The sequence below is a fragment of the Telopea speciosissima genome, chromosome 4, assembly GCF_018873765.1.
Source record: "Telopea speciosissima isolate NSW1024214 ecotype Mountain lineage chromosome 4, Tspe_v1, whole genome shotgun sequence".
In the NCBI taxonomy this organism is placed as follows: domain Eukaryota; kingdom Viridiplantae; phylum Streptophyta; class Magnoliopsida; order Proteales; family Proteaceae; genus Telopea; species Telopea speciosissima.
In genome coordinates, this window is record NC_057919.1 from 24,764,761 (window position 1) to 24,836,849 (window position 72,089).

General features: G+C 38.8%; 4 protein-coding genes across 10 annotated transcripts; 3 read left to right on the forward strand and 1 right to left on the reverse strand.

Annotated features, from left to right (window-relative positions):
* Window positions 1-2,083: 2,083 nt before the first annotated feature.
* Window positions 2,084-6,133, forward strand: LOC122657760. Its single transcript, XM_043852556.1, has 2 exons — window positions 2,084-2,722; window positions 5,422-6,133. Exons 1-2 carry the CDS (start codon window positions 2,127-2,129, stop codon window positions 6,083-6,085), a joined length of 1,260 nt encoding a protein of 419 aa, XP_043708491.1. The 5' UTR covers window positions 2,084-2,126; the 3' UTR covers window positions 6,086-6,133.
* A 22,634-nt stretch (window positions 6,134-28,767) lies between these two features.
* On the forward strand, window positions 28,768-43,874 carry LOC122659109 (acid phosphatase 1-like). Its single transcript, XM_043854257.1, has 4 exons — window positions 28,768-29,165; window positions 31,809-32,018; window positions 32,246-32,429; window positions 43,789-43,874. Exons 1-3 carry the CDS (start codon window positions 28,768-28,770, stop codon window positions 32,421-32,423), a joined length of 786 nt encoding a protein of 261 aa, XP_043710192.1. The 3' UTR covers window positions 32,424-32,429; window positions 43,789-43,874.
* LOC122659655 (phosphatidylglycerophosphate phosphatase PTPMT2-like) lies at window positions 35,736-43,998 on the forward strand. Its single transcript, XM_043854754.1, has 6 exons — window positions 35,736-36,346; window positions 36,569-36,691; window positions 37,230-37,323; window positions 38,558-38,640; window positions 38,864-38,953; window positions 43,506-43,998. Exons 1-6 carry the CDS (start codon window positions 36,152-36,154, stop codon window positions 43,764-43,766), a joined length of 846 nt encoding a protein of 281 aa, XP_043710689.1. The 5' UTR covers window positions 35,736-36,151; the 3' UTR covers window positions 43,767-43,998.
* A 9,368-nt stretch (window positions 43,999-53,366) lies between these two features.
* On the reverse strand, window positions 53,367-57,883 carry LOC122657569 (NAC domain-containing protein 75-like). 7 transcript variants are annotated; one of them, XM_043852312.1, is made up of 6 exons: window positions 57,712-57,882; window positions 57,292-57,472; window positions 56,123-56,685; window positions 55,168-55,455; window positions 54,218-54,310; window positions 53,367-53,492 (listed from the first exon to the last, which is right to left on the reverse strand). In XM_043852312.1, the coding sequence occupies exons 1-6, from the start codon at window positions 57,832-57,834 to the stop codon at window positions 53,406-53,408; spliced, it is 1,335 nt and encodes a 444-aa protein (XP_043708247.1). In that variant the 5' UTR covers window positions 57,835-57,882; the 3' UTR covers window positions 53,367-53,405. The 7 variants fall into 7 exon arrangements, with proteins under 7 accessions (XP_043708247.1, XP_043708246.1, XP_043708245.1 ...); XM_043852311.1 differs by having other exon boundaries at window positions 54,218-54,316; XM_043852310.1 differs by having other exon boundaries at window positions 54,218-54,322.
* Window positions 57,884-72,089: the final 14,206 nt, after the last annotated feature.

Consider the following 72,089-nt stretch of genomic DNA (forward strand, 5'->3'; position numbering starts at 1 on the left):
TCAAAGCAATTGATTTTCTTTGAAGTATGCTCCCAAAGCATTTGAATTTGATGATTGTAAGCACTCTCTCATAGAAGTCAACTTGAGGTTGGACAGTGAAAAGCAACCTCTATTAGAAGGTTCCAAATCAATACCTTCCAACCCACAGGCTAGATCCTTTTACTTACCTTAACCTTTGAAATAGGAAATTGAGTATTTCAGATCCTCTCACACGTACGTAAAGAAAAATTACTTTGACACGTGTTCTAATATTTTTTGGGGAGAAAGATTTGCGGCATGTGGCCTGTGCCACACTAAATGACCATCACATCTTCATGAAAGGATGGAAATCCTTGGGGGTATGGTTGTCATTCGTGCGGCCTTGCGTTTGGGCACAAGGGTCACGCACCACATGTGATCAAGTTGTGCCTTTTTTCTTTATTTATTTATTTTAACAACAAAGCACATAGATTAAGAAAGGGAAAAAGAACTCTGTCTGAGTATGGTCTACGCCAATACTCCGATGAATCTATCTCTCCTCCCCGTATGAAAACACATCTCTACCCTCTTGCTTTAAAGATGAGAGAGATAGATCTACACTAGCACTCCCACACAAAAAACTACTTCCCAAAAAAAGAATAGTAATTAAGTGTTTCTATATTCTATTTCCATGAACTATTAATCTTTTCTATTCTTTTAGTCTTATTATCCCACTTGTGAGCAATAGAGAATACCTGATTTGACTTTTTTACAATACTTACATAATCAAAATGCTTCATAAGTTTTGAAATATCAAGCCAATTACTAACACTAACTTGCATTAGCCAATCCACTACTACTTCTTGAGATTCCGTCCAAACTCTACAAATGCTCTAATATTGCTATCCATCTTAATTACCATTACAGGCCTTCCTTGCTAGTACTCACGTGATGATAAAAACAAATTGGGATTTGTGTCCTAGATGGTTCAATCGAGCGACTCAACGGTCCAACATGGAATTTTCTTCAACTCCATAGATCGCTTTGTAATCGGGCTAGTTCAGGTTTGGTCCAATTTCCAATTTTGCTCGGTGTATTTGGTTGGTTAATTTTGATTTCGATTTCTTCCGATCCCATAAAAGCCAAACCCGAAACAAAAAATATAAGGGTTCGATTTGGTTCAATTGGGGATAAATCGGGCAGTTTCGGTTGGTCCAACAGGTTGGGGGCTGAACATTGACAGTTTGACACCCTTAGATCACCTGATTCAGCATTCTTTAAGAGCACTTACAATTATGTTAAGCACATTAATACCATTAGCTTCATTAACAAGGCACATGGGTAAGGTAATGAATATCCCAACATTACAGAATGAGAATAAGAGGTGGCAAAAGCTTCCAACATTCCATTAAACCACAAACAAACAGATCCTTATCTTATGTGTTAAATGCATAATAATCATCAAAACAATCCCTTCTCTATGGGACCCAATTGGACCCATTCTTCGTGTCCTACTTCGTATGGACTGTCGATCATCCTGTCCACCAGCCAAACAACACCCCAAGTGCCCCCAAGGACCCAACAATATATAGCTTTTAATGCAAATTGCCCAAATGGGGTCCCCACCTGAACCGCCGCCGTCATCGAACGGCTGTCAGAGATATACTGAAAAAAAAAAAAACTTTTCAAATTTACGATTTTGACACCTCACCGACTACTTTTGGTCTGACGAATTTGAGGATATTTTGAAATTACATGCGTGTCTATTTCCTTTTGCTGGACTTGGGATGTATGGTATCAAAACCCAGTTCGTATTTTCTTAGCATGCCAAAGAATGCTGATACCAATCTGACGTCTGAAAAGCTACTTCGTAAGTATAGATATTTTCCACTTCATAAAAAAAAAAAAAAAAAAAGAAGTTTAGATATTTTCGCGCGAAAAAAAAAAGGGAGAAATTTTCGTTAATTAACGAAAACACCAACACAAAGAAAGAAAGAATTAAAAAAACAGTAAAGTTAAACAGCCGAAGCTGCTTATTTGACATCATCAGTTCATGTCTTCATGAAGATAAATGTTCCAGAAGCTTTCCACAATTCTATCTCTTCATCTACAAGTCTTTCTTGTTTAAATCCATCCATCAATTAGAAGAAAGAAGAAGAAGAAGAAGAATGGATCCGTGCCCGTTCATCCGACTAATCGTTGAATCCTTGGCTTTAAAACTTCCACAAGCAAAAAAACCAGCTGGATCAGGTGTCCATCCATCATCCACTCCATGTTTCTGCAAACTTCGCTTAAAAAACTTCTCCCCATCACAAACAGCTCTCCTCCCACTCTGGTCCACTTCCGATGATTCCCCACCGGATTCCGCCACCTCATCTGCCGGTTTCCACCTCGAACCCACCATACTCCGCCGCCTTGCCGCCAAACCCACAACCCTACACTTATCTATCTACACCGGCAGCATGGGTCGCACTTGTGGTATCACCTCTGGTAAATTACTCGGCCGGGTTCGTGTCAGAATTGACTTAAAGGGTACAGAGTATCGTGCTTGTGTGTTCCAAAATGGTTGGTTAAAGCTAGGGAAACAGCCGGATAAACCATCAGCTCGGTTACACTTGGTGGTCCGGGCTGAACCTGACCCACGGTTTGTTTTTCAGTTCGGCGGCGAACCGGAGTGCAGTCCAGTAGTGTTTCAGATCCAAGGGAATATAAGACAACCTGTGTTTAGTTGCAAGTTTAGCTCTGATCGGAATTCCAGATCACGGTAATTTCTCTTTTTCCGTTCTTATAAACTGTTTCTTTTTCACTAACATGACCCATGGAAGGATGGAACTTCCATCCTACCACGATACATCTTAGTGGTAGACAAGAATGGTTAAAGGTTTAAAGCTTAAAAGTTAAAACCTTTATGGCTTTGCTTTCAAAGTTTCAAGAAGAATTGCAGGTTCTCTCCATTAAAGCTTGTGAACAAGAAGAAGAGGATAACCCTACTCTTGAATGCTTCATGGGAATTTCAGAGTAGTGGGTTCTGATCTGCTTTAGAGTGAAGGTTTGAAAAGAAAATCTAACCTTAGGTAAAGGGAAATCCTAGGATTCCATATCGCCAACCATGATTAACATTTCTTAATTATTATTTTGGATTGAAATGATGAAGCTTTCTTTTGTTTCTAACATCATTTCCTAAGCATGCTTTCTGAAGAAACATCTGAAATTGATTCCTTAATAAAAAGTAATATTTGATTAATCAACAAGAATTAGAAGAATATTTACAAAATCCACCTATAAGATTCTTAAAGAATATTCAGATTTGCCCTCTATGCTTTTCAAATTAAAAGTTAAAGCTCTATTTCTTTTTATGTAAAATATTATACAATTTTACATGTTGAAATTTTTTCAATGTTTGCCTGTTAAAGGGAAAATATGATATAAATGTCATTGTAAGATTTTTATTCAATCTTGTTACATGATAAAATCATTTTAAAAATTGAAGTATGTAGCCCTTATCATATGGTTGTGAGAACCATAAATGCATGGATCCTACATATACGTAACCCATATATGTAAGGGTGTTAAACGGTTCAGTTTGGTTCGGTAAACCATTTACTAAAAGGTTTTACATGTTGAAACTGAAACCATTTATAAATGATTTCGATTTAAATGATTTTTTTAACTTTTTTCAGTCAATCGATTATTTTTCATTTTTATTGAAATGAATGTATGAATTGAATTTTAATCTGTTTTATTTAAATACTTGTTTATTTATATCATTATATATTTACTAATTATTTATTGTTACCATTAATGGCTGTCATTACGTATTACTAATATTTGTTTCGGTTTAAACAGTTTTCTAAATGGTTTACCATCGGGTAAAACAGTTGACTAAACGTTCTCAATCTTAAAAGCAAAATCGAACCATTTATTAAAAAGTTTAACAGCTTCAGTTTAAATGACTCGGTTCGATCTTGATTTGATTTTGACACACTTACATATATGACCCACCAAGGTGAAAATAAAAATTGCCTCCCAAATATTGAAATTTTTTATGAGAGAAGAATTTACATTCATATTATGTGTAGTTTGTAAGGGCAAAATCGCAAGAATGTGTGGTACCCAAGTCAAATTTTATAGATTTAATCAAAGCAATAAAAATTAAAATTTCTTTTTTAGATATTTTATGTTGAAAAAAATTAATGGAGTTTTGATGTCAAATTTACCATTAATTTTTTATCCAAATCCACAATGTTAGCAACAATTAGATCTAGTAACACTTAGTCATATTGCTCATTTTGAAGTAACGCAGTTATACTTTGCTCTATTGTATCTGGCATTAAATATCTTGTTAGTTGTTTTGAGTTTTGAAATTTTCAATTTATTCCAAGAGCTTCTAATGTTGTAGTAGATGCTCTTGCAAGGAGGGCCTTATCCGTTGCGAGAAGGACATCTTGTCCGGTTTTCGATCCCTATTTATTTGAGCATTCACAACCAGATTTCAGGAGTGTATCTTGCTTTTTTGAATAGATTGGTTTTTTAACAAATTTTTTTTTTAAATTTTTCCTTTTTTTTATTTTTTGATAAATTAATCAAAATATATTAATTAATGGATGATGTCTCTTGCTCAGGAGCAGAAGGTGCGCTAACACCTCCCACTCTCTATCGTTCTCCTTAGGGCAGACAGGTCATTTCCTATGAAAATGAGAGAGTGGGAGGTTCTAGTCCACCCTCCACTCTAAGCAGAAAACATTATCCCCGTAGTTGATAGTAAGAATCTCAGTTAAGGGGAATGTGATGTTGATATTAAAGAGGGAAGGAAAATGTGCCATTTCAATAAAAAAGGGGAGCTATCTATATATCTAGTAGTCTAATTAGTAGAATGAATTTGTAATTTACAAAAAAACTGGAGACATGCATAGTCTAGGTCTTTTTTCAGGTTTGACATCGGATAGAGCCTATTGGAGGGTAATGATGCATGTAGTAGACCCCATTTAATTAGCTGACTGACTTGCTGGCTTGTGCCTCCTTCTTCTTACTAGCTTTCATCTTTCATTTCGCATCACTTTTTCCCCCCTCTCTTCATTCCCATTTTTTGTACCTTGTTTTGTTTGAATCCATGTAACCGAACCCATTAAGTTGGGATAAGACTGAATTGATTGTTGTCGTTAAAAAAAGATTAGATGGATCCATTCAAGTATCTTATAAATGGTGAGATCCATGTGGAATGACAACCCATGTGTGTAGAGTAATATAGACTCCACAGAGCATCTCCCATCAGCATCTATAATGGTTGCTACGTCTTCTTCTTTCCTTCTCACTACTCTGTTGTTCACTTTGTCTCTAACAATATCGGTCATTGGATGATGATGTTTTTTTTTTATTTAAAAAAAAAAAGGTGATGATGTTGTCGTTTGACTTTTCCAAGCCATATTAATTAAACAGCATTTACTTTGTGAATTATGAAATCAGATCTCTGCAAGTAGATTCCGGCAATTTCACAAGAAGATGGGTTAGTTCCTTTGACGCCGAAAGAGAACGTCCAGGAAGGGAAAGAAAAGGGTGGATGATCACAGTACACGATCTCTCAGGCTCCCCTGTAGCAGCTGCTTCCATGATCACACCCTTCGTTCCTTCTCCAGGTTCTGATCGTGTGTCACGTTCCAACCCAGGAGCATGGCTAATCCTCCGTCCTCACGGCTTATCCATCAGCAACTGGAAACCTTGGGGACGCCTGGAAGCATGGCGAGAACGAGGTGCCATTGATGGATTAGGTTACAAATTCGAACTCGTCACTGAAAGCGGCACTACCAACATTGGAATCCCCATTGCTGAGGGAACTATGAGTGTCCGAAAAGGTGGAAAGTTCAATATCGACACTACTAGCACCACCACCACCAGTTGTGGTGGCGAAACGGTTAGAGGTGGGTTTGTGATGGGTTCAAGTGTGGAAGGTGAAGGAAAGATTAGTAAACCAATGGTTGAAGTGGGTGTGCAACATGTGACGTGTATTGCTGATGCTGCACTCTTTATTGCATTATCTGCTGCCATTGATCTTAGTATGGATGCTTGTAGGCTTTTCTCACATAAACTTAGAAAAGAGTTTTGTCCTGACCAACAAGATTATGTTTCTTAGAATTTTGCTCTCCTATATGGGTGAGAATCCAAATATTATTATTATAGGTTTGAGCTAGTATGGGAGAGCAGTGTAATTCATACCCTATTTCTAATTAATTCTTTTTCTCTTTATTCTTTCTTCCATACTTGTAATTTTGTTGGGGTTTGTGGCTTCTGGTTTGTTTGTTGGGCTAACTTTTTTATTGAGAGAACTCTTGAGTTTGGGTTTCTTCAATAGATGAGATCAGAGATTAGAGAACCAGTTTTTGTGTATTAGTTTAGGGTTTTACACACACAATGGAATTGTACAGAATCAAAGTGTGTTATTTGAGAGAGAGAGAGAGAGAGATCCTCCCTCAATCTTTGTCCTTGTCTTCACTCTTTGATCGTGGCTCTTTGAAATCTTATGGATTTTTGTGATCCTCTCCTTGTCTCTTCCTCTTTCTCGTGGTTCCCTCTCCTTCCTCTATGGATGTCAACTTCCACGACATGCATGTCATTTTGTTATCTCAGCCGTGGATTTATCAAGGATGCTAGACCAAGAGTTTATATTGATTTCAATGTGTTGAAGATTACAGAAGTTGATGGCTAATATATATATATATTATATATATAAAAGATAGAAAAACCCTAATGAGAGTCCTTAACGTTTACACTTGCCAAGAATAAGCCACTCCTTGCCATACATAAACTGATGTGTGAATGGAAAGCTTGGATCCCAAGAATCTTCAGCAGAAATAAAAAGTTGAGAAAGGGAAACCAGCTGATATGGAAGATTGAGAAAGATTGAGACGGAGAGACTCAAGAGTCTGGATCCTCTCCAATGACAATTAACCACCAAAGTTGATCTCCCACCATCCATGGGGTGTGGGGACCACCTCTGCAATGTAGGGACTACACCCCATGGATGGTGGGAGATCGACTCTGGTGGTTAAATGTCATTGGAGAGGATCTGAATTCGAGACGTAATATACCTTGCCATATTTGGTGGCATGGATATATTCGGCTGATACACCCCTCTAGCGTAGGATTTGACAGGTCAGATCTTGAGCTTGTCGTGTAAAAATTGAAACTGCTGAGAAGAGAGATCCTTTGTGTAAATATCCGTTAACTAGTCTGCAATAGAGATGAATTGAACTGATAATTCCTATCTAACCACTTTTTTCCTAACAAAATGGAAGTCAATATCTATATATTTTGTGCGGGCAAGAAAAACTGAATTGGCTGATAGATATGTTGCGTCAATATTGTCACACCACAGGGTTTGTGGTTGGTAGGGAGGGATTCCAAGTTCTTTGAACAACGAATCAAGTCAGGTTAATTCGGCTGCAACGTCTGCGGCAACCTTATATTCAGATTCAATAAAAGATCTGACAATAGTTCGTTGTTTGTGCGATGATCATGATATCAAATTTCTACCCATAAAAATAGCATAGCCCCCTGTTGATTTGCATGTATCACCTGAATCACCAGCCCATTCAGCATCAGAGTAAGCTTTGAATTGAGTTCCTGTCAATAAGAAGACCATGAGCTTTTGTGTGCTTGAGATAATGTAGAATGCGTTCGACAAGCGCCTAGCTAGCTGTTGTTCTTAGGAGAGTTCAAGAACTGGCAGACCGTATTCACTGCGTAAATAATGTCAGGCCGAGTTAGTGTGACGTATTGAAATGCACCAACAATGAACCGGTACACAGTAGCATCATGGAAGGATGCACCCCCCAATCATTGAACTTCTTGTTTGATAATTCTTGAGTTTGGGTATCAATAAAACATGAGATCAGAGGTTAGAGTTTCTCATACAATGGAACTGTACAGAGATCAAAGGGTGTTATTTCGTTTGTAATGTTTGTTTATTTATTTATGGAATTTTTAATTTATTGACACTCAGGCCATTAATATCTGAACTATTTTGCAACCTTTTTTTTGGCCGGTTGATTTGATATGATTTTGAGTTCAATTTTGGATTAATTTCATGAAATAATCAACAAATAAATTTTTGGTTAAGACATTAAAGTTATTTTGATTGCATCAATCTAAAATATTTTAAAAATAAGAAATCTATGGTGGTGCTGGAGGCGGAGGTGGGGCGGGCGTGGGGGAAAGAAGGGGGTGGTGGTGGCGAAATAGAGTGATTTTTTTTATAAAGATATCAAATAACACATTTACCCCTGTTATTAACACATGCTCATTAATGTAGAGCATAGAATAGACTTGAAATTGAAATAGAAATCATACCAAACAGCCCTAATTAGTATAAAACCTTTTTTTCGTACAAGTAAATTCTCTCTATCCAATGACCGTAATGGACACATCAATGATAGAATAGATGCCTTATGAGATTTAGAAATGTAATAGAGCTTTGTGACAATAATATTTCGATTTTATTGGGTAAATTTCATTTATGTTTAACGTTTTCAATGATTTTCATATTTTACTTGAGTGGCCTTTTGTGCAGTGTTCAATTAAATTGATAAAGTTATTTGGTTATTTAGTTTTCCCTTTACTATTACCAAGCATAAGGGTGTTAAACGGTTTTGTTCGATTCGGTTCAACATGCTTAGGGGTAGAAACTGAAACCAAACTATTTAACTAAACAATCAAAAAGGAAACCTGAACCGTTTACTAAACAATAGTATTAGGTTTTTATAATTTTTTATTCAAACAACTTTTTTTCCTTTGCAATTTTTTATTGAAATGGATGTAAACTTAATATAGAATTAAATTTTTTATTAATAAATGTTTTCTTTTAATAATTATAAGATTATAATAATTTATATGTTTTTAATAATTGTAAGGTTATAGTCGTGTATTGTATATTAGTGACCAAGTCTTGGCACAATAGTCAAGTTGTGCTAATGCAACCTATTGGTCGCACATTCAACACTTGGAAACAACCTCTCCTGCGAAACAAGGGGTAAGGCTACATACATTTGCCTTTCCCAAACCCTACAGTAGCGGGAGGCTTATACACTAAGTTGCTCAGTTGTTTATTGTTTATTGTTTATTCTAACTATGAATGACTTAACTTACTATGTATATATTAATCGGTTTTAATGATTTATCGTTAGTTTAAACGGTTCAATTTGATTTAAACTGTTTAACTAAATAGTCTCAATTTTAAAATCAAAATCGATCCATTTATTAAGCGATTTTACAGTTTCGATTTGATTTTGATAAACAATTTTGATTTAATTTTGACACCCATATTTTGGCTTGGCTGAAGTTATTTCCTCTATTTGGCAAAAGCTGTTTTGAACGATCCCAAATAAACTGGGTTTCAAGTGGCCCATATAGTTGTACCATGTGAAAGAATGTTGTGGCAAATTCAGTAAGTGCAATTGTGCAATCTTTTCATAGCTCTGTTTAACCACCTGCAAAAGAAAATCTTTTCACAGCACTAAATTTTTAAAACTTCATTTTACCATGTGACAATTCTTTTGGGCTTAAATTCAACAAATGAGCAACAGGCCTTGGGAATGACTTGTCCTTATATGACATATTTAAGCTATTCATGTGACAAAAAATTGGGTCATAAAGTCAATAGCCCCTCGCTTTGGGCTGCAATAGGGTAGGGTTGGGTTGGGTCGGGCTTTTCAAAACCCTTGTCCAACCCTAAGTCCCCTTAGCTGGGATCAAGCCCAACCCAACCCTGATTCAGGCCTGAAAAATCCAACCCTAACCCATCCTTAGGGATTGGGCTAGGCTGACCCTGATTGGCCTTGATCATGAGGAGGGGGAAGGGAGATGCATGGAGTGGTTGGGCACGGAGAAAATTATAAATTTTAAATAAAATAACACAATAATAAAATATATTATGTCACTTATAATCTTCATATATAATATTCTATACAACAAATGTGTGTGACGTTTAAAGCTTATAATATCAACATATAGTTTATAGAGCCGGGCTCAACCTGAGGCCTCAACCTTGGTCCGGCCCGACCTTGACTCAGGGTCAGAAATTTATAGCTCTTACCCACACTTAGGGCCAGGGTATCTCAGTCTAAACCCTATTCGGTCTCAAGGTGGGTTCGGGCCAACATGGCCAAACTTGCACCCCTACTTTAGTGGCTAAAAACATTACAGTGTGGCGCAAGGGGCTCGGGTTTGAGACTCTCCAGCAGCAAAGTGAATTTTAGACTGGTGGAATGGTTCAATATAACTATGGTGTAGTCTCCTTCCCTACTCAAACATGGTGATGGACGTTGATGCCAATACTTGATGCAATAGAGACTGCTGTTGTCTCCTCACCCTCTGATTCTCTGTCTTCTGTAGCTCACTCTGTAGGCCAATAACTCTACAATACTGCAACAGTGTAATGTAATAATGTAACCTAACCATGTACTTCCTCCCTACTATCCCCCTAAAAAAAATATAAAAAAAAAATTGTGCCAAAAGAAGGATTGTATTTAAAAAACCATTGTTCTTTACTCTTCCTTCTTTTACTTTAGACCGGAAACAATCCCTTGTTGATAGAAAAGGACGAATAGGTTGGATCTTGTTACACACCAAAACGGTTTTTCTTTTCAGCCAAATTTGTTATTAATGTATAGATTTCTTCAATCTATTCCAAACAAAATTCTACTTTAGCCTGACCTACGAATAATGCATATACCACATGTTTTTATTTAAAATACAGTTGTCACGTCCTTATTTCAGACAAAGAATATAATATAATATAAAGGATGATTAGGACGACGCGTGTCATCCTACTAAACCGTCCGAATCACTGACACAGTGTCCCAACGCACAGTCATAACCAATATTAACACAATATAATATCAGAATGCGGAAAAATGAATATTACATTCCAAAGATCAGTAGTATTGCGGAAGCATATAAATCAAATAGTTACAAGATGTTCAAAGGCTAGATGATAAATACAGTAGTTAGTTACATTTCCAATGACCATCTAATAACTATCAAAAGGGTATAACAATAAATATTTATACACGGGCCTAAGCCCCAAAAGTAAATCAAAAAGGGACCAAGTCTCGAATATCCTCACGGCCCGTAGGCACAATCATCGCAAGGACACCCGTCGCCATGTTCCTCGAACACGGCTTCCGGCTCCTCCTCACCAATCTCATCATATCTCGAGGGCTGAACTCCAAGTCCCGCTAGATATCCGTCACCTGCATCATAATCTAAAAAGTGTACGCACAAGGGGGTTAGCTCCACTGAGCCAGTGAGGGGATGGAGATGCACAAACACGCAATTCACATAATCCAATGATGCATGCACATGTTAATTCCATTTTTCCACCTAACAAACAACTAAGTCAAAGGTATATGCTACTGTGACAATTCGGGAGACACTGTGGGTCACTTAACTTATCGCCACAATGAAACCTCAATTGTCACCTGGGACCTACGTCGATCGAAGCCTCCAAGACCACTCAGTGGCAGACCCCTGATAACCAATACTACCATGACTGGCCTCTCCCACCTCCACAGAATCTGGTGTACTGATTACCCAACACCTAAACCCTTGTTGGTAAGGGTCGTAGCATAAGGGTGTAAAATCCTAGCCGCAGATATACTACATGCAAGTCCTATCGTCCCGAGAGATAATCCGGGCGTATCAACTTTTCATCTGGTTTAGTGCCCGGTTACCAGCACGGCACGGCGCATACAGTTCAACATGACATTCAACATAATTACTTCATAAATGTATATAGTATCCGGGGTTCCGGCACCGGCACCCACCGGCACCGAGACCCATCAAAGTAAAGCATCTCCAATCCACATTACAACAATCATATATAAAAGTATGCAATATGCGCAAGCATGCTTAATAATTTATAATGATGACATAATATACAATGCAATAATAATATCAAGCCCAAACAACCAAACCCACTCACAATGTATATGCCAAGCACCAAGATTATAAGTTGTCACCTCGATCAAGCAATAAGTCACAAGATGGATATATTAACCTAAACAAGGAGTAAGAATAAGGTTAAACGAGCAAAGGGAAAGGATCCCCAAAAGGTCTCCCACAACCACTTAAGTACAAGGTTTCAGAAGCAGAGTGGTTGCAGGAGTGGTTTCATGCCCAATTTCTGCAACCACAGGTAAATCCTAGAAAACCAGGGGCTCAGGACAATCTCAGTCAAGTGCAGTTGCAGGAGTAGTTTCTCAGGAAATGAAACCGCACATAAATCCTAGGTTTCCAGGGGCCTTCTCAGGGAGGTAATCTTAGGGTGGTTTATTGCAGGTCTGAAACCACATGTAAAACCTCACACCTGTAGGTCCAAAATCCAAAGGATCCCCCTCCAAGGGTTCCACTTTCAAGTAGTTTAAAGCATAGGAACCTTAAGGAAGCTCCATCCTAAGCTCATTAGGGTTCTAAGACCTCTCTAGGTCCATTCAACCCAATAGATTCAAGAGAAGGAACCGAGAAGAACCTAACCTAAAGCATAATAGGGTCCAAACCTTAAATCTCTCAAATGGAATGAGACTACTAACACTAGAGCTCATAATGGAGTGAAATAACTCCACCATAGCCTAGGCCTTAAGGTTCCATCGATTTCTTGGGTTCCAAGAGCTCTAGGTCGAATCTCTCCCATTTTCCAACCCTTTTAAAACCCAAAATAGAAGAAGGAAGAAAGCTTCAAATGGCTTACCTACCCCCAAGATGAGAGAGCTCCACGATTTATGGCTCCAAGAGGTGGGGTCTCAACCTTCCACCAAGCTTCTCCACCTTCCTCCTCCTCTTTCACTCCTCTTTCTCTCCTCCACGATTTAGGTTAGATGGGAGAAGTAATTGAGAATTGAATGCTTTCTCCCCCTTTGGCTTATTTATAGAAAGTGGATCTTGGGTCTCTTAAGCCAAATGGGTCAAGAGCTAAATGGGTTGACCCATTAGTTCTATGTGGGTTAGTGAATGGAATAACCCAACCTTGGGTTAATAGGGTTAAATGGGCCTTTAGTGAAATAGGCCATACAAGTTAAATGGCTTCTTAAGTTAAATGGGCCTGCCCACAAGCTTTAATTAGGGAAAAGCCCACTTTAAGATGGGTTCACATGAGATGGGTATAAGTCCTCAATGTACTTTTCAAAGGTAAGTGGGACCCAAAATTAAGATATTCTTTTCTCACATGAAATAGCTCGAGCGGTTCAGGCCTTGACCCGCACTTCGAGGTCACCAAGGAAAGAATAAATAATAAAACTTGAGGGCTAGAACTTACTTTTCCCCCTGTCATGGTTTATCACCCATGACCCCGAATAGCTTCGCCACGGCAATGCCAAGCTCATCACTGAACGAAGTGTCCAACTGAGGCGACAGTCCAGGATGCTCTCTCCTAAACTCCTTGCTTCTCGGGCTGGTACTTGGAGGATAGTCAATAAAGCCGCTGTCAACGAACTTTCCCCACTGGCGGTTGAGGAACCTTTCCTCTACAGGTAAGCCCGTATTGTGGTCAATGATTTTGTAACTAGGTTTGACCATCATGGAGAACAGGTCACCAGCATACATGACAGCGGTATCTACACTCCACGAGAAGAAATAATATTTAATTATATCCCGGGGTACGGGTATAACATCCCCCCCACCTTATAAGAAATTTTATCCTCGAAATTTGACATACCTTATAGATAGGCAAGAAAAGGGTATTTCGCCCGCATCTCTACCTCTGCCTCCCAAGAAGCTTCCTCTTCAGGATGGTTGCACTATTTCACCTTCACATAATGGATGGACCGGTTGCGAAGATGAACAACCTTGCTGTCCAAAATCTTTTCAGGCAGCTCTTTATAAGACATGTCGGCCGCAAGTTCTGGCGGTTCATGTGTCAGTACATGGCTTGGATCATGGACATACTTCCTCAACATGGACATGTGGAAGACGTCATGCACACCTTCTAAAGATGGAGGGAGTGCTAACCAATATGCCACTGGTCCAATCCGTGCAAGGATCTCAAAAGGCCCTATAAACCTCGGGCTCAGCTGGCCCTTCTTGCTGAAATGCATCACCCCTTTAGAGGGTGATACCTTAAGGAACACTTTATTGCCAATAGTGAACTCAAGGTCTTTCTGCCTCAGGTCCGCATAACCCTTCTGCCTTGACTGAGCTTGTTAGACCCGCACCCGAGATCATCTTTTAATATTAATATTTTGTGCCACGTAGACGGAGCTAGTGTCTATGCCGGTGAGCTATTTGTAATGGTGGTCAAACCGAGTTATAAGATCGTTGACCAGTTCACTGGTTTGGCGGTGGAGGAAAGGTTTCTCAATCGGGATTGGGGAAAATCATGGATGAAGACTTCATGGACTACCCTCCAAGCACTAGTCCCAAGAGCGAGGAGTACCGAAGAGAGAACCCAGTGTCTTGTCACATCGACACGACGAGCCCTAGTGAAGTGAACGTTGAAGTAAGGAAACTCTTCGAGATTCCAAAAAATAATCTTTGATGGGGCAAAAGAACTATTTTGGGTATGTTCTGAACTTGTTTACGAGGTTGCTTAATTTCCTTAGTGCCCTTAAGGGGTGGGTCAAAACCCGACGTCTATTGCCTTGAGTTTACCTTATTTCTGGTGGACTAGACCCTGAACTGGACCCGGTGGTGAGTCCACACCTGCCATATGATTTATTGTGGATAAGATGTCATGGGCCCCATCATCTCCTTTTGTATTTTAGAGTATATCTTAGGGACCCACTAGAGATAAATAAGGGTTTTGGATTTAAGTGGATTAATCCAACTATCCACTTATAAGCCATAAATATTCTAGGGACCCACTAAAGACAACTATGAGTTTTGGAGTGTTGTGGATTGGTCTTATCTATCCACTCACTTACCCATGTGTTGGTCTTATCCATCCACTAAGCACCCACTAACAACCCTCTAAGTCTTCTAACCAAGTAAAATCGTGGAGGTGAAAAGAGAAAGGAAAAGAGAGGAAAAGAGAAAGGAAAAGAGAGGAGAAGAAGAAGGAAAGAGGAGGAAGGAAGTGAAGATCCTAGGGCTTGTGCAACCACTCTACCTAGGAGTTATTGCTAGGACAAGGTAGGTCATTGAATTTCTCTCTCTCTTCTTTAAATTCTTTTTGGGTTTAGAGATGAAACCATTTGGGTTGGGGGTTTTGAACCTAGGGTTCCATTTGGAACCCAAGGATACTTTTGGAGTAGTATTTCCCTACTTGGAAGCTTGAAGCTAGCCTTGAGTCTATCCTCTTCCTTTTTTTTGGATTTTAATTCTTGAATTTAGGGTTCTTGGTGGAGAAACCCTAGATTTGGGGTTTTAACAGAATTACCCTTCGAACCTGACAACCCTATGATAAGGATAGGGTATTATGACCCTAGGTGGCTTGTAGACCTTTTCTCCGAGTCCATGTGAGCTAAAACCCAAGAGAAATCGGGTTCGGGAGCTTGCTTGTGATGAAATTCAAATTCTGCAGGAGCTGGACTCTGTGGTGGACTCAGACTAGAAACCACAAACAGAGTCCACCCTTTCTCTGCCTGCAGCTGGACCCTGTGGTGGACTCAGACCAGAAACCACAACCAGAGTCCACCCCTTCTCTGCAGGAGCTGGACCCTATGGTGGACTCAGGCCAGGATCCACCCAAGAGTCCAGTCTTGGGTTTTAGAGTATTTTGCCTAGGGTGGACCCAAGCGCTGTGCCTCCACTCAAGAGTCCACCTAAACTCTAATGTGTTATCCTTAAGCCTAGACTTCGGGACCCCTCTTACCTCACCTAATTCGCTTTGTTATGCTTCTCTAGGCAATATTACTTGTACGGTGGGACTACGTTACGTTGAACGGCAAACAAACCTTAGTAACAGATCGTGAACGAATAGGTGAGTGGGGTTGGGATTTGATTTGATTTTGGGAGTGTTTATTATATTGTGTGATTTGAATGCCAATTATCATGCATCTTTCATAAATTGCATATTTATAACTATGATTGTGGATATGTTGGTGATGTGGTTTATGTAGATCTATTTCAAACGCTTGGTTGGGATACGGTGTCGGGTATGCCGGCATCGGATCCCCTTAAATTGTTAATCCTTGCTTGTCATGTGTCGTGTCATGCTGGTATCCGAGTACTAGATGGTATGGGACGTCAATGTGCCCAGAATACCTCTTGATACGATAGCCTCATATGGTATTATTGCGGCTAGGATGTTCGATCCCCTTGCTACGACCCTTACCAACAGGGGTTAGGTGTTGGGTAATCAAGGCTCCCTGTGTGCCTGAGGAGTGATTCGAGGTCAGGTCAGGGATGACCATTGGTTATCAGGGTTTGCCTCTGGGTGGCGAGTGGCTTCTACCGGCGCGACCTCCCTAGTAACAATTGAGGTCTCATCTCGGTGACAAGATAAGTGATCCACGATGTTACCCGAGTTGTTGCAGTAGCAAGTACCTAGTGACTTAGATGTGCCTGTTAGGTGGCTAATTGGATAATAATTCATGCATCATGGACTATATGTAATTGCTTGCATGCTCCCCATCCCCTCACTGGGCTCAGTGGAGCTTACCCCCTTTGTGTGCACCTTTTTAGATATGGCAGCAGATGATGGATTTGTGGCAAACCTGACGTTCACTCGTCTGAGTATGATTCTGTGGGTGTGGAGGACCCAGAGCCGTTGATAGAGGAACACGGTGATGGGTGTCCGTGCTATGACTGTGCCTATGGGGCGTTCTGATTCTGAGACTTACTTCTGTTTCTTTTTTAGCTTACACTGTGCTTGTATAGACTATATTTTGATAGTTATATAATGGTCATTGGAAATATCACTGGATTACTGTATAACCTAACACTAGGCAAATGAACATTATGTAACTATTACTTAGATGCTTCTGCAGCTCTGTTTTACCTTGGAAATGTAATATTTCTCTATTTCCGTTTACTAGTATTTTTATGATGATTATATTAGTCTTGACCCTGATTCAATACACTGCAAATCGAGATCCTGGCAGTGAGGGGTGATATATGTCATCCTAGTCATACCCCCTTTTATTGTATTTTATTCCCTTTCGGGATGGGGGCATGACAGAGCTGCCTTGATCCGCTCACGAATCAAATCCACTTTCTCGCATGTCACCTGAATCAATTCAGGTCCAAGAATACACCGTTCACCTACTTCGTCCCAATATAAAGGTGTCCGACACTTCTTCCCATATTGAGCCTCAAACGGTGCCATGCCTATAGTAGCCTGGTAACTGTTATTGTAAGCAAACTCAATAAGTGAGAGATGCTCGTCCCAGCTGCCCTGCATATCAATAGCACAAGCTCGGAGTATATCTTCCAATGTCTGAATAGTCCTCTCTGACTGTCCGTCTGTCTGAGGGTGGAAGGCTGTACTAAAACTCAACAGTGTACCCATTGCCTTCTGAAAACCACCCCAGAACTTAGATGTGAATCTGGGATCCCGATCGGAGATGATGCTAACAGGAACTCCGTGCAGACGAACTACATTATCAATGTACAAGCGAGCCAGCTTGTCCATCGAATAGGTGATCTTCATGGGGATGAAGTGAGCCATCTTTGTCAATCTATCAACGACAACCCATATGGTATCGACACCTCTAGGTGTGCGGGGCAGCCCGGTGATGAAATCCATAGTAACATGCTCCCACTTCCACTCCAGAACAGGCAATGTCTGTAAGAGGCCATGAGGTGGCTGTCTGTCTACCTTCACCTGCTGATAAGTAAGACATTTTGCCACATACTCAGCCACATCCCTCTTCATTCCACTCCACCAGTAATATTCCTTTAGATCTCTATACATCTTCATACTGCCTAGATGAATAGAATAAGGAGAGTCATGGGCTTCAGCCAACACTTCTTTCCTCAACTGAGGGTCACTAGGAACACATAGCCATTGTCTGAACATGAGAACACCACTCTCTGTCAAAGTAAAGTCTAGTTCCCGCTGCGTGTCTCGCTTGATAGCCTCAATAATCTTTTGAAACTCCTCATCAGAAGCCTGGGCTGACTGGATTCGCCCTACCAGTGTTGACTGTACTGATAAAGCTGACAGGGACAAGGTTACACCATCAACCAATAGTTCCAGGTCCATTCTTCTAGCTTCCCCAATAAGCTTCTCACTGACTGCCAATGATGCCAGTGACAAGGACTGAGATTTTCAGCTCAAAGCATCAGCTACCACATTTTCCTTGCCAGGGTGGTAATGGATAGTGCAGTCATAATCCTTCAACAATTCCAACCACCGACATTGCCTCCTATTGAGTTCCTTCAGTGTAAAGAAGTATTTGAGGCTCTTGTGATCACTGTATATTTCGCTCTTCTCACCATATAAATAATGTCTCCAGATTTTCAGAGTGAAAACCACAGCTGCAAGCTCCAAATCATGGGTCGGGTAGTTCTTCTTATAGTCCTTCAATTGCCGAGAAGCATAGGCCACTACCTTCCCATCTTGCATTAGAACACAACCCAAGCCCATTTTAGATGCATCACTGTAGACTACCATCCCTCCAATACCATCAGGAATGGTAAGTACTGGAGCGGAAACCAGCCTCTGCTTCAGCTCTTGAAAGCTCTTCGCACAGCTATCAGACCACTCGAACTTCACTCCCTTTCGGGTCAGTCATGTTATAGGAGCGGAGAGCCTTGAGAAGTTCTCAATGAACCTCCTGTAATAGCCGGCTAGTCCCAGAAAACTATGAGCATTTGCCACACTCTTGGGTGTTGCCCAGTCAACTACTGACTTCACCTTGCCAGGGTCAACCTCTATACCCTTGCCAAAAACCAAGTGTCCCAGAAATGCCACCTGTTGCAGCCAAAACTTGCACTTACTGAATTTGGCGTACAACTGCTTCTCCCTCAAACGTTGCAGCACTAGGCGAAGATGGTCTGCATGCTCCTCCTCGCTCTTGGAATAGACCAAGATGTCATCAATGAAGACAATGACATACTTGTCTAGAACATCGTGAAACACCCGGTTCATCAACTCCATAAAGGCGGCCGGGGCATTGGTCAGCCCAAAGGACATGACCAAGAACTCATAATGACCATAGCGAGATCTGAATGCTGTCTTGCTGATATCACTATCTCTGATCTTCAACTGATGGTACCCTGACCGGAGATCAATCTTCGAGAACACCTTGGCACCCTATAATTGATCGAATAGGTCATCGATTCTAGGCAAAGGATACCGGTTCTTGATTGTCAATTTGTTGAGCTCACGGTAGTCGATGCACAGACGCATACTACCATCCTTATTTTTCACAAACAACACAGGAGCTCCCCAAGCAGACACACTGGGTCTAATGAAACCCTTCTTCAACAAGTCATTCAACTGCTCTTGTAGCTCCTTCAACTCAGTTGGGGCATCCTGTAGGGTGCTTTGGACACTGGGGCTGCACCTGGGATCAGATCTATCATGAACTCTGTCTCGCGATCTGGTGGCAACCTCGTCAGGTCTTCAGGAAAGACATCTGGTAAATCTTTCACTATACATAGTTCTTCTAAAGGCCTAACCTTAGTTTCAGTGTCTATCACCGATGCCAGGTAACACTGACATCCCTCTGATAACAGCTTCTGTACTTAGAGGGCAGAGATGGTAATTTTCTTGGGTCTCTCCCGCCTAGTACCCATAAACACAAACTCTTCACCTTCAACTGGTTTGAACAGAACCTTCCTCTCTGAACAGATTAGACTGGCCTTGTGAGTTGATAGCCAATCCATACCCAAAATCACATCAAAGTCTTTCATATCCAGCAGTACTAAACTTGCTTCGAGCCCACGACCACACACACATACCGAGCAAGGATCATAAACCGAGTCAAGTTCAACCTTGCTTCCCGTTGGTGTACTAACTATCAATTTCTGGGCCATTAGCTTTGGTTCAATGGACATCCTCTTAGCAAAATTAGGGGACACAAAAGAATGTGATGCCCCCGAATCAAATAAAGCATAAGCAGGCTGAGTGCAAACAATAACTACACCTGACAAGCAATAGATAACCAATCATAGAAACAAAAGCTCTAAAGATGCACATCATAAGAGTTGAGTTCATTACCTGTAATAACACTAGGATCAGCCTGGGCCTCTTCATTTGTCATAGAATACACCCGACTTCGAGATATGTGGGCCGGAGTAGGAAGAAGAAAACGCACAACTGCTTTGGGTTGGGGCACCTTTTGTGTAGCTGCACTTGGAGGACCTGTCATCTGAGGATGAGGACAGTCTCAAACCATATGCCCGGACTCCTTGCAATTGTAACATATAAGGGTCTGGGAACCATAGTGAGGAGTTGATATAGGCTTGGGTGCTTGCACCGCATCTGACCTACGGGATTGGACCGGAAAAGTAGTAATGTAGGATCCTCTCTTTTGGAATTTTGTGGACCCTTTAGGTTCATAAGAGGTTATGGGCCTTTTACTAGCCTGAATGGCCCTGTAGTTCTCTCTTTGCTGGTCCTCAATCACCTTGGTAGCCTGGACCGTCTCAGCATAAGTAGGGTACTTGTGAAGCACCACAGAAGTACTAATGCTAGGTCTAAGCCCCTTCTCAAACTTCCTAGCCTTCACATCCTCAGCCTTCATGTGTATCGGGGCAAAATAGAACAGCTCCTCGAAAGCTTGCTGGTACTCAAGGACCGATTTTGATCCTTGAAAGAAGTTCATGAACTCGGACTCCTTATCACGAAAGTTCTGAGGAAAGAAGTTTTTGAAGAAGACTTCTTTGAATTGAGCCCAAGTTGCCTCTGGATGAGTTGCCCAAAAATGATCCTTAGAGGAGAGCCACCAAGCATCAGAGTCACCCCAGAGTTAGTACGTTGCACACCGGATCTTGTTTGTGTCATTGCACTGTAACACCTCAAAGATCCTCTCCAGGTCCCTTATAAATGTTGCCGGGAACATGGAATCATGAGCCAACCTGTAGAAGGTCGGAGGTCGATGTTTCTGAAATCTTTCCTACAGCTTGGAGGCATCTGACCAAGCCGGAGCCACTGGAGTGGGAGGTAGAGTAGGTGCTGGCACCTCTTATGTCAAAGGAATTTCGGCGGTAGCTTGAGCCAGAGGAACACTAGGTATGGTAGAACCCACAGGGGCAGGTGGGGGAGGATTGACTTGCACAGGAGGAGGCACTGACTGCTTTTCCCTAACAAAGTCTTGGAACATAGCAGTCATATTTTGCATAAATTGGCGCTGCTCTTGTTGTGCCTCCCTATGCTCTCGGTCCATGGATTGCAACCTATTGCTCAACAAAGCGGCGACATCCTCATTATTATTAACTGGCGATGCTACCGGTAAAATTGTATTCGAAGCCTCGCCGGCCTCTTCTCTAGCAGGGGAACGGTTGACATTTGACCGTGTATTAACCATGGTTCACACCTGGTTACAGTCAACACCCACAGTTATAGGCACAATAGCAATCTTAGGCAAACCAACCAAAAATTGATTTACAAAGGTAAACACAGGCTACAAGAGGGGTAAGGGAAGCAATAATGAGGGTGACAAGCGTTAGAAATAGTTTGGTTAAGCAGAACAGAGCCAAAACTCCTTTTTGGGCCTGGGCGGTTTTAAGTGTGGTTTCACTAAGCTGTAACCACAGGTAAATCCGAGCTTTCACAGAACCAAAATTTGGTCTCAGGAAAATCGCGGATTCACAGTCGGTTTCATAATTTTGCAACCGAGGGTAAAACCGCATGGCCCAAAAATTAGAACCTCAAACTCGAAATTTTAAAAAAAAAAAAAAACCCATTCCCTATTTCTAAAACACACCCTACGCTCTGGAGAAACCCAAAGCCGCGATTGTTCTTGCTCCATTTCCCTTCTTGGTGGATTTTTTTGGCACTCCAAATCACTCCTCAACAGATCCGATCGAGTTCAGGTATGGTTCTTTCCCCTCTATCGATCTATCTCTTTCTCCCTTCGATTTCTCTCATGGAGAAACCCCCAAAATCGATTTCAGGTTTACAAGGCTTGGGGTTTTTGTTTTCTCCTTGCTAAATAGATGGATTATTGTCCATTCTCTATTCGTTTCCCATCATATGCAATCTAGGTGAGGTATTTCCCCCAATTTTGCACCTTCATGATGGATTTGGGTTGGATTTTGGAGAAATCCCAAAACCCTAACCAAAAATTTTATTTTCTTTTGCCCAAATCAAGTTCGGTTTTGCTATGTAGGCTTTATGTATAAAAATTTGGGTTGTCTCAAGCCATAACTAATTTACTTCTTGCATTTGGAACTTCAAGAATCACATCTGAAATTTTCTTTTAGAGATTTAAGCATGCCTCATGATCGAATGTATCCCTTGCTTGTTTGTATTTATCATTTTATAAGAGAGCTTAAGCCCAAGCATAACATGGCCATGAATAGTTGTTCCCTATGATTTAAACTCCAAGCACCATATCTGAAATTTCTTTTCTTTGAAGTTCTAAGCATGATTCACTATCAATTAACTCCATATATTGTTTGAACTTGCTATTTGGTATAAAATCTCATGTTCTAGGTATAACATGGCCATGGATTTCTATTGTTTACTATGTCATTCAACTTCCAACATAATTCTGAAAATTTCTTTTTGGATTTCTTAGCATACTTTCTTATCAAATCAGTCCAATTCTTGTTTGAAGTAATTGTTTGCATAGTATAATATTCTCTAAGCATAATGTGGCCATGTACATTTATTCTCTATGATTGCATCTACATGGTGGCCACGCATTCCCTTTTTTTTCCTAACTCCTTAAACCATTCAAAACAAAATTTTCCAGTAAAAATTTCCTGCTGTAATTTAATTAAATCTGTGGTAGGAATCAAGGTCTAGGTTTTAATTTCTCAAATCTTTTGATTGAACATCTTCTTGGCCTTAATATCTAAGCATTGACTTGATATGTTTCTTTATTCTTGGCCTTTCTTGGTTGCAGGTTAGGGCAAATCAATGGCTCCTAGAACAAGACGTGCACGGGCTGAACAAGCTGCCCCAGCTGTTTTGGATGCACTATGGTTTCAAGACCTTGAGAAACAAGAGTTGTACCAAGACTACTTCCGCTTTAAGAGTATTGTGGAGGGAAGGGATGTAGTATTGGAAGACCTCAAAGCCTACAAAGTAGGGCAGAGATTTGAAGCACTGGGGTGGTCTAACCTCCTCAACCTTCCAGAACCATTTTATCCCAAGCTCATCCGTCACTTCTACTCTAACTTGCACACCGAGAACCTAGGCACACGAGACTACCGAATCATCTCATATGTCAAGGGAGTCACTATTTCATTCACAGGGGCACAGTTGGCAGGCATCCTCAATGTAGCTATGTGGGGAGAGAAGACCTATTGCGCACCATGGAAGAATCCCTACTCTTTTCTCAGGAGAGAAGCATACAGGGAATTATACAGGGAGCTTACACATGTGACATTTGAGAAGAAGGTGCCTGAGACTTCTTTTGCTAAGTCTCCAAGGATACTGAGCCAAATTGTGCACAATATCGTGCCTATAGCAGGTCACCGCACCATGCCTTCCATCTTTATAGGCTATGTGGCATATCACCTCTACAAAGGCATTCCAATCTGCCTACCCTACATTATTATGCGGACCATGGATCATGCGGGGCGGAATCCCAAGAAGAACTTAGATTTATCATATGGGAGGCTGCTCACCACTATATTCCAGCACCTTGGAGTTGACTTGAGCAGGGAGGATCAAGACTTAACTGAAGATCCACCTCTAGATCGCAATGCAGTGGCGAGGATGCGAATTGTGATGGGGAACCAATTCCCCCAGCAGAGGGTTACGGGCCTGAGCCTCAGGTACAAGAGCCTCCTCCTCAGTCGGCTATACATGCGGCCTCTTCATCTGGCACTACTCCTAGTGGGTCTGACATCGACAGGACTCTTGCAGCTTTAGGCCAGATGAGCACCAGCATGGCTCAGGGCTTTGAAGGAGTGAACACTAGGCTTGATGCATCAGATAGACGCATCGAGAGCTTCGAGCAGCAGATGCAGGACTTGCACTCCTACCTCCATGATGAGGGCACAGAGGATGAACCCAGCAGTGATGATGAGATGGAGCAGTAGACCTCCTGTCCATTCCCACCATGCTCTCTTTTGGACCCTTAGCTATTTGTCTTACTATTTAGTACTTCTAGCTCTTTCCTAATTGTAAGAACTTGAAATCTACAGTTCAGCTGAAATTTTGTAATTTCTCCTTTGGCTTATGAAAAATGTACTAACAACTGAAACTAAGGAATATATATATATATATACATATGTCTTTTCCTTCTACTGTTGTGCCTATTATTTGCTATTGTCTTCGGCTTTCTCCCTAAACTAGTCTTCTCCCTAGCATTCACACACATTCCAATTATGCATTGTTGGAAGTTTTCAGCTTAGCAACCTATTGTGTAGAGTAAATCACAAATCCGCTAGACTGTGGCTGGTGCAAAGCATCTCGCTCTGATACCACGCTGTCACGCCCCTATTCCAGACAAATAATATAATATAATATAAAGGGTGACTAAGACAACGCGTGTCATCCTACTAAACCTCCCGGATCACTGACACAGTATCCCAACGCACAGTCATAACCAATATTAACACAATATAATATCAGAATGCGAAAAAAAGAATATTACATTCCAAAGATCAGTAGTATTGTGAAAGCGTATAAATTAAATAGTTATAAGATGTTCAAAGGCTAGATGATAAATACAGTAGTTAGTTACATTTTCAATGACCATCTAATAACTATCAAAAGGGTATAATAGTAAATATTTATACACGGGCCTAAGCCCCAAAAGTAAATAAAAAAGGGACCAAGTTCCGAATATCCTCACGGCCCGTAGGCACAATCATCGCAAGGACACCCGTCGCCATGTTCCTCGAACACGACTTCCGGCTCCTCCTCACCAATCTCCTCGTATCCCGAGGGCTGAACTCCAAGTCCTGCGAGATATCCGTCACTTGCATCATAATCTAAAAAGTGTGCGCATAAGGGGGTTAGCTCCACTAAGCCAGTGAGGGGATGGGGATGCACAAACACGCAATTCACATAGTCCAATGATGCATGCACATGTTAATTCCATTTTTCTACCTAACAAACAACTAAGTCAAAGGTATATGCTACTGTGACAACTCGGGAGACACTGTGGGTCACTTAACTTATCGCCACAATGAAACCTCAATTGTCACCTGGGACCTACGCCGATCAAAGCCTCCAAGATCACTCAGTGGCAGACCCCTGATAACCAATACTACCATGACTGGCCTCTCCCACCTCCACAGAATCCGGTGTATTGATTACCCAACACCTAAACCCCTATTGGTAAGGGTCGTAGCATAAGGGTGTAAAATCCTAGCCGCAGATATACTACATGCAAGTCCTATCGTCCCGAGAGGTAATCCGGGTACATCAACTTTTCATCTGGTTTAGTGCCCGAACACGAAGACGGCACGACTACAGTTCAACATGACATTCAACATAATTACTTCATAAATGTATATAGTATCCAGGGTTCAGGCACCCATCGGCACCGAGACCCATCAAAGTAAAGCATCTCCAATCCACATTATAATAATCATATATAAAAGTATGCAATATGCGCAAGCATGCTTAATAATTTATAATGATGACATAATATACAATGCAATAATAATATCAAGCCCAAACAACCAAACCCACTCACAATGTATATGCCAAGCACCAAGATTATAAGTTGTCGCCTCGATCAAGCAATAAGCCACAAGATGGATATATTAACCTAAACAAGGAGTAAAAATAAGGTTAAACAAGCAAAGAAAAAGGATCCCCAAAAGGTCTCCCATAACCACTTAAGTACAAGGTTTCAGAAGCAGAGTGGTTGCAGGAGTGATTTCATGCCCAATTTCTGCAACCACAGGTAAATCCTAGAAAATCAGGGCCTCAGGACAGTCTCAGTCAAGTGCGGTTGCAGGAGTGATTTCTCAGGAAATAAAACCGCACATAAATCCTAGCTTTCCAGGGGCCTTCTCAGGGAGGTAATCTCAGGGTGGTTTCTTACAGGTCTGAAATCACATGTAAAACCTCACATCTGCAAGTCCAAAATCCAAAGGATCCCCCTCCAAGGGTTCCACTTTCAAGTAGTTTAAAGCATAGGAACCTTAAGGAAGCTACATCCTAAGCTCATTAGGGTTCTAAGACCTCTCTAGGTCCATTCAACCCAATAGATTCAAGAAAAGGAACCGAGAAGAACCTAACCTAAAGCATAATAGGGTCCAAATCTTAAATCTCTCAAATGGAATGAGACTACTAACACTAGAGCTCATAATGGAGTGAAATAACTCCACCATAGCCTAGGCTTTAAGGTTCCATCGATTTCTTGGGTTCCAAGAGCTCTAGGTCGAATCTCTCCCATTTCCCAACCGTTTTAAAACTCAAAATAGAAGAAGGAAGAAAGCTTCAAATGGCTTACTTACCCCCAAGATGAGAGAGCTCCAAGATTTATGGCTCCAAGAGGTGGGGTCTCAACCTTCCACCAAGCTTCTCCACCTTCCTCCTCCTCTTTCACTCCTTTTTCTCTCCTCCACAATTTAGGTTAGATGGGAGACGTAATTGAGAATTGAATGCTTTCTCCCCCTTTGGCTTATTTATAGAAAGTGGATCTTGGGTCTCTTAAGCCAAATGGGTCAAGAGCTAAATGGGTTGACCCATTAGTTCTATGTGGGTTAGTGAATGGAATAACCCATCCTTGGGTCAATAGGGTTAAATGGGCCTTTAGTGAAATGGGCCATACAAGTTAAATGACTTCTTAAGTTAAATGGGCCTGCCCACAAACTTTAATTAGGGAAAAACCCACTTTAAGATAGGTTCACATGAGATGGGTATAAGTCCTCAATGTACTTTCCAAAAGTAAGTGGGATCCAAAATTAAGATATTCCCTTCTCACATGAAATAGCTCGGTCGGTTTAGGCCTTGACCCGCACTTCGAGGTCACCAAGGAAAGAATAAATAATAAAACTTGAGGACTAGAACTTACTTTTCTCTCTGTCATGGTTTATCACCCATGACCCCGAATAGCTTCGCCACGGCAATGCCAAGCTCATCACTGAACGAAGTGTCTAACTGAGGCGACGGTCCAGGATGCTCTCTCCTAAACTCCTCGCTTCCCAGACTATTACTTGGAGGATAGTCAACGAAGTCACCGTCAACGAACTTTCTCCACTGGCGGTTGAGGAACCTTTCCTCTACAGGTAAGCCCGTATTGTGGTCAATGATTTTGTAACTAGGTTTGACCATCATGGAGAACAGGTCACCAACATACATGGCAGCGGTATCTACACGTTACGAGAAAAAATAATATTTAATTATATCTCGGGATACGGGTATAACAACAGTTGTATATACGAATATGGAAAAAGAACATTGTTTGGTCATATGGCTCTTGTGCCTAGACATAGGAGTGTGTGCAATTACCGCTCAACTCTTCTTGAAATAAAAAATAGATCTCATTCATGTTGAGGCCCATACGTGAACTCTCAATGGCCCCCACGCTGATGCAAAAATTATATGACCAAACAGTGATCTCTTGCCCATGAATATCTTTTACAATTGTATGGTGCTTAGATGCATTCAGATATTGGGGTGTCGCAAATGAGACTAATAGTCTAAAGTGGTAATCCACTCAATTCTCTTTAAAGCTCTGAGAATGGATTGCTTAAAAAAACACAAGGGATAAGCTTTGTAAGGTATAAATATGCAGCAGGTTATCTCCAAATAGCTCCCTAGCTATTTTGGAATTTTGACTTCTATCACATTCTATTTATCTCCGACACCCTAAAATTTTGAAATCACCGTCTGAATGCGAAATTGAAATCCAACCAAAGAGAGCTTTAGCGAATGGTACCCCATACAATTCAGATATGCTCCATTGTATACCAACATCATGTTGAGAGACGTGTGTCACAACCAGCTGAATAAAACCTAAATAAGAGCCCTTAAGAAGTAAGACTTCAAAGTTGAAACTACTAGTTTGTCAGGGATTTCGGGCTCACTTCTTGACAAGTCAGCCCACTAAAGGAGGGAAAAAAAGACAGGCATTGACAGAAGCCGAAACCTAGGCTTGTCAGACCCAACGATAGCTATTGATGTACTTAAAATGCTGTATTGGTAGCTATTTTTGCAAGGACCTTATCTATTTACGACCAATCATTGTAGGACTATTTTTGTGTTAATTGGAAGATAAGCTAACCCTACCTTTTTGTGGATGACAACGGTCATGGTACATATACATCAATATGAATTTTTATCCTCTCAATTTGCCTGTTCGTAATTGACGTCAAGTACATTTAAGAGAGGGAGATGGAAATGATTATTCTACCCCTTATCTGATGTGGGGTACATTTCACATAGGGCGATGGAAATGATTATCATACCCCTTATTCGATGAGGTGAGGGGTCTATATGGGGTCCACCTCTCTCTATTAGATGTGGATCCCACCTAGGACAATGGGTTCGAATAGAAGATAAAATAATCATTTTTATCCCCTCTATTAGATGTACTTGACATCAAGTAGAGTCTGGCAAATTGAGAGGATAGGGGTTCCACCAATATAGTGTTGATCATATGTTTGGAGACTCTAATCGAAAATCCTTTTATAATCTTAAAGGTTAGTTAATTAGTTTACCAAAAAAAAAAAAGGTTAGTTAATTAATAAATTAAACACATAATAACGCCACCAAATATATGAGGTGTTTTACTAGAGGCCGTTCTCTTCAACAAATCTCATCTCCATCGAAAGGGAAAACTGAAAGCTCTGAGAATGGATTGCGCCTTTAGGCTTTGCTTCATATTGCTACTCTCGATCTCTGTATCGTCGAGTGTCATCACGAGCACTGTACCGAGTGAATCCATACTCCAAATCTTACCGGGAAACCGGAAGTTCGGCGGAGATAATGGAGTGTCGTGCGAGAGCTGGAAATTCACAGTGGAGTCAAATGACGTAGGGACCTGGCAGACAGTCCCTAACAGATGTCAGGGATTCGTGAAGGATTATATGACTGGAGATCGATACCTTTCGGATTCCCAAGCCGTGGCGGACGCAGCCTGGTCTTTCGCCGGAAATGTGGAGATCGCCGCCGACGGCAAGGATGCCTGGGTTTTCGACATCGACGAAACGTTGCTCTCAAATTTGCCCTATTATGCTAATTACGGATTCGGGTATGGATTTCTATCTTTTTTTTTTTTTTTTTTTTTGTGTTAACTTTCTGGTATTGCACGAGCATTATCAGGTCTTGACTTGGAATCGGTCAACTCTTATTTCTGAGATTCTAATTCTACGGATAGGAAGTGCCATTACATATGGAGCACTCCTCCTCGTGCCTTCCACGTTTTGGCCGGCAGTTGGAGTTGAAGAGCATCTTTACCTTCCGGAATCCGGATATTCTCTTTCTTTCTTTCTTATCCCCTGGAGGGTAGGTTTTTCTCAACGATTCCTCCATTCATGGGACAGGAGACAGCATCTTAAGGGTATTTTAGTAAAACTAGGTAGTGGAATGTTAGATAGGGATATTATTGGTCACGTGCTTCTGGGAAATCCTCGACTACATGGTTTAAGGTATATCTGACCAATACGGATTACGGAAATGAATTTTTTATGAAAAAATATTGATGTCCTTTCTATTATGGGCAAAATGTTCCAAAAAATGTTTTTGTTTTTTTAAATGAAGGCAATAGTACAATACATTTTGATTGGATCTTTATCTCTTGTAATTCGATGTCCGTCCAGTTCCCCTAGCCCCCGAACAAGGAGGGTGCGATGACCATTCCACCCCTGATCGGATGGGGTTTATCTCAATCCCATCCCCTCTTATTACAGGCACTAGAGAATTGGACCGGGCAAGAAATTACAAGAGATAATTCTCCCTTTTGATCTAGCCTGCATTACTCAACCCGTAATGGTATTGATAGCTTACGACCGGAACCAATACTGATGCCGATAGCATGATTCAAATCCATGCTGTCAAATCTCAAGATGTGTTTTAGAAAATCAATCATTTAGTAGATCTATTATCCTCTTAAGTGCAGTGCACCTCATTTGTGCATCCGATGGTGTACTGGGCAGTGCACCTTTAAAGTTCATCCTCTTAGTCTCATGGCCATCGTCGGATACTCAAGTGTGATTCACTGGACAGTGCACCGGACTTGAAAGGATAAAACTTCTCGTTTTTAGTAGGGTGACAAACTGGATTCTAGTGAATTTACATTGTGGACACATCCATTACACATGGGTGTTAATTGATTCGGTTTTGATTTTGGTTTCGGTTTAGTTCAAGATATTTTTTATCTATTCGAAACCAAATAGAAGCCTCTTTTCCAAACCATAAACAAATCAACATAGTTCAGTTTTGACTCGATGTGTATTTTGTTTTAGGCTCTATTTTAGGTGTTTGAAAAAACTTTTAAAATCTTTACCAACCAAAAAAAAAACTAGTTTTTTAGATCATAATACATCAAACTTTTTCTAGACATTAGAAAAGAATATAATTATTCATGCACATTGACATTAAAAAGGAATATAATTTGTTTGGTTCCATACAAACCAATGGTTTCAGCCCTGAAACCAAAACTGAACCGAACCATAAAAATATTCAATATTTGAAAAATCAAACCAATTTATTTTGGTTCAGTTCAATTCGATTTTTACTTTTTTGTTTAGGATCTAAATTAACACCCTTAGCCATAGCTACTCTGATAGTAAAAGAGAGGTTTCCACAAGTCAGAAATCTTTTGTTATTAGCCTTCAATTTGTGGGATTGACAATGGAACTAATTTAAAGGAATAGGGCAGTTTTCCTTCATCATGGAATATCCCTTCTCCATTGCCATAGGTCGCATCTGATTGGAGGAGGGGGCTTTTCGAACATGTACAATAGAAGGTGGAAGTTATTGAAGACATAGAACTCTAATCATGGGGTCACATCACCCATTGAGAAAAAGGTTTCTTCTTTCTTCATCACCATGAAGGAAAACATTTGCCTATTTGATAGGATCAATAGTATCTCAACTCAGTTTTATTCCAACTAAATATTGTCGATTTTAATAAGTCAATAGTACTCGTATGTCAAATTTAGAGGTCCTCTATCTCACCCCTTGTAGTCCTTGCTTGATTCCTTGGATCTGTGCCTCTTTCCATACTCATGGTCTCTCTTGATCAAGGGGTTTGGATGGTGCCAAGAAGGTATCACGCAACAGTAGGAGGTATTATCGATCATTCCTAAATAAAAATGAGACATTTGGTGCAGGAAAACTTTCTCCTAGAAAATATGTGTGCGCTTACTTTGAGCGCTAGCAAAACTACTTTGTCGCAAGTAAAAATAGCTAACATATTAGAATTATAGAAACTTTTTTATTTATAGATAGGCCCTAAGGTGAGTTGAACGCATACCCTCTTAATTGTGAGGTGTTGGTCTTTACCAACTGAACAACCCCTTGGGGTTAGAATTATAGAAACTTCCCCCCCTAATACCTAATGTTGTAGAACCTATTCTGTCCATTGGCTGTTACCTGCATCAGAGGTTTTTACTAACTCATACATGCTAGAATGGGCTACTAGATTTAATTGTGGGGCAATTACAAATATTAGTTGTTTGTTTTGGATTTAATCGTAATTCAACTACGAATATATGTTCTCAGATTTTTCTTTATTATTTCGTTATTCACTATTGACTTGGTGTTTAAGATGTCAATACAGTTAAGACAACAGATCGATCTCCTCTAAAAAAATATTTATAGTTATGTTGTGGTTTGTTTATTGGTTTGGCCTATTCTAAAATTTGGATTCTTTTGTTTTACTTATATATAGAGCACAAGGTTACGATGATGCTTCTTTTAATGCATGGGTAGAAACCGAGGAAGCACCAGCTTTACCCGAAAGTTTGAAGATTTATAACAGCCTCCAAAAGTTGGGATTTACATTGTTCCTCTTAACTGGAAGGACTGAGAGTCAAAGGAATGCCACTGAGAAAAATCTGCTAAATGCTGGATACCGCAACTGGGAGAAGCTCTTCCTAAGGTTAGCTTGTTTTCTATCATGTTGGAAATTTAGGCTATGTTTGGTATGCATTCTAGGTCGATTTTGCATTCTCAAACAATAAAAATAACTATTTTTAGTATGCAAAATCGACCTAGAATGTGTTTCAAGAATGCACACCAAACACTTATTTTTTAAATTTCTGTTGGGCTTTCACAAATAAGGCTCGATGTTGATATTAATGATTATCTTGGGTGGCAATGAAATAGGGGGGCTTCTGATCAAGGTACACTTGCAATTGTTTACAAATCTGGGAAAAGAACGGAGTTGGAAGCTCAAGGTTACAGAATCCATGGAAGCTCAGGTGATCAGTGGAGTGATCTGTTGGGCAAAGCCATGGCTAAACGCAGCTTTAAGATTCCCAATCCAATGTATTATATTGCTTGATACCAAGTTCAGAAACTGATGATGTACTACACATCTCAGTGTTCCAAGAATCGGAATCAGATTGGTCGAATTGGCCGACCACGACCCTGATCCCAATTCTGGCTTAATTTGAATCAGAATCGATCGGATCTGATTCGGATACGGATGACGATTCTGAGTTTAATAAATTTGATTGTGCTATTTTAGTTGTTATTTTGTGTTCTATGTGGGTGGATTTTTTGTTAATGCTAGGAGATCATGTAGTGAGGCTAGAAACTCAAACCAATAAGATATTATCCTTCTTTTGAGGTGTAAAACTAGTTGGATAAATCAATTGTTCAATCTTTGTTTTTCTTGTTTTTTGGTACACATCTTTGTTTTTGTTGTTGCTTCTTGTTTCAATCAAGCAGGGTTTCATTAGGCAAGAGGAAATTGAGTAGGTATTCTTTTATGTTTGATATATGAGAAAGGATCTAGTTTCTCTTCACCCAAGGTGAAGAGAGAATTTCTTCTTCCAACCTATCTGATTCTTCAATCACATGGAGAAGGTTATTTCGGACCATGAACAATAAGGTGAGATTTAAATTAATTAAAGACTCTAATGATGAACCCGGCCAATGTCCAATTACAGTGTCACATCACCACTGGTGGAGCCAAAATCTCTTCACCATCAGTGAAGGAAAACTTAATTCTATAAGCTAATAGTTCATCAATGTGGCCCATATACTTCCAATCTCCAATAATCAAACATAAAAATGAAATTGGGACCAGTGAGGAGTCAGTGCAGGTCTTGAAGAGCAGGCCAGATCACTTTAGGCCAATTCATTCTACCATTTTTTGGGCTTTGATTGGACTGAAGCTTATTGTGACTAGCTCAAACTTGGATAATTGAGTTTAAAGTATTAACTTCTTTCACACAATTTAGTCTCCCCAGAAGTCTTGGAAAAATTGGTGGGTATAGTTGTTTCACTGGTGAGAAGAAAGAATGGAACTAACATTGAAGATAACAAACAAAAATTATAGGCTTTTGTTAAGTTGCATACCAAACTTATGGTCTATGAATAATATTGTGGCCCAATAAAAAAAACCAGACTTTTGCAATTCACATGACTATGGCAAAAACATTAAGTCAATAAAAACTTGGGCTGACTCGCACCTAATCTAATCATTTCTTAAACCTAGGCAAGTCTTTATTAATTTTGATCAAGCTTCATGTTTTTTTTTTTTTTTTGGACTCGACTCAAATGACTTGTCTAAATCAAAACCTAGTTTTCTAACAATACTACCCACAACCCTCAAAAAATACCAAAAAAAAAAAAAATAATAAATTTATAATATTGGACTAAGATTTTTCTTTACTCTCTTTTTCAATGGTAATGATGTGCCGCTATGTTTGGACTCTGGGTTCATTATTCACTCCTCTTCTTTTATTATTCATGGTCTGACATACCCGTCTAATCCAATCAATACGTCTCATGGGATGATAAACAGATTCTCTCTTCACCATGGGTGGAGAGAAATTGGGTCCTACAACATTACTTGTTTCCAACCATACTCAATTTTTTTTAGCATTTTATTATGTGTGTTTAGAGTTGGTTCAATTCAACCCATAATCATACTTTATTTATATTAGAGAGTGGTCTTCTTTTTGTTTGTAGAATGACAGAAATGATAGTACAGTTTTACATGACTTATTATTCTCTCTAATTTATTTTTGGGGTTTTTTTCACGTACCCCTTCAAAGGTTTGACCTAATTAATTTAGGTCTAACAGTATTAAAATCAAAGTGTGAAGTGACAAAAATACCCTTACAAGAAAAATAAAAACCTGCAGCCCATCTCCCCCAACCGATTTGGAGAAAATGAGTTGTAGGTATGAACACCATTGGAGCATCTAGTATTCACGTCAAAATTTCCTACCTCCTCTAATGTAGAATATCTGGAGCAATAAGCTGAAAAACCCAGCAGAAAAATTCACTCGAAGTTATACTTTAAAATAAATGAAAGCAAAATTGTACTCAGCAAAAAGAAAAAACAAAAAAAGCTTATCTGAAACAGGGGTTTAAGGGTGCTTAGAAAAGGGCAGATCGAAGACATATCGAAGGAGATGTCACCGGAAACAGGGGCAAAAGTCAGGGCTCTGAGTCTCTCGGAATCGTAATCGGAGACGGAAGCAAATTGAACCCTTTCTCATTAAATTCATTCTAATAAGTCATTTGCTGTTTTTTTTTTCTTCTTCTGAATTAGTGAACATCAGATTTTGGAATCATGTGAACGCTTCTTCTAGTTCACTGTTTTATTTGTAGATGGATTAGATTTTGGAGGCATCTATAATTCTGGAATATGTGATGTATAAACCTTCACCCTTTTGTTCCTCCCTTCATGCTCTCTCTCCTTCCTATCTCTCCCCAATTCCAATATGTCCAAGAACGTTTCGATGCCTTAGTACCCCTGAAACCATGAAAACCTCCATTTTCCATCTCTCCGATTTTTCTTTGCGTCCGGTGAAACTCTCTTTACAAGCCAATAAATAAACCATTAATGGAAATCGAACTCGATTTTGGCAGAGATGGGTTTTGAGAGAGGTCATGTCTCAGAAATAGAAGATGGATTTGGTTTTGGGTTTAGATGAAGAAAGTGGGATGAGAGTTTTAATTAGATTCGGTTTAAAAAATGGAAGGAGAGAGTTATGTGCAGGTTTGGGGAAGAGTTGCAGGTTTTGGAAAACTGATTTGAAAAAGATGAGGGCATTTTGGTAGTTCACCTCTTGATTTTAATCTTGTTAGACTTAAAATAAGGGATGGAATACCTGTTAATGTTAAGAACCTTGGGGGTGGGGGATGCAGAATTTTTTAAAATTAAATGATTTTTCTATAATTACGTCAAACCTCAGGAAATATGTGAAATTTTTTTTTTTATAAATAAAAAATATTTCTAAGAATCCTGAATTTAATTGGGTCTCAAGCAATAAAATATTATTTAATAAAAAAAAAAAAGAAAAAAAATCCCTGACCCAAACATAGGGTTATACGAAATGACTGCCGCACTTCTTGTATAGAAAGACAGAAAATCTTGAGATGCAGCAGTCATTGCGCAGCCCTTTGTGTAGGCACAGGAGCCGCCACCCTTTAAAAAACTATTAAAACCAATTTTTTTCAACGATTGACATTACAACATTTCTGGCCGTAGATTCAACAGAATGTTGAATAGAATAGAGTGGGTCCCCCGGAAGCAGCGTAGTATACTACTACGCGAGTGAGGATAACATCTTCTTTCCATTTTGATATTTTCAGTATATTTTTGACTTTTATGGATAGGACTTTTGGTTGCGTTTGACCTTTTCTTCTCAAAACACTTCCGAGAAGGAAACTCTGGTAACAACAGTCTTGTTGCCTGGTGGAGGTTTAATCTTTGTCCAGTAGCGTAAGCTGTAAGGTTCCCAGAAATTTCTTCCTCAACAAGTGAAAAGGACCTCATCCTTCTCAGTTCTCTCGCGCTTCTGATCAAGAAGGTATTTTTACGTTCGATTTACTTTCGGTTTCGAACAGAAAGGATTGAATTCCTAATTAGGGTTCTTCAATTTTCGTTTGAAACATTCGACCTTAATTCTCTACAAACGATTATCGATTACTGTAATCGATAATCGTTTGTAGTTGTTGGGTCGATTTTCTGTTTGGAAGATTAACAGACTAGAATCGGGTGGTCGGGATTGGCTTCCATTTTGAATTTGGGTGTCCACAGATCGTAACTATGAAGATCGAGGAATTAGGAGAGGTGGAATCTGATGAAAAAGATCTCCTTTCACGGAGACAGATTGTTAACGTGGACGCAAAGAGAGCGTTAGTTGGAGCAGGGGCGCGGATTCTCTTCTATCCTACTCTTTTATATAATGTGTTTCGGAATAAGACTGAAGCGGAGTTCCGATGGTGGGATGAAATTGATCAGGTTTTGCTTTCCCTTAATTTGATCTTTCCCCCTTTTTCAAAATTTTCTCTTTTCTCCATGTACTTGTTTGATAGAGAATTTAACTGTTTGTACCTGTGAATCAGTATAAATTTATGAAAGTTGCCAATTTTCCCTTTATCTATTGTTTAACTAGCATTTATTTGCCCTTGAGGTGGGAATTTCTATCTTAATTGTTCTTTTTTCTCGTGTTCCCTTTTTCAGTTTCTTTTGCTGGGGGCTGTTCCATTTCCCAAGGATGTTCCACGCTTGAAGCAGCTTGGTGTTGGAGGCGTCATCACTCTCAATGAACCATACGAGACTTTGGTTCCTACCTCCTTGTACCATGTGTGTAATTTCTGAACATTATTCTCTTGAATTATTATGTTAGTGGTAATATAATTCTTCTTACTGGTATATAATCTGTTCAAGCTGCCATATTTTCGCAGGGTTTTGGAGCTTTTTGGTTCTTTACTGATTGTGGATTTTATTTTTGCCATGAATTCTCACCATATATTTTCTTCATTCCTGTCGATAAAATGCATCTATTTTGTTGAGTATTTCCATAGAATTCAATGGATTAGTTTTTAATTAGTTTCAATATAATGGGAAGCTTTGACACAGAGATTGTCTGGTGTCCCATCAGTGAAGCTTTGAGTTAACTTATCTGAATTTCTATATAGAATATTGGTCTCCTGTTTTCTGTTGATGTGGTGTTTCACTTTCTTCCATTTGGTTGGAGGTTTTTTCAATTTCGTTGTAATTGATCTAGGAGAATAAGTGAAAATTCAGATTTGCTCCCTGTGAAGCTTACTATAGACGCCATAAAGAGCTTGATTTCAAGTTTTCTTCTGTATATTCAGCTATTTTCTTTTATGGTTTTCAGGCTTATGGAATTGACCATCTGGTTATTCCAACAAGGGACTACCTATTTGCCCCATCACTTACAGATATTAGCCGAGCTGTTGACTTCATTCACAGTAAGTGAATCTCTTATGACCTTAATGTGAACAGTTGTGCCTTTGCTGCTGTGACATGTTTTTGTTTTTAAATTTCTTCATTCCATCAAACTAATGGGCTATGCATGACAATGGAAAGGTGATTCACAATGAGTGCCTCTTTACTGGACTCCTGTTGGTTTCTCTCTTTCTAACTTCTGGACAGTGCTAGCAGAGGTGACCTGATGGGTGGGACATTGGCAATATGTCCCCCCGTTCCAACCAGGCAACTCAACCCAAAAGCCTTCTCGTTCTCAAATATCCCATTAAGTCTTAACCTTTGGATGCATTGATAGGGCTTTTCAAGTTCTTTGCATCTTTGGTTAATTATGTGCCTCATTCCCTCTAGGAACTTTGTTTCCATCAAGGGACTTTTTTTCCCTGTTTGGTCACTCCATCCCTTTTTTATTTTTTTGGGTGGTGGAGGTGATTAATTTTAATTTTAGTTTTCCCCTGCTCTCCTACGGAGAAGGGGGTAAAGCTGCATACATTTGCCCCTCCCAAACCCTGCAGTAGCGGGAGCCTCATGCACTGGGTTGCTATTTTTTTCCCCTTACAAAATTTGCTTATTTTTCATGCAAATATGGATTCCTTGTACTTTCAGACAATATGGCTGGATTTTCCCATTAGAATGCTGTATCAAAGCATAGATACAGGCTTTAACATGTGGCACAACTTAAAAAACCATAGTGCTTTGCCGTTTGGTTGCTTGAACTTCTGATCTACTAAAGTCAAGCTGATTGTGGTCTATGACCATCCTGAGGTCAAGCTGCTAAGCCTTAATTATGATTTGTATATCGATCCCAACCCTTGGCCTGGCTCAAAAAGACCTGAACCTTTCGGTTTATTGGCCCCCCAACCCCCCCCCCTCCTCCCAAAAAAAAAAAGGATTTTCAATCAAGCAAGAAGACGGATGCACGTGCTAATGCGCAACCTCTTGCGATAGGCGCTCTGGAGTTGATGGGTGCAACAAGCAACATTTAAATGAAGACCATTGACAATTTGTAGCTGTAAATGTGCATTAGACTAGGATTTTTAGTTTGTTTTTAGGTTTTCTTTTTCCTCCCTTTTAAATAGGTATTTTCTTGTGGTAGTCAAACAGACACAAGTAGTTGTTTGTGACTTACTAGTGGTTGTAGAATATGGGAGTATTGAATTTGATAATGCTGTTTGTATTTTCTGATCATTAAATGGATTTTTTTGTGGTCTTATTTAGAGAATGCATCATGTGAAAGAACTACTTATGTTCACTGTAAAGCTGGGCGGGGTAGGAGTACAACCATTGTCCTCTGCTATTTGGTAAGATCCCAATTCCTGTGAAACTTTTCAACTACTGTCCTGGTTTTGTTCATTTATTGAGGCAAGTTTTAAGGTCCAGCACTCAATGCCCTCTTTAAATTGTAATATTGTGCATCCAAAAATGTTTATTTCACCTGCAAGAGGTAGTCAAATGACAAGCTTGTTTTCATTGGTTTTGGATAGATTCTGAGGTTGTATCCACGTCCTGTTGATAATGTTGCAGGTGGAGTATAAGAATATGACACCTGCTGCTGCATTGGAATATGTGCGATCTAGAAGACCTAGAGTGCTGCTAGCTCCTTCACAATGGAAGGTATGCTATGTTTTATCTTCACAAAAGCTGTGTCTAATTAAAGAATAGTCAAATCTTAAACAAAATACTTCAGGAATAGAAGAAAATTAATTAATTAAATGATGCAACTTGAGAGGGTAAGCAAGCCAAGATCGAATCTGAATGAGAATAGGATAAGCTGTAGATGAAGATGGATAGGTGGCAACCTAGAGTCCCACTAGTTGCCCAACCGTCGGAGTCCCACCTTGATCCCACTTGAGTCTCACAAGCAAAAGTTCTCAAAGAGTAGTTTTTTTTTTTTTTTTTGAAGAATTCTGGAATGCCAAAGCAGCCTTCCACGATTTGAATTTATAGAGGAAGAAGTTCCAAAAACCCCTTAGATACATGTAAGTAATTAATGGACTATTGGTACTCCCAACCCATTACATAGAAAACAGCCCCCCATGCATCTAGGAACAATAAACAAGAAAACAATAAATCTGCCTAGGAATATAAAAAGACACTTAAGTACTTAACTACCTAGATATATGAATAGACACTTAAATAAATCTATGAAATATGAAAATAAGCATTAGTAAGCCTAATCCAGTATGCCGCCTTTGTAAGCATTACTAAGCCTAATCCCGTATGCCTTCTTTGTACCCACATTTTAGGCCCATTACAAATAAAATACATGGAATCAAAGGCCCAATGCATACATAACCCCACCAAAGGCTTATCTCCAATAAAATAAGCCCATTATGTGACTTATTTGCATCAATTAACCTTGTGAGCCAATTTCTCCCTGCATCATTAAATTTCTCAAATCAGAGGCTCAGATCAGTCTCTGAAATATCAACCAGATTCAATGTTTAGGTTTTAAGCAATTAAACAATCCTCAGGTCTGAACTCAAAATAGGACAGAATCAGGAGATTTTTACTAAAACCAGATCAGAAAATCTGATGAGCAAGTTACCCTGGTCGAAGGCCTCTGTGGGCAAGGCCTTGAAAGACCCCAAAAGATCCCCTTGATCTGATGGACAGATCAATCTCAGATGATGACTCAGTTCTGCCAGAAAACAACTGTAAAACAGGGCATCTGCAGGATGTAATAGGGCCTTATCAGATGAATCAACATGAACAGAATATTAATATTAACAGTAGATTAAGGAAGGATGATTCAGCCCAAGTTAGAATAAAACAAAGCACAGCAATTCCATCCAAAAAAAAAAAAAGCACAGCAAGATTGATTGATGAAGATTAAAAACAGTACCTTATGTGCAGGAAAAACAGTGTGTTAAGTTATACATGAGTCGTGGAGTTGGGTTGTATTACTCACTGTAGTTAGTCCCTATCATAAGAGAGTCCTATTATTAGTCTTGTTAGTTGTCACTAGTTAGGTTACTTTCCTTTTCTATTACTTTCTATGTTTCAGTTTCGTAGTCTGATTGTAATTATATAGCTTATTATAAATAAAGGACACAACCAGTGATAGAACATACTTTGAATCTATCCCTGGGATTAGACACTTCTCTTTCTCCATCGTCTCTCTTTCTCTCTTGGTTTGCTTCTTCTTCTTCACAGGTTCTGGTGTTAAAGTTTTGTTACATGGTATCAGAGCCATGAAGAGGAATTAGAAGAAAAAAAGTTATATACAACCGTAGTTGAAGAAAGTCTAGGGTTTCTACTGTTTCGATAAAAAAAATCCTACCTGCTGAAGGGCTTCGGAGGTTGAATAGACCCCCCTTGTTTGCTACTTTATTTTGTGATCCTTGTTTCTGTTGGAAGGTACAGAACAAGATCATCTTCTGCTATCTCGTATTTGCTGGAGTGTTCGTTGTTGAGGGAGTATCAATGATTCTATCATATCTTCTGGAGTGTTGACGTTTGCATCGATTATTGATTTTATTCTGTGCTGCTGCTATCGATTGCTCAGATTCTATACATTGATTTATTGTTGTTTCTGTTATTGCCGGAAGACATCTGATGGTGTTGATTTATTCCTTTGGTGCTATCGTACTAGGGTTTCAAATATGTGATGAATATGTATTGAATACGTTGCTATGTGCCCAAGATTGTCTCCCCCTTGGTTATCGACAACAGGTATGGAGGTTTCTTTTCTTCGTCAAGCTTGCAAAGAAGCCATGGACTTGAAGGAAACCACATATTGTGGTTCTTTTTTTTGCTGCTTGTCTTCTATTGCAAGGGGGCCTCTTCTTCCTCTGGTTTCTGGTTTTAACGAGAGGAAGAAGAAGATATAGGTCACCATGTTCCCTCCTTTACAATTGCACCCCTTTCTTTTGCTCTAATTATGTTTTGTCCCATACCTCATATTTGCTTCCAAGTCTATCCCCATACAATAAATGGTAATTCCATCTGTCCCATTGCTTCATTATTTACTAATAACCCCTTAAAAAATATTTACCAAATTTCCATCAACTCCTTTAAATATTTGGTGTCTTGTTGATTGGGTGGATCCATAAGCCATAAAAGTTGGGTTTTGGAACCTTTATTTTTTATTTTTGCTTGAGTAGTTCCGTTAGTGGCCAAAATTTATGAAATTGGCATTGGGCTTTTATATTTGCAATATTACTGCGTTAGTGGGCCCTTGATTGCATTAGTTTGGGATTTTTAATTTTTTGATGATTGGTATTTGCATGAAGTGGTGGTTGTTATTATTAGGAATTCTTCTCTGCTCAGATTTGTTTCAATCTGGCCTATCTGGGATTTTATTTGCTACCATGCAGGGGTGCTTGAAGATTTGTTTTATTATTGGAGATTATTTGTGGCTGCTCTTGATGATTATATGCTGGTTGAATATTATTTTACAATCTATGCCTTATTTATCCACATGGCATACTATCCTTGAGGGGGAGATTGGAGGTTCTTATCTACTTAAGTCATCAGTTGAAGATTTATCTATTCGTGTCATCTACTCATCAATTGAAGATTATTTTTATTTATTTGTCCCTGTCCTCGACAACAATTATATTTGTGAAGATGATATTCAACAGCAAAACATATTTATCTGATCCCCAGCAATTTGATGTTGAATTATTTGGTCTACAACAACCTTATGTTGTCTAGTTCATAGTAATCTGATGTTACTTGGTTCGCAGTAATCTATATTGCATTTTTATCAGTGGGATTTTTATTTGAGACCTCTATTAGGGGCTCAAGAGTGAGTCCGGTACTTTGGTCATTACTAATCAGACCTTTGATTATATGATCTATGCTAATCACATCATTATTACCCTATTGATTGGAGTGTCTTCCTTAAGAAGGACTTATGTGTAGCTATTGGAGTTGCACTTTTACCGGTCTTTGCTTTAGCAAGTTACTACTTACTATTTGCCTTCGTTGGGAAGGGTTTATGATGTAGTTTTTGGATGGTGCACTTTTATCTTTTTTTTTTTTTGGAAGATTAGTAACCTACTACCTATCTCTTATGATGTAGCTGTTGGATGCTACATTTTATTAATCTTTTAGAAGATTACTACCTACTACCGACCTTCTTTGAGAATTGCCTTTGATATTACTGTTGTTATTATGATATTATGGATTGCGGTTTGTGTTTATGGCCACTTATTTTGCTCATTGCTGATTAGATTTATTCGACACAGAGATTATTATTTACTGGTGCTGCTGATGATTGGTGTGTTTGAGCTGATATTGCTACCTGGATGAAGTTTTTTCCATGTTCATTGGTGTCTACAACTCCTATTCAAAACTGGTATTGCTTTTAATTTCTGTTCTTGTTGTTCCAAGCTGGAGCCTTTGATATTTATACTCCAGCTTGAGGGGGAGTTAAGTTATATAGGAGTCGTGGAGTTGGGTTATATTACTCACGGTAGTTAATCCCTATCATAAGAGAGTCCTATTCTTAGTTAATTTTGTTAGTTGTCACTAGCTAGGTTACTTTCCTTTTCTAGTACTTTCCATGTTTCAGTTTCGTAGTCTGATTGTAATTGGATAGCTTATTATAAAGAAAGGACACTACCAGCGATAGAACATACTCTGAATCTATCACTGTGTATAGACACTTCTTCGTCATCGTCTCTTTTTCTCTCTTGGCTTGCTTCTTCTTCATAGGTTCTAGTGTTAAGGTTTTGTTACATAGAGTATAAGAAAGAGGATTGGCTTCCCACTAAAACAGGATCAGAATCCGAGTCCAAGGAGCTGATGCAGTTAGGCGTATATTTAATTAGGGTTGTTTTTGCTTTAACTTTATCTTGTTGCTAAGCAATAGGAATCGTAGATAGAGTTTGAGTCAGTCTATTTCAGTTCCATTTTAGGATTAGGAGTTGTTTATTTGCTTCTATATTAGAGTATGCAAGGAACGGTTGAGATTTGGACTTTTGAAGCGCTGCTGCCAAGAGCTGTGATGCGCAGATTTGGTCTTCCTCCCTTGATACCTTCTCTCTCATCTCACGTTCTTCTCCCGCAATCTTCTTCATGCCTACATCATCACTCCATATGGCAGAAAAACAGCCAGCATGTTGAAAATGGTTCCTAGATGTGGCGTGTTGGAAATCTTTTCTGCTTTTTATTTTTTTCCCTTTTACTTATTCTTTTAAAACATGATGATATGCAGGCTGTCCAAGAGTATGGAATGCGCCACCGAAATGTTTCTGCACACTCACCTGTAGGGGATGAAGTTCTGATAACGAAGGCAGATTTGGAAGGTTACCATGGACCTCGCAATGATGCTGCTGGTAAGGAGCTGATCAGCAGCTGCAAGGGAACGAGAGGTAGGCCTATGATAGCAAGACTCTGTTGCCTTTTCGCATCCTTGAAAGTTTCAGGAGGCTGCACATCAGATGTTGGAAGGGTGCCACAGATTCGTGCATGTTAGGCCCCGAGAAGGATGTTGGGAGGACAATTTCAGCAAATTTTGATAAACCTTGGATTTTCAGTACTCTGAGAGGAGAAAGGAAACCTTCAAAGTATGTGTATGAATGAAGAATCTTTAAGTGGAGAGTTATGCCAAGTTTGTATGTTATCAGATCTATCTTTTTGGATAAATTGCTTGTAAATATGTAAGGTTCAACATACATTAATTTTACTGCAATGTTTTGATGCTCTCAAAAGTTAGTGAACTAATAATTCATGGTAAGCGGAGAGGAGGTTCAGAGATATAATTGTTTGGTTCAGTGCAAGTTTTTATGGGTAAAACTGAAACTCAAGTGATTTTTTTTACTAACTTTTTTATTATTCAAACAGTTACTTTTCATTATATTTCGTTTAATTATTTATTGAAATGGATGTATGAATTGAATTCTTATATGGCGTCTTTAAAAAAATTGTTTATTTGCATCATTATATGTTAATTTTTTTATTGTTATTTTAAATGATTTTCTAAATGATTTATAATCAGTTTAAACGGTTTAACGATCTCAATTTTAAAATCAAAATCAAATTATTTATCAAACTTTTTGACGGTTTTGGTGAATATTTTGATTTGATTTTGACATCCTTAATTCATGGTAATATCAAATGGGTCTGCCCTAGTGAAAAGTAACACATTTACAAGCTTTTGAGAGAGAGAGAGTTGCATTGATCCATGGCTAGTTATTTGTCTAGCGGACAATGGTCTTACTTGAAATTAGCATAGGTTGAGAAGGGCGTATTTTTTTTTAATGATGCTGTGATGACATAAGATACTAACATGAGAAAGTTTTCCGCCACCCCGGGTGAAAAGAGAATCTCTTCATTTAAGGTGATTTGATGCTATGATAGGACTGCATGCAATAGTGAATGTCGAAGATTTGAAATGTCTTTCCTCAATCCAATCAGAGTCAGATCCCATGGAAGAGACTCTCCAGAAAGGAAAATGCCCAATAATGAATGTCGAAGATTTGAAATGTCTTTCCTCAATCCAATCAGAGAGTCAGATCCCATGGAAGAGACTCTCCAGTAAAGGGAAATGCCCAATAAGATATTATTGTTGAGTTAATTAGGATTTAAGTAGACATGAAACACTTCACCCAAAAAGTAGGCATGATGAAACACAGCAGCTTTTGCAAGGGCTATGGTTAAGCTCTGGTCTTTGCTTGAAAGTATTGATGAAACAGAACAAGAAAAGAGACAACCCCACACTCCACTTTGTTTCACAAGTACCTTCGAGTGACTGAAGAGGCCCTGCCCTTGCCATGGTTAATTAGGGCTGAGGCCTGTGGTGGGTGTTCAACACAGCAATTGGCCCAGTGGAGCAACGAGCCGGTTTATTATGATCTGTTCTAAACTTTCCAATCAAAATCTGCCTGACCCAATTTCTCTAGGCTCTTGAATCCTGAATTCCTGATTGAGATTTGGGTTCAAAATCTTTGCGGAGGGACAGAGTAGCTAGCAGCTTAGCTTACTGGTTACAAGTTTGAATTTCAAATTACAATAAAGTGGTCACAGTATCTGTGCCCGTACGGGAATCGAACTGTATCGGGTCAAATTGGCTGGCCTTATATATCCACTTTTTGGCCGATCCACCCGATCCATGTATCGGCACCATATTGTTATCGGGTTCAGCAATACTGATACTTAGAATCAAGGTCACCACGTACATGCTTAACTGATCTCAGTCTTTCCCTCTTCCTTCACCCTATTTTTGGTTGGGTTCTGTTTCCACCAATTTTTGGCCTGCTGATCGAATGCAAACCAAACGATGAGGGCGAGGCCCTCACACTTCTTCAGGCGATGGATGGATTCTACCTCTGCCTCAACTTTTTAACTCAAACAAGGTGAGGAAAAACAACAGGAATCACTCAAACTTAACTAAACAAGCAGAGCACTCTATTGAAAATCGATGTAAGGAACGATTGTAAGTACATCAAACAAAGAAAGAGTTCTACTAAACTACGCAAAATTATTCCTACTCCTAGATAAAATAAAAGCGAGTTTTGAATATTTGATTGAAGGTCTTCTTCCCTTTCTTCTCGCCTCTTATTTATAGCGTATAGACTCCCTACATCTCCCTTAATGTAGTTGGTTATGGCCCTTCACTTCATCATGTCCACTTCTCGAGGAACACTAATGCTGGTTGCAATTGCTAGGCCATCAATAACCGCTGCTGGGAGCCCCACTCACTATGAACGCTTTTTTGGTCTTGGGCCAGCTTCTTTATAGGATGAAAAGTCTCTTCTCGGGCTACTGGGCCCGTTAGATAAGATTTCGTTTGGAGAAGGAAACTATAAACTGCTTTGAATGCGTACTCGCTGTCTTAAAGGAGATATTTGCCCCCATACGGTTAAAGTGAATTCATCTTCAAAATTCAGCAAAGCACTGAAGAATTAACTTAGAATTCTAAAGAAATTCTGGTTGCAAGAGAGAGAGAGAGAGAGAGAGAGAGAGAGAGAGAGAACTACAAAAAAAATGTTGTATTGAATGGCTGAATTGCCTTGGTTTATATAGACCCATTGAAACCCATTCATTGGAAACCCATTCAATGGAAACCCTTTCACTGGAAGCCATTCATTGAAACCCATTCACGATAATAGTCATGACCGTTCAATCTCTCTTCTTTATGCCCCTTTCTTACAATCTATCTAATTGGGCCCACTTTGAGTGGCCCAAATGGTGTTGGGCCTATCTTCGAGGCCGAACGAATTTGAGGTGTAAACAGGTTCTCTCCCCCACCTTTCTGTTTTGGAGCCCAGAAAGTATGAAGAAATGGGAATCCATGCTTATATGCTTATGGCAAGACATTACAGTTCATGACATCTGTATACTCAAAGTTATTTTGTATAATATACCGAGATTGAGATACCCAGTATATATACTTGTTTGGAATGTACCTCCAAATCACAAGGAAGCAGTAATGGAGAAAATTCTTAATTGGTCAAGCAGTACATGTAGTAGTAGTAGTAGTAGTAGTATTATCCAGTATCCAGGGAAGAACGTACCAATTAAGCATCTACGTACGTACCTAACTTCTTGTCTGTTTCTGTGTCATTCTTCCAAGTCTAATTAAATATCCATGAAACCCTGATGCAGAGAATAACTTTTATAGGTTTTAATTGGAATTAAGGTCATGGCATGCATGACTCACATAGAAAAGCATATAATTAATTTGAAAAAGAAAAGACTTTGACAAAGAAAGTAAGACAAGATCAAGAAGGATGAGCAGCAACTAGCTAGCTAGCTAGCTAGCACTTGGGGTTGTTAGTTGTCGAATCCAACAGGGAAAAAAGGAGGGAAAGAGAGAGATGAGAACAAAAAAGAAAGGAATTGAAGGCTAAGAACCCATGTTGCTATATTCCCATTCCCACCATACAATATTACAAATATCCTTCTGCAACTTCTTTATGGCACCAAATCAAAAAGCCTCAGTAAACCCTTCACCACCTCTTACAAATTCAAAAAGAAAAAAACAATCCAATTTAAAAGGCGCATCAGAAATCTTCCATAAAGTGAAAGAAATGAATATCAACTTTTTAGGTTTATGAGAATCGCATAACACTTCTCTCTCTTTTGATCTCTCTCTCTTTTTTTTTTTTTTTAAATTATTGCATGTTGAAAAAGACCCTTACCCTCCCCAGTTCACCCCCCTCACATTCTATTCCATTCCATATTTCCTTTTAACAAATCCTCCTCAATATCCCCCTTTTGAGTTTCTTCATTTAAATATAATTTTTGGGAGAAGATTTTTTGGTATGACTAGTGACTTACATATAACCTAGCCATGGTCTGTGAGTACGGATCCGGTCCCACGTGGCATGGGTGGAAAAGATTTCATAGATGGGCTCACTTTGCACAGATGGCATCCACCATGTGGGACCCACTCAAGGTGGATGCTATCTGTGCAGCTCACTCCCATTCTCATATGTTTCCTTACGAGAATGGGATCCCAACTCTAGATCTCATGCCCTCCATGGGGTGTGGGATCCACCTTTGACATATAGGACCCACAATCTATGGAGGGGTGAGATCTGTCCCCACATGTGGGGACGAGATCCAAACTCATGTTCTGATGCCTTTTTTATCAAGTGACTAACTTGGTTGGACTAAAATTTTGTGGATTCTTAGACCCTAAGGAAGTCTCGGGAACCTATCTAGCAGTGACCTAGACCCTCAAACTAACAAACCCAATTTAGCAAAGTAAAGTAGGCCAAAACAAGCTCCATAGTCAAGCTCTGTCTCTTTCCTTCCCCTTTTTAGCTTTTAGGTTAGTAAGCTCCTTGCTCTTTCTTCGGAAGCTAATCTACCCCAATACAACCACCTATCTGCTTACTCGATCACTTGTTAATTTTCAGCCCAAACGGAGTTGACCATGTAACTGAAAATTTGAAGAATTTGATATGGGTGCAAGGGACTACTGAGGGGGTATTGTGAACATATATACACGAGAGAGTAAGACACTAAGTGGGAATAAATGATTGAATTTAGGTCTAAAATTTGACATGTGATCTATCCATATCATATCCTAGATATCCAACGATCAGATTCACCATTTGATGATCGATCCTTCCATCTAGTAAAATTAAGTGTCTCTACTAAGGACCCCTTACCTAGTATATATATATCTATGCCTGACTTTAAAAGGAAACTTTTGCCAAACTTTATTCTAACATATTTTTGACATATTAAAAAAGAAATGAATATATTCAATCAAAATATCCAAAGCATCTAATACCCCATGCAGTTCCGGATTCTCCAACACATACACTGTGAAATGACCAGAGACTCCATCTGATCATCTCTTGTTGTCAAATTACTTGAGAATTAATAAAGCTGGATCGATCTGCATGGCTTGTCTTTCTTTGTCTATTTCTTGATAGCTAGGGTGGTATAGTAGTAAGTTACATGCTCTACTAAGGTTGTGACTTGCAACAAACAGACAAAGACCGCTGATCACCCTATTAGTCCTTATGAGCACCTACCCAAGAGGGTCGGTTGCCAACAGCCAGCAATGAATCTTTAATTACACCAATTGGAATTAATTACCCTCTTCAACAATAATGAACCCAGCATTAATTCTAATACCACTCTCTCTCTCTCTCTCTCTCTCTCTCTCTATAGAATAGAATTAAGTTCCAATTAATGAAGTGTACGGGAGAAGTTGGTCATTTCCAATCTTAAAAGATTTTTTCATGTTCTCAGCTGCTTCTTTTGTTACCTTTAATTATTCCCTTTAAGAAACTACAATGAAGTTTGCCTCTCTCTCTCTCTCTCACCCATGTTGATCTTCCTTTTATTTCATGCATGCAGGTCCCATAATAGAAAAGTTGTCTCTTTCTCTCTCTCTCTCTCTCTAATATCTTAGGAATGAAATGGGATTAATCACTTTAATTTACTGCTAAAAGAGTTGCTGGTATCTAGAATGGAATAAAGCAACAAAGAGCCTCTCTTTCCGTGATAACAGACAACATGAGTGACTTAAACTGTGAATACGTACTGTGGTTACTGCTACTATTATTGTATTAATTATAAACAGAAAAGTAAGAGAGAGATATGAAGAGAGGAACTGAACTCTTTAATTTATTCACTGTTATTGAATGTAAGAACCAATTCCACTATCTAGCTAGCTAGCTGAACTAGGAAAGTATATATGTACTGAAGAAGAGGTTTTACTTTAATTACTTTCCTCAGTTTAACTTGCATCTCCATTTTTAAATTGATGGGTGCTGATCTCGATCTCTGCAATGCCGTATCCGAAAGATAGAAAAGGTAAAAAGAAAAAGAGACAAGAAAAATGTAAACATAGAATTTTCAATTTGGATCCCTCTACTACTGAGCTGTCCGATAGGATCGTGCTGTCCAGACACGGTGTTACGCACAATGTCCATCTTATTCCTGTCCAAATGTCCTGCCCGAGTGGGATCCAGATCCTCTATTGCAGAGCTGCCTGAGAGGACCGTGCTTTTCAGACACAGTGTTGCGCGCAATGATCGCCTTACCCCCACTCAGGTAAGGCATTTGGGTAGGGGTAAGGCGGACATTGCACAGAACACCGTGTCTGGGTAGCACGTTCCTATTGGACAGCTCGGCAGTAGAGGATCCAAATTGGCCCAAGTGGGGGTAAGGCGGTCATTGCGCACAACACCGTGTCTAGGCAGCACGGTCCTGCCAGGCATACATGCAGCTCGATAGTAGAGGAGATGAGAGGGTAATAATTTTCAATATCTTTCCCCTTGGGATTACCACCCATTTATAGGAAAACATTTGGATTTGTTATTTAAGATAACCCTCAATCATCTCTACCCAATCCTTGATTTTGGGTTTGATTCCAAAATCTCCTCCCTTTGATCTTGGTCAATAATCTTTTGCTATAAATGGCTGAATGAGGCCAGCTGGTCACACCCTTACAAATTACACTTAAAGCAGCAATGAATAATTGATATAAATATCTTCTAAATATCAATGTGACTATTAGGGAAAGGGTTGATAGAAAACCTACCTACAATGTTACCAAATCACTGTCCTTACATTAGGGCAAGAAAGTTATATCCACAGCTCAATTAGAAAGTCTTTCTATGTGGTCCACCTAATTATGCCTTGTGGAAGTTCACACCATTGGATAGAAACTAGAAATGTTTAATTTGTTTCAAGTATTTTTTAAAAGAGAAATTTTATTTATTTATTTAGATTTTCAAAGTTTTACTTTGCCATATGGCTAATTCCATTTGTGTAGAAATTTGATATGTGAGCAAAGGCCTTCGTGAACAACTTTTTTTATACAACTTTGATCCCTTTCAACTTGACATTGTTAGAAAAACAACGACCATAATTATGATTTTGCAGAAGAAAAAAGAAGAACAAGCGTAAGACAAGATTTGTGTGGTTCACACTCAAAAAGTAAGGCTACATCCACGGCCGAGCGATAGAACAATTCTACTATTTCTATGAAGAAAAATACAAACCCTCAATCTCACATCTCTCAAAGAGATAACAACATCATATAAGAAAACCCTAATCCAGAAAATATAGAACTGTCTCTAGAGACCCACCGTTCTAGTTCAACCTGAATCAACATATGTCAAAATACATATTAAATCGAAAATCTTGACGTTGACGTATGCACTTTTTGACCATTCTGACGCGTTTCTAAGACGAAACGCTCCCTAAAAGAATCGCCACAATATTTTCTAGATTAAGATAAAGCTTCACCAATAACAGACATGTGGTAAATATTAAGGCTTTATAGAAAGACTTTGCTAGGTAGGCAATCCAGGAAACTATTGCTCTTATATTAATGGAAGCTACTCTTCAGATTAGTGCTCACTAGGGGTCCATATGGTTACAAGTTAAATCAGAAAAAGTGGTTGTATTTTTCAACCGTTTTTTTCTTCCAAATTGCACACTTGATGGGAAATATTGAAAGTGAAAGAAAGGAACGAAAAGTCTGTTGAAAGATGTGCTAGTCAAGGGAAGGGGGGAGCGAGGGCTTAGTTTTCTTCCAAAATTTAAAGAAGAATGCAATTTATATTTTGCCTTGGGAAAATTTTAAGTCTATAAATGTTCTCTTCAATATATATATTTTTTTAAATCATCAATAATGGGAAAAACTATGCATTTGTTTTAGGGTGATTTTTCTCTGGCTAGGAGTGCAGGCTATGACCAGATATGTGGGGCGGTCATTTTGACCATTTAGGGAGGTGGGGCGGTCATTTTGTCCACCCCCCATATGTCTGGGCGCATCTTGCGCCCCTGGCACAAAGAACATTTGGCTTTTTATTAAGTTCCTCCTCATATGGTTTTCTTCACTTGACTTCATTACACCTCTTACCAAACAGATCGACCTTGGGGAGAACTATTACTCAGTCAATGACTAGAATATTTCTGCTTATGCATCTTCATGTTTTTTTTTTAGTGTCTAAATGACACCTCTAGAGGTGTATTTAGAACTGGATACTTTATTGTCATGTATCTTATTCTCAAAAATTCTTTAAGTTAAGGATATAAAATATATTTCAAAAATAATTTCAAAATGACATCAATATTTCATTATCAAAAGACGTGATTGTCACACATTTTTTCTAAGTATACATGTGAAATAACAATATTTACCCTCATTAGAAAAAAAATTATTTGTCATATAGACTAAAAAGACAAAAAGTAAAGTTGCAAATTATTTGACCCCAAGAGGGGTGTCAATAAGAAAATCTCTTTACTAAGATATGTATTGACTCTATGGATCTTATTTCAATAAATTTGTTATTTAACTAGAAAAAAAAAGGGAAAAAATTATGTTCATCATGATCATGATTCGTAATCTCAGGATCAGATTGGTATCGGCCAGGCCGATCTTGAATATTGACTGATTTGAATTCCAATCCACTGGTACGACCCAAAGGTAAAAAAGTAATAAAATCCAATTTTAATTAAAAAAGCAAGGGCAATTCCGTATGATTCAAACAAATTTAGGGTGATCAGGATCGGTATTGGATCAGTATCAACTGGCACCGATCTTGGTCCAAATTGATTAATCTTACACTATTCTCGTGGTATAGTATCATTCCTATCATTTTATTTATTTTCTTATATATCAAAAGAAAGATATATTTAAAATTTTTCTTTAAACTCATCAATAGTGGAAGAAAATTTTTTTTTCCTTCTATTTTCTAATTCATTCTCGCATGCTTTCTTCATTTGACTTCATTAGACTTCCTTTTTTTTTTTTCTTATCTAACAATAGAAAGATTTAAATTTTTTTTTGGTTTTGGAAAATTTTTTGGTTTATTTGCAATAATTTTTAAGGCATTTATACAATATTTAAAAAAAAAAAAAAAAAATCTTATCCAATAATCTTGAAAAAAGCTCATTGCTAAGAATCTGCATCATTTATCTAAGCCAAAGAACCACCAATCAAAATGTACAAAATAGTGGCAAAAGCTACTGTCCCAAGTTCACCATATTATATTCCTACTTTTGAAAGATTAACAAGCACAACACAGCAAAACCAACAAAGATTTAAAAAAAAAAAAAAAGAATTACAAAACAGATTTCACTTACTGAAACAGGAAATAAAATCAAACCAATTCATATTCTAATTCCCTTAGAAACTTCATCATCACCTTCCATTGTCTGTATAATTTGACAAGTGAAAATAAAAAACAACTATAACAACATACTTCTGCACAGACCCTTCTGTTTGTTGAGTTTGGTAACAAGAGAAGAATAATTATATAATAAAAAGATTAAAAAAATAAATAATAAGAATAATATATACTGTTAAAGATCTTCTTGTAATCATGATGGTGATGATTTTAATGCATGACTTTGTTTTTGCTTTGGAGGGCTTTGGTTCTCCTCCAATTCCATTGTCAGCAAGAACACCCTTATTCTTTCTTGCCTTTTTCTTTCTCTTGAGGACTATGGAGCTTCCCTTTTTCTTCATTTCTTTACTTCTTTCCAAGATAGATTATTGTACAGTTAGTATATAGATCACACCAAGGAAAGAAAGAAAGAAGAGAGCAAAAAAACCCTTCAAGTGTTGTTTGGCTTCTTCTGTAAAAGAGATGAAGATGATCTCTACATGATTTTTTTTTCTTTTATTTTTGGTCTACCCATGATGATCCGGGTTGTCAGGGTCAGGCCAGAAGGAGTACTTTAGCCATTCTGTCTCTTGAGGGTTTGTGATGGATGACTCCTGCAAGTACAAATGAATAAAGATTAGGGTTAATTAAGGATTTAACTCATATGATTAGTACATAATTAACCAACTACTGTAAAGCTGTAATTATTGTCTCTTTCTTTTCTTTTCTTAGTCCTAGTCTAAGTAGGTAAGGGTTTTATTTTCAAGTCAAGTTATCTTCTACTTCCCTTTTCCTTTTTAATGAGAACAAAAAGTCCACAGTCCACACTTGACAGAAGATTTTCCTCTCTTTTGAATTTGATTTTCTCAACTCAAAAATATTTGGGTGTTTGGGTTTTCAAATTTTTTTTTTCTCTTGGGTTTTTAATGGGGAAAAGCTTCTCCCCTCCATTCTCTTTTTCTTTTGGATTCAAAATTTTAGCTAGTTGGTTTCAGTTTTGATCTTTGATGAGTTGCTAAGTCTAACAGAAGAACAAACCCATACTGGGCATGCTAAAAGCTACAGCTTTCAACTTTTGGTTCTTTGAGAATAAAAGTAAAGGAAGGTTCTGTTTCTATTTTGCTTTTCTGCATTCTTGTTTTTAATTGATATTGCACTTCAAACCACCAGATTTTCCATGGAAGAAGAAGATGAAGAAAAAGTAAAGCTATTCCAAGTACTCTTTTTGAATAAAAATATTAAAAGAAGTTGATTTGTATTTTCTTAAAGTTGATAAAGACAGGTGAGCTGACACACAAGGTTCATGGATTTCAGGGGCAAAAAAGTGGAGCGAGCTTACTTCTTTTATGTCAGTTGATGAAGTGCAACCCATCAACATTTCCTCCAAACCAGAAGGAGACCTTCCCCCTAGTTTTTGATGTTGCTGCTGGTGCTGGTGCTGGTGCTGGTGCTGGTGCTGGTGCTGTTGCTGTTAATTAAAATCATTCATTCATTAGAAAGAAGAATTCTAACTAAAACTTCATAATTTTTGACACCATACAATGTACCCAGTACTCATTATTCATTACTAGTAAGGGTGTCAAACAGGATGGTTCTGGGTAATTGAGTCGGTTCTTTATTGGTTCTAGTTCCAAAACGGCCAATCGTAGAACCATCCCGTTTACTTAACAGTCTCAAAATTAGGATCCGGTCTTGTTTAATTATGGGATGGTCTGGTTCCGATTCCTTAACAGTTCTAAGCACTCAGTCTCAATAGTTAAATATGTACAAAATTCTTATGTATACATAGGGATTTCCCACGCATAAAAAATCAAGTACCAATTCTTAAGCATACACTTACTCAACCAAACCCAAAATTTACACTTACAAATCACTAATACTAAATTAAATTCAAATATGTTATAATTAATAAGTATTAACTATCCCTAATTAAATAATTTAGGCATGTTAAACGGGTCCTAGCAGTTTTGGTTCTAGCCGACCGATTCCTTATTGAGATTTCGATTTTGGATCTGTTGGGAAACCGTCTAAGAACTGTCCCGTCCCATTTAGCAAGCGGTCCCAAAACCAACTCCCAGAACCATCCCATTGAGTAATGAGACAGGTCAGTTCCTTGTTTTATTGGGACGGTTCTCCATTCCGACCCCAACTTGACACCCTTAATTACTGGACTCTCTCCTGACTACAACTCGGTATGGGTCAACTTGGCCTAGTCGATTCGACTCAGCTTTCCAAAAGAACATTTTCCTTACATATATGTATATATAGAAAGGATTTGAACTGAATTACCTGAAACTTTTCATTTTGGAGAATTATTCTTGAAACATGATAAGGGTCTTCTTCAAGAACAATGGAGGTGTGATGTAGAGGAGGAGAGATGAGTGTAGAGATTGGATGTGTAGGCCTGCTGACATGGAAAGCTGTCGTTGCCATCTGGTGATGATGATGTGGATGATGATGATGATGTGGCTCATGGGCCATGTGATGTGTTCTTTGATGCTCAGGTTCTTCATGCTCATCACATGTGCCAGATGTGGATGCTTCTCTTGCTTTTAAAGCTTCTCCTCCTATCCTCACCTGTGTAACAAACAAACAATAATACCAGTTTTAATCAGTTGCTAGCAAGTCTATTTCTTTCTCCTCCTTCCCTTACCTTATTTTTCTTTCTCCCTTTAACTCTCTTAATTATAATTTTAATTGGTTTCAATGTCTCTCTTTTATTTGGTGACTTAAATGGGTTAAAACCAAATTTTGTTTAGGTTAGATGATAATGATAATGGAGCTATTCTGATAGAGCTATTTCCTCTACTCTCTCTCTCTCTCTAGTTTTACTATTTTTATTTTTTTGGATTCCAAAATAAATTCTTCTAATATAAATTTTAATTTTTTCTCTTTTTTTTTTTGCTTACATATTTTATAGTGTTTAATTAGCTAACTTAGATCATACCCTATTCTATATTATTCTTGTTACTATTTTTTGTTTTTCTTTGGGGGTGAAGAAGGATATTTTTTGTGCTGTGTTTGGTATGCATTCTTGGATGATAAAAATAGTTGTTTTTATAGTCCGAGAATGCGAGATCCACCTAAAATGCATTCCAAGAATGCATACCAAACACTGTCTTGAATTGATCTAATACTGTAAGAATATATCAGAAAAATATGGTTAAAAGATGCAATATAGATGTATTATAGTAGTGAGAATAGATTGAACTAATAGTAATAACAATAATGAATTAATTTGTACCTCATCAAAGCTTTTTCTAAAGGGAACAAAGCTAAAATGATCAGATTTCATTTGTTGAATATCCATAGCAGTGTAGCTTGAAATTGCAGTCCCAACACCACAAATTTGATCATCTCTTTGAGTACTAACTTCTTTAGAAGAACAGCTTCCACTGCCACTATCTCTTTTATTAGGCTCGCCGCCGCTAGCTTCGCCGCCGGTCGTTGGACTCCGATCCGACCAATTACATTGTCTAGGTTGTGTTTGATAGAATATCTTTGATACAACAAGCTCTCCTTCTTTCTCTTCTTCAAGCTGACCCAAGTGATATTGGTGCATAACCCAATTAGTTTTCTCTGGTTTCCTATGTTTTCCAAAATTGGTATAGAGAACTAAAATCTTCTTACACCCCTTCTGCTTCCCATTCACCATCACTGGCCTCGTCTTTCCAGTCTTGTGCCACCGAGTCTCACCACCTTGTAGATCACACTCAGTTTGTATTTTCCTTCTCTTTCTTGTTCCAGTGGTGTAAGCCTTGGAAGGTCTGTGGAAGAAATGTCTGCTTAATCCATCTTTTGTTACTCCTGAAACTCAAAATCAAAGTTAGGTTAACTTAGGTGTAACAACTATTGGAGGAGATAAGACTAGAATAACAAACCCACAAATTTAAATTTTGGTCTTCATGAGCTTCATTTTAGAAGAAATTAAGAGAGAAACACCATAAATCAATAACCTACTAGCTAACAGTTTTGTTTTTTGTTTTGTATAATAAATATCCTGCATTAATATATCCAATTGATTATATATGTTTTTGTTCTTATATGATAATATCAGAGAGAGACTACCACCAAGATCTACACCGACAGCCGCTCCGTTCGGGCTCGCACTTCAGGTTTTACAACGATCGTTGCGCCCTCCTACTCATAGGGGCCTGGCAGTTGTCCCGACGGTTAGGTATGGGTTACGTGCTTCAGCGCCATCCATTTTCAGGACTAGTTGATTTGGCAGGTGAGTTGTAACACACTCCTTAGTGGATTTCGTCTTCCCTGACCACTGTCTTGCTGTCTTAATCGACCAACACCCTTGATGGGTTTTAGGTTAGCACGCAATCTGGCACCGTAACCCGGCTTCTGAGAAGAGAGAGAGAGAGAGAGATAGAGAGAGAGAATCATGGAAGGCTTGTAAATTACCTGGAAGTTTTTCTGGATGGGTATAGCAGATTCCATCTTCACCATCAATGGTGGGGATGAACTCATTAATCAAAGGGTGTGATCTAGAGTCTTTATCTTCAATAACCTTAGCTTCAAGGTGCTCTATCAGTTCTTGATCAGTTGGATCAAATTTCACTCCTGCTGGAAGACCTAACCAGTCCTGCAAATCAAATTTAAATAAATATAAGGATCTAATAATAAATAAGAGTAACAAAAATTTTCTTCATTTGCACTCATATTATTCTTGAAGGAAAAAAAGCTTGTATATCATCAAAGAGACAAAAAATTAAGAGAATTTTTTTTTCTTGTCATGTTTGATTCTTTTAAAGCAATCTTTCAGTTGAAGCTAATAAGAATATAATTTCATTCATGATCGAATTCGCGAATTCTGTTACGTACCGGTTTTCCTTCAAAATTGTGTCCACAACCAGGACACTGCCTTGATCCACACATCTGATGTTCTTCAAGCTTTGCATCAATTAAATCAGAACTACTGATGGAACCCATCTGACCTTTATTCATGGCTCCTCCTTTGTTGTCTCTCCTGCTTCTCCTCCTCCTCCTCCTTTCCAACTAAATTCCTTTTCTTTCTGACAGTACTGCACTCATGTCCTCCTCATTCAACTCTCTACAATCTGAATTTCGAGAATTAAGACGAATCAACCAAGAAAACGAAGAGAACAAAAACAATAATTTTGTTGGGTAGGTTAGAAACTTTGAATCCAAATCAGAAAACTAAAAAAAAAAACCCAAATGAAGGAAACTGATGTATATATATATATATATTTTTTCCGTGATCTTGAAATTAAGATGAATCAATCAAGAACAAACTACAACATATAAGAAAGAAAAGAAAATGAAATTCTTGAAACATGAGGTGAGGAGAAGAAGATGAAGAAGAAGAGACAAAAAAAAAAGAAGAAAATATTAATAAGAGGAGAAACCTAATCTAAGGAAGCAAATAAGAGAGAAAGAAGATGAGAAGAGAAGGAGAGAAGAAGCAAATAAGAGAGAAAAAAGAAGTAACTGTCACTGTGGGGATTGAGCTATAAACGGCTTTAACCATGAAAAACACCAGAATTTCTTCTACTTTAACTGAAGCCAATGAGATAAAGGAAAAGGTGTCTCCTCAACATATCACCTTTAAGTCTGCTAATTTAAGTAGCTCATCTAGGCGGTTAAGAAAGAGAAAGAGAGAGAGAGAGAGAGAGAGAGGAAAGAAGGAGCGAAACCAAAAAAAAAAAAAAACCTATTCTGTTTTGTAAAGGTCTATAGCTGCCACACACACCTTTGTCTTAGCTTGACTGGTAAAGCAAAAGGGAAGAAACGGCCTTCTTAGCTGTTACTGAGAAACACATTCAAAAGCTTAGGGCAATTTAATTAAATATATTGAAATAAATAAGGACAATTAGTGTGTATTGATAGTAGAAAGCAGTTTATATATGAAGAGAAGCAATACTTATATCTGGAGAGCTAGGGAACCCACTTCTTGATTTTAAGTTGGTAAACCACTGAAAATAATTGAGACGAAATCAGAAAAATCAACACTTTTTAGGAAGTTTTGTTTTGTTTTGTTTTGTTTAAGGAGAGAGAGAGAGAGAGACAGAGAGAGAGAGTAGGAAATTATATAAGAAAGGAGATAAAAACTCACATGGGTTATGAGATAGAGTGCTGAAATCATGATTCTTTTGCCATGAGAGTTGCAGAGAGAGAGAGAGAGAGAAGATGTGAATTCCAAAGTTGCTTGATATGCAAGGCAAATTAGCAGAGTACAGTTGATGGACCCCTCCCCACCACTCATAAATATTGACAAGATGACTTAATCTGGAAGCACCGTTTTTCAAAACTAACAGTAGAAATACTAAAGAAGAAAAGCCCAAATTCTTTAATTTGAGAAATGTGTTTATCATTGGGGAAACTTTTCTTTTTTTTTTTTATAATAATTTTTTGGGCAAGAGATCTCTACTTGGTTGCATGATCTCTACACAAGCGTCTGGGCCAATGAGTGAGCACACCTGGGTATCTACCTAGGGGACAGAGACATCATTTCAAGGTGCCCTGTGAGAGGACGTACGAAACACCACCGAGTAGAGATCTTTTTCCTTAATTTTATATAGGAAGAGGGATAAGTACACCGCCCGCTTGCGATAAGTTAACAGGAGACACCAAGAGGGGTGTGAGACAAAGCACCTTACAAGAGGGCAAGTCAATTCAAAAGGAGAGAGAGAGAGAGAGAGGGTGTGCCCAACCTTTTCCCTTCACATATATTTGATAAGGGTGGATGGTCTTTGTGCCACAACGCAGGCTGTGCTCAGACACATGGAGGTGGTATTTCCGCCATTCAAGGGGCAGGGTGGGCGAGGTGGTCATTTTGCCCACCTCATGTGTGTAGGTGCAGCCTACGCCCTCGACGTACACCGACAACATTTGGCCAGTTGTTAATATAATTGGGTTGGATGATGATAATGTTCATTGAGAGAGAGAGGTCAGAGCATATATGGTTCCAAGTATTAGAGATACATTGATACGTATGGGTATGGGTATCCAATATGGTATTGACCAAAAAGTAATCAATTTTTGAATTTATTCTTATCTCAATCCATTTATGGTATTAGTATCAGCCGAGATTGATACAAATACTGATACCTATTATACCTATAACCAGATATACCTATACCTTTTGTAATTGGTCTAGTCTCCTCTGACTAGACGATCTTAGGTGCTTCAAATGGGAGAATAGATTTTCTCGAATGCCAACTGACATACAAATAGAATATAAGAGAGTGAGTGGATTCCATCCGTGCACCATCTAACGTACAAGAATGGTTCTTGTACTCGTACGAAGTCTCATACGAGAAACTGAACCATTCTCCTTTAGATTGGTAGGGATCAGGTCCAGTCAGCAAACGGAGTTTTCCTGTAGGGACCGTGGAGTTGTTAAAGAAGATTAAATCTCAACGTCACTAACTCCATTCAATAAAAATCTAATTAATATTCGTCATGGGTGTCGCTGCCACGTGTTACATTCGCTGGGTTCTAGGGTTACTCAGCTCGACAGCTCCTCCATTTACCTTTAAGGTATGATTTAAAACAATGGATATCGGATCGGGTGTATTGGATGATCCATATTGGTATTGGCCATGCTCAATACTAATACTTGACGGATCTTATCGATGGATCAACGGTTCTAATTGGAGGTAAATCTGTTCAAAAAATAAAATTTTAATCAAAATTGAGGGTAAAACATCCAATTTGACCCGATAGGGCTGATCCGTATCTTGTAACTGTTTACTAACATAAAAATGGTTAAATCTTATGTAAAAGAGCTTAAATTTGTAATACATGATATGTAAAAAAAATCATAACCTTTCCCCTAATTTTGTACATAAATGTACGGTAACCTGAACCCAAATCAGATTGAAACCAAAACCAATCTGATAACACAATGATAAAACCAACCGCCAAAGAACCGAAATCAAATTAAAACAAAACCAAACCGAAATCAAACCAAAGCCAGTGTCTCTTAATTCATCATGTTTTTAGCTCACTCATTCTCACATCTCACACTGAAACCAATCCAAACCTACGGATTGACACTCCTACGAAGGGGGGGGGGGGGGCACTTCAACCCTTTAATGGCTGAAAAATTGAAGAGTATAGGATTAGATAACAAATTTGATGGACAGGAATTAGTTTTGTGGATTTGAGAACAAACCTTGGATTAAATTATAGGATTAGGAGTACCATAGGATCAGGTGTTAGAATAACCTTTGGTTTTCATGACATCCTAAACGAGTTCTATATAGTAAACTAGAACACGATTGAATAATAAATACAGGAGAAAAGATATCTACCTTGCACCCAAGGGGGTTGCTCAGTTGGCAAAGATCAACACCTCGCAAAGATGAAGTCATGAGTTCAACTCTCCTTGGGGCCCAACTATAAAAAAAATAGTACGTTGGAGAAGATCTCGTAGAGCTTCCTCAAGATGAACATGAACAAAACCTAGGGACTCCGATCGTATGACTCATATCGAATAACAACAAAAGATACACCTCAATATATGACGCACGACTTTCTGTCAGTCATAAACACAAGCCTACTTGCTAATTAGAATCGCTTTGGGATATAACCATAACAACCATCATGTGTTCACAAAAGAATTTGTCATACACTTATGGGTCTCTTTTTTTTATATATATTAACCATACCTTAAGCAAACCGCCATAAATCTGGTACCTAACCTTGGCTTACCGTTTAACTTTGGCTAAATACCGCTTTTATCTTTGACATGTCAAGTAATACATGCATACCATTGCTAAAGCCAAGCATAAACAAACATATTCACAAAATACCATGCTCAACAAACCAGTATAAAATTAAAACATAATAATCAAGCAAAATAAACAAGCTCCTACTAATTTATCAAAACAAGCAATGAACCACTACAAAAAACTTAAAACCAAGTAAATTGTTCAAAGTGTTTGAACCAACTGCTTGAACTCAAGATAAATCAACATTTTCTTTTACTAGGAGATACTTGATCTCAATACCAACCACACCTTTAATTTCATCATCGATTGCCTTTTACACACAATTAAAATTTCTCATGTTCCCATTTTCCCATCTTGAACTTATCTTTCAGTGTGTTCTTAAGTGCATCAAGTTTGGATTCCCGTAGATCCAAATCTAGGTTAAGTAATCTAAATCCTCTTCTAGGTCTACAACATATTTTTCCTTATAGTTATTTCAGTGAGAGTAAGAACAGTAGAGAAATATTCCTAAAAATGGACATCATTAAGGAACAAAAAATCATATTCAAGATATGAATCATGAATAACCAAGCCAATCAATGACATAATAGTGCAATTACCAAAATAAACCAAATAAGAATTACAACAACTACTACATTCTTATTCGCTGGGTTAGGAATACACTGGTTCTCTTATTAACTTGCATTTACCTCGAAAAGAACAACAACATTCGAAAATCTCATCACCTTTGGGGAGAAGGAACCCCTACATTATTGTAGTTTCCAATACGTGTTTCCTTAACTTAGATTCATCACTTTTGGGCAAATGTCACCAACTTAGCTGGTAAAACAAAAACATAAAAGTATAAGATGTCTCACTTTGGTGGATTTCACCTAATCCTTTCACAGTTTTCCATAAAATATGTTGTATAGCTAGACATGTGCGGAAGCACATTTTACAAGACAAACACATCCAATTTATTTTCAGTCTTAATCAACAAACACCTGGGTGTAATAGACCCACACCATATAAATTGTGTCAGCAAACAAGAGTTTCGATCGTATTACATTTTTCAACTCTTGGGTAAGAAAATGCACTGGTCCTCTTACCGCAACTACTGCGATATAGTTACGACGTTCGAAAATCTCTCTACCTTTGGAAAAAAAAACCCCTAGACTGTACTTCTCAATTTCTTGTGCATGAACCCTTTCAAGCCTTGACAATGTCATCTTTGGGTCCACTTTACTACCACAATAATTTAATTATATATTTTGAATTACAAAAACATCACAATAGGAACTAAGCATGCCACTATGGTGGGTCCCACCTAGCTCCATCATTATATTCTACAATCCCAATATTTCAACCAAATTGGAAATACCAAAAAATAATATGCACATATTATGGAAGTAAATAACCTTGACATTAAAGCCACTTTGATACATTTAAGTACCATACTAATCAACACACCAAAAAACTGGAACACCCTCAACATATTCCAATTTAAAAAGTAAGAAAATCATGACTGTATTTACCAAAATAGACAAAAATAGTCAAAACGAGTCTCATCAGGTGTACAAAATACTGAAACATGGTTCAGAGTGTAGATCGTGAAAACACGAACACAACGAGCCAAACTGAAGCTCAAACAGATGCCCCACGTGCCCACATGCGTCGCTCGAGTCTGCGCATGAAACTACTTGTGGACTAGTCTGTTTTGGTCCGGTCCAATTGTCTATGTTACTGGGTCAAGTGAATTGGGTCACCAGGTCAAGAATTGGGTCGGGTCGGCCAGATCGGATCAGGGTCACACGTGTGGCCCGCACGTGCGCCTCAAATATGGGTTGATCGAGTCAACCAGTCCTGCTTCACGGTGACTCGGCCGAGTCAACTCGGTAACCCTACTGAGTCATCGCCCTTTTTTTTAGTTAAACTTATCGACGAGTGAAAATTGTTGGCAGTGTTCAAAAATCCGTATGGTTTTCCCAAAAACTCGATGAAAATTTGATTTTTCGTCATTAAAAACTCGATTTAATTGTTTAAACTTACATACAATCGATTCTAGGTCTATATGGATGGCTCTGATACCAATTGTTAGAATAACCTTAGGTTTTCATAAACCCTAAACGAGTTTCATATAGTAAACTAGAACACGAGATTGAATAGTAAATAAAGGAGAAACGATGTGTACCTTGCACCCAAGTACGTTGGAGAAGATCTCGTAGATCTTCTTCACAACGGATACGAACAAAACCTTGGTTTAGGTCTTCCACAATCTTCTTGTCCCACTAGCACCTCTCAAATTCTTGATGGAAAGAACTGAGAATGAGACGAAGAGACTACAGAGACCCCAACTGTTTATTTATAATACGAAACCCAAATCTGTATCTACCCCACAATGGAAAGGACTTGAATACCCCCATTAACCTTAAAGTGGTCCCAAATCGGGATTTATGCCCATGGACCCACACCAATAATTAGGATATAATTAATTAAATGTACAATAAATCTAACATCAGGAACCTTGAAAACATCCAATGCATGAAATTACAATAGCAGCAGGTGACACAAAGCCCACCATTTGAGAATGCTGATGAGAAGAAGGTTGGACTATTGGAGTGACCAAAATATAAAATATCCACAGAATAGGATTTTCTCTCCCATCCAATCCTTCCCACTTCTCTCTCTCTCCCTAATTCTCTTTGTTTTCTTTCTTTCCTTTCTTTGGACGATATGTTAAGTGTCAAACTCACAATTAGGAAACAAGTAGTAAAAGATAGATACTCTAGCCTTTGAAGGTCTTTGAGACCCATACCCATATGAAGATTTTTTTACTTAAAATTTTGAACATCACATCCACATACAAATTCTGCTTGGTTGCAGATTCTGAAAATCCTGTAATCTTAAAGAAGAATCAACTTCTGAGGTGGATTCTGAAAGAATCCGGCTAGTTAAATTTTTTTTTTCCAGTTTCAGAATCGGTGACCACAGTTTATAGCTAAGCTAAAAGCAAGCTTCTAGTTTTGTTGAAACGGCCATCTTCACAAGCAAGCATCTATATATATATATATATATATATATATATATATATATATATATATATATATATATATATATATATTCTAAAGTATCCAAATTCTCCATCAATTCACTTTAGTGGACATAGCATGTCACAGTAATATCTAGTTTATTGTTTGGGTGAAGGAGTTCATTAGATAGATTCATATCCAGTATTACCATTTCCCAATGAGCTTTGCACAACCTAACATAGATTGGTTGTTCTCAAACTATATAGCTGCTTGTCTATATATGAACTTTTTAAGTTCTCTTCATTACCCTTTGGTTCTCAATGCAAGATTATCATTTGTCCAAGAATATATATAATAAGGCCCATTTCTACATAACTTGTTTCTTAAGGCTCCATTTGTTTTCCTGCAAAAGGCAGAAAGGGAAAAATTTATTGTAAGATAGGATTATTCATTCATTGTTCCCAAAATGTCGGATTTTTTTTCATATTTTTTTATAAAATATTTTTTTTTAAAATAAAAGGGGAGAAAGAAGGCTAACTGATGTTGTGCGCGCCTTGGTGTGTACCTCCGCTTAGGCACAACAATGCGTGAAATGATCAGCAAATCCTTGGTCCTTTCCACCTTTCCAGGGGATGAGAGGTCAAGACTAGAACATTCAAACTCGAGATACCCTAGAAGAATGGGCTTTAACCCTCCACACTCTATCAACTGCATTAAACAGTTGATCTCGGGTGTCATTATTCCATTTCTATTATATGAATTATTAAATATTGGTACCATTTCAGAAGTTCAATTCAACCACCAAAATTTGTGAATTAAGAGATTCTCCCTTCACCATCTATGGTGGAAAACGATCCATTATATCCTTGGGAGTTGGGAATTTGGGACCATGGAGTTTATTAGAGAATATGTTTTCTTTTCTATTTTTTTTTTTTTTGTGGGAGGTTAAGAATGTAAGAAATGATTTGACACGCATAAACGTGTTGTCATACAGAATTTGTTTTTTTCTATGCATTGTTGATATATATATATATATGGTGGGCCCCAGTTGGGCCAAAATTAGATAACGTTAGGTTTATCTAATTGTAACGCAGCAGGCTTGATTGCTTCTCCCATACTCTACTGCTACTAGTGGCGTCACCGCAACCCCAACTCCAAAAATATTTGTGGTCATTATCTCCATTTCATTGCCGGCCGGCCATGTTTTAGAAATAAAAACACATTTGACAGTTTAATAGTTTATCTGCACGCAAGGAAGGCCATGATGAACATGTGAGGGAGAGGGAGAGAGAGAGAGAGAGAGAGTAGCTCTAATCTCATACTTTCTTTTACGTCATAATTTCATTATTTATAGGGGAACATCATATCCACCTCAATTTAGTGATAAATTAGATAAAGCCAAAAAAAATATAATTGTGTTTGGGTTTTAAAAGGGTTTGAATTTAAACGGAATGTATAAAATTCATGATAAAATACTTTGAAAATGGAATAAAAAAATTTTAAATGAAAAATCAATTTTTTGTTCGGTTGTTTGGTGTCTTGTCAGTAGAGGACATGCTTTCAGAGTTTCAGGAGGTTACGGGTTCGACTCTTTTGTCTTCACCTTGTGCCATGAGGCAATCTATTCCCTTCTCCCCTCTCCCCTATCACTTTTCCACTCTTTTTTCTCTTATTGTTGTAGTTAAAAGTCTCATTGAGTAGTTAAATATGTAAGACTAAAAATAAATATACATTAATTAAGATTCGAAACTTATAATATGTTTAATTACCCAAAAAAAAAAAAAAAAACAAAATTTATAATATGTTTTTTAGATGGAGTGGCAATGTGGTACAGATGTGGGTTTTTTAATGAAAAAGGTGGTGCTTTGATTTAGTAATAGACCAAGATGGTCGATCCATACTGATACAGGTCCCGATACTATGAACTAAATCCCCGCTTCAAGTGAGTTTTTTTTTTTAAATGGAGAATACTGGGTCTAGTGCACCAATTGTGCCATGTGGAAAGTTGATGTAGCCATTCTGAGAGGACATGGTCTCGATTAAATTGTAGAGCCTAATTCAATCAAACAACCTCTTGTATATTGGTATGCATCCCCGTGTGTAAATGCACACCTACTAGTTCTCCAACCATCATTGGATCTATCCTGATTTTTCAATGCTTTGTTTTGCTACTTGACATGAATGCAGAACATCTTAATGTCTACTTGCACACAAAATTTTAGCCCTTTCCAACCTATAATGTGACAAATATAAGCATGTAGTGATGGAGTGGGTGCGTTCCATAATTAAGAATGGTGGGTTTAGTCTCACTTCGGTCGGGTAGTGTGCAGTTGTTGAATTTATAACCTCGAAAATAACTCTCCATCCTGAAACTTAGGCTTTTGGGTTGAACAACGTCATAGAATGCTTTGTTTGGCACTTGACATGAATGGAGGGCATCTTAATGTCTAATTGCATACAAAATTTCAGCACCTTCGAACCTGACAACCTGTAATGTGGCAAATATTAGCATGTAGTGATGCAGTGGATGCACTCCATGATTAAGAATGGTGCATTTAGTCTCACATTGGTTGAAAAAAGATCCTGTCAATCCGGGCAGCGTGCAACAGTGTGCAGCGCCTGAGATTGAATAGGCGTTTTTACCGCCTTGCCCCCTACACATTGGTTGGGTAGTGTGCAGTTGTTGAATTTATAACCTCAAAAAGAACTCTCCACCTTGAAACTTAGGCTTTTGATTTGAACAACACCATACAATACTTCAAGAATTTAATTGCAATCCGCCATCTAGGAACTCTGTGCCCAAACTTTATATTGTCACCCTAATGAAAATGCATGCAAGCTAAATCTTATCAAAATTCTCTACCCTCCCCCAACTCTTATGTAACTCTTACTTTTGCAATACAGGGAATATGCTCTCTCTCTCTCTCTCTCTTGGTTGGCTTATTCGGCCAGTTTGAGCATTAGTAGATCAGGAGTGATCAGGACTTTCATCAAGAGAGCCCATAACTGGGTAGCCAAGACATCGAGACAAACACCTCCAACTATTAGACCAGCACAAGTTTTTCAAGTCTCAGGTCTCCGGAGAGAGAGAGAGGTAGGTCCTAGCCTTTAGGAAATTTTCATATGTTTTTTAAACTCATCTTATATAGTTATGGGTCAATGTTCTTTGTGCAGGGGCATAGGCTGGGCCCAGGCACATGGGGACGATATTTATCGCCATTTAAGGGGTGGAGCGGTCATTTCATCCACCCCCATGTGTCTGGGCGCAACTTATGCCCTCGGCACGAAGAACGTTTGGCCTATAGTTATATATCAACTGTTTTGATTTAACTTTATACCTCTCTGTGAAAGCAGGGGTAAGACTGCGTATATTATGACCCTCCCTAGACCCCATAGTGGCGGGAGCCTTGTGTAGGTCAAACAACGGTCCAGGGATCAAACCATGGTTCCTTAGGAAAACCAATATACAGAAAAATTAGGGTTTTGCACACCCTGGGTTATTCCATGGTGTCCCATGGGTGCCCCATTAAATTTTAGGATTTCCCATGGTCGCCCATGGGAACCCTGGTGCATCCCTATTAGGGTTTCTCCTTCCCTATTGCATCCCATAAAATTAATTATCACAATAGGGATAGAGAAATTCATCTTTAGTCCATCACATGGCAAGAGGGATCCATCCCATACTCGAATGCGCAGCGAAAATTAATCGATTCGAGTTTCTTTCGCATCCCATAAATATTAATAATCAATAAACTGAAGGAATTAATAAAGAACTGCTAACCTGGTGAGCCTCAAGTGTTGCTCCTCTAATAGACAGTGGTTCTTCCTCTAGTGAGCGCTCCAAGCAAACAGATCTGAACCTGCAATGGTGCTACCAAGGTTCTTCAAGCCAATCCCAGATGCTCTCGAACTCTTCAGCACAGATCTAGGGTTTCTCAAACCCTAACTCTCAAACACAGATGATAGAAGCAAGAAGAAGAAGAGAGATCACAAGAGGGAGAGAGAGAAACCAAAAAAGTAGGAGAGAGAGTATCTGCTCAAAAACGTGGAGAGCTTGTGTCTGCTCCAAAAACATGGAGAGCTCCCTACCTCCTGCGTGTTGGTCCCCTATTTATAATAATAGGGTTTAATTAAATCCTAGATAGATTTAATAGAGCCCTAGTGAGAGTTTGACTTTCTCTCTCTCAGTCTGGCAGTTCTGTTTAAACTCAAAGTGCTACACAGGTGAAGAAGTAGAATCTAATAGGGAAAGTATTAATTAGATTCTTTATTTAATTATTAATGGATAATTACAATTAGCACCAAATCCATTAATTAAATAAAGAGCCAATTAAATTAGTAAATTCTAAATAACTCCCTATATGATAACAATTTATCATATACAACCCCCCCACTAATCAACACCATCATTACGGAATCTAGGGCATGTACACATGTACTGCCAAACCCCAATCCATAGTACATGTCCATATAAGAGCGTCTGTGCATCTGATCGGGTCCCGCAAAACTCGATAAAACACTTTATTTGAAATAACTATAAATAATGTATCATTTTATGTAAAATAAATTTTGCAAAACCATTTCCAAAACGATACTGGATCCAGATTCTGATCCGACCATGCACAAACAGTCTCTATCTTGATGTTCCCCAATCGGGCAGTGGTGATTGTGTTGGATAACTCCTTCACTCACAAAGTGTTCACGCATTCCCAGAACACCGGCTTTGACTCGCTTGAGTCTCAGTCATTGATGAACCAAAGAATACGATCACACTTTGCAGTGAAGGTTCCTCTCAGTGGGTGTCGGTGACACATGTCTATCCCTTCCTCCATCCGGTAGTAATACATGAGGGAATCGACAAAGTAGATTCTTCTCCAATGCACACATCAAACATGTGAGCACTCGCATTCGTACCCTGACATCACATGTCTAGGCATACCCAATGCGACGACCATATGATAAGGGTGCCCAGCCCAAACCCTAGTCGTGACTACCATTTTAAGTATAACTTACGGACACATAATGCTCAAAAAGTTTATATTGCATGTGACAATATTAAACTAAAATGTATAAATGTTCAATACAAAGGTGAACCGGGTTGAACCGGACCGAACCAGATTTGATGGACACACTTTTGTCCAACAATCTCCCACTTGTACATCAAAGCCAATTCCCCATACATTTTAAACCCACGCCCTCTATTTGTTTCTCAAACACTCCTGGTGACAAACCCCTAGTCATGGCATCAGACATATTTTCAGTTGTGTCCACTTTGGAGATACTCACGTCACCCTGCTAGATAATCTCTCTGATGAGGTGATACTTCCGCTGCACGTGGTTGTTCCTCTGATGAGCCCTAGGCTCCTTAGCTTGTGCAATGGCCCCTCTGTTGTCGCATAACAGGGGAATAGGGCCCTTGACAAGATCAGGGACTACCTCCAAATCTGATAGGAATTTCCTCAGTCAAACACCTTCTTTTGCTGCATCACAAGATGCAAGGTATTCTGCTTCGGTAGTAGAATCGGCTGTAGACTTTTGTTTCGCACTCCGCCACACAATGAAACTCCACCCATTAGATATACCATCCTGGACGTGGATTTTCTGTCATCCTTGTCAGTTTGGAAATCCGAATCTGTGTATCCCAATACTGACAACTGATCAGTTCCAAAAACCAAGAAATATTCCTTAGTCCTTCTCAGGTACTTGAGGATATTCTTGACAGCACTCCAATGCTCGCGTCCAGGGTTAGATTGATAACGACTTACCATACCTACTGCATAGCAAATGTCCGACCTCATACACAACATAATGTACATAAGACTTCCTACTGCTGAGGCATAAGGAATCCTCTTCATCTCTTCAATGTCTGTCTGAGACTGAGGACATTGAGATCTGGAAAGACAGACTCCATGTCTGAAGGGAACACTTCCCCTCTTGGAGTTCTCCATACTAAATCTGGCTAGGACTTTGTCTATATAGGTAGCCTGTGACAAGCCTAGCATCCTTTTTTGGCGATCTCTTACGAGTTTGATCCCAAGGATATAGCTAGCTTCACCAAGGTCTTTCATCGAAAACGTTGTGGACAACCACTATTTTACTGATGAAAGGAATCCTACATTGTTACCAATCAGCAATATGTCATCTATGTATAAAACAAGAAAACATACTGCCTTCCCACTGATCTTCTTATAAACGCATGGTTCATCCATGTTTTGATCAAAATCAAACGATTTGATTGATTGATCAAACCTGATGTTCCAACTCCTGGAAGCCTGCTTCAGCCCATAAATGGATCTCTGCAATTTGCACACCTTTCTTTCTTCCTCCAAGGAAGAGAACCCCTCTGGCTGTTCCATGTAGATTTTCTCTTGAAGGAACCCATTTAGAAATGCAGTCTGCACATCCATCTGCCAGATCTCATAATCAAAGTGTGCTGCGATAGCCAATAAAATCCTGATGGATTTCATCATCGCTACTAGTGAAAAGGTTTTCTCATAGTCTATACCCTCTTTCTGGGTATAACCCTTTGCCACCAGTCTCGCTTTGAATCTCTCGACCTTTCCATCTGCGCCCTTCTTCCTCTTGAAGATCCATTTACATCCAATCGGCTTGAAGCCAAGTGGTGGATCGACTAGAGTCCAAACCTTGTTGGAATGCATCGAATCAATTTCAGAGCGCATAGCTTCCAGCCACCTAGTGGCATCAACATCCTTTAGAGCCTCAGAGTATGTCATCGGATCATCATCCGATTCAAGCGATACCATGTGGAACTCTTCCACTGTTTCCTCTTCGGTTAGAAGAGTTAGCCTGGTGGGAGGTCTAATAGTCCTCCCACTGCGTCGAGGTTCCTCAGGTGTTGGTATTTCAGCGGGTATGTCAGTTGGTCTCACTTCTGGAAGTAACGTTTCTGAGCTATTTGACAGCTCTTTTATGACTACTGGTTCGAACCTCTGGGTCATCATTTCTTCCTCAAAAAATGTGACATGTTTACTTACAATGACCTTTTGGTCAACTAGGTCATAGAAATAATAGCCTATCGTGCCTTTGAGGTAGCCTAAGAAATAGCATCTCGAAGTCCTGGATTCCAACTTGTCTATCTGTTGCTTTCGCACATGTGCTATGCAATCCCATACCCTAAGGTGTTGAATACTGGGCTTTCGCCCTTTCCACAACTCAAAAGGTGTCTTGGCTACAGACTTAGATGGAACCTTATTCAAGATATATATCGCCATCTCTAAAGCGTATCCCCAGAAAGAAAGAGGCAGCTCACTATAAGTGAGCATCGTCCTGACCATATCCAATAGGGTCCGATTGCGTTGTTCGGATACACCATTTTGTTGTGGTATGCCTGGATTAGTTAGCTGACTAACTATCCCTTGGGATATGAGATGTTCTTTAAACTCATCCGATAGATACTCCCCTCCACGATTTGATCGTAAGGACTTGACGCGTTTATCAAGCTGTCTTTCGACCTCGGCTTGGAATTCTTTGAATT

Coding starts and splice junctions, on each gene's coding strand:
- LOC122657760 (XM_043852556.1), top strand. CDS start 2,127: ATGGATCCGTGCCCGTTCATCCGACTAATCGTTGAATCCTTGGCTTTA. Junction 2,723..5,421: donor GATCGGAATTCCAGATCACG/GTAATTTCTCTT, acceptor TTATGAAATCAG/ATCTCTGCAAGTAGATTCCG.
- LOC122659109 (XM_043854257.1), top strand. CDS start 28,768: ATGGATTGCGCCTTTAGGCTTTGCTTCATATTGCTACTCTCGATCTCT. Junction 29,166..31,808: donor TATGCTAATTACGGATTCGG/GTATGGATTTCT, acceptor ACTTATATATAG/AGCACAAGGTTACGATGATG. Junction 32,019..32,245: donor TGGGAGAAGCTCTTCCTAAG/GTTAGCTTGTTT, acceptor GCAATGAAATAG/GGGGGCTTCTGATCAAGGTA.
- LOC122659655 (XM_043854754.1), top strand. CDS start 36,152: ATGAAGATCGAGGAATTAGGAGAGGTGGAATCTGATGAAAAAGATCTC. Junction 36,347..36,568: donor GGTGGGATGAAATTGATCAG/GTTTTGCTTTCC, acceptor TCCCTTTTTCAG/TTTCTTTTGCTGGGGGCTGT. Junction 38,641..38,863: donor CCATTGTCCTCTGCTATTTG/GTAAGATCCCAA, acceptor ATAATGTTGCAG/GTGGAGTATAAGAATATGAC.
- LOC122657569 (XM_043852307.1), bottom strand. CDS start 57,834: ATGAATAAAGGTCAGATGGGTTCCATCAGTAGTTCTGATTTAATTGAT. Junction 56,686..57,291: donor CCATCCAGAAAAACTTCCAG/GTAATTTACAAG, acceptor TTTGAGTTTCAG/GAGTAACAAAAGATGGATTA. Junction 55,456..56,122: donor TTAGAAAAAGCTTTGATGAG/GTACAAATTAAT, acceptor TTTGTTACACAG/GTGAGGATAGGAGGAGAAGC.